General features: G+C 40.4%; 5 protein-coding genes and 1 pseudogene across 5 annotated transcripts; 1 reads left to right on the top strand and 5 right to left on the bottom strand.

The window, feature by feature from the left end:
• Positions 1–6,396: 6,396 nt before the first annotated feature.
• Positions 6,397–7,326, bottom strand: Or4x1 (olfactory receptor family 4 subfamily X member 1). Its single transcript, XM_070032026.1, has one exon. It carries the CDS (start codon positions 7,324–7,326, stop codon positions 6,397–6,399), a length of 930 nt encoding a protein of 309 aa, XP_069888127.1.
• Positions 7,327–16,566: 9,240 nt separating this feature from the next.
• Positions 16,567–17,496, bottom strand: LOC138833732 (olfactory receptor 4X2-like). The gene has a single exon (XM_070032027.1). The coding sequence runs from the start codon at positions 17,494–17,496 to the stop codon at positions 16,567–16,569; it is 930 nt and encodes a 309-aa protein (XP_069888128.1).
• A 7,781-nt stretch (positions 17,497–25,277) lies between these two features.
• On the bottom strand, positions 25,278–26,207 carry LOC138833733 (olfactory receptor 4X2-like). The gene has a single exon (XM_070032028.1). It carries the CDS (start codon positions 26,205–26,207, stop codon positions 25,278–25,280), a length of 930 nt encoding a protein of 309 aa, XP_069888129.1.
• A 2,066-nt stretch (positions 26,208–28,273) lies between these two features.
• Positions 28,274–35,514, top strand: LOC138834219 (ATP-binding cassette sub-family D member 3-like; annotated as a pseudogene).
• Positions 35,515–37,839: 2,325 nt separating this feature from the next.
• LOC138833734 (olfactory receptor 4B1-like) lies at positions 37,840–38,769 on the bottom strand. The gene has a single exon (XM_070032029.1). It carries the CDS (start codon positions 38,767–38,769, stop codon positions 37,840–37,842), a length of 930 nt encoding a protein of 309 aa, XP_069888130.1.
• Positions 38,770–57,485: 18,716 nt separating this feature from the next.
• On the bottom strand, positions 57,486–58,419 carry LOC138834220 (olfactory receptor 4B1-like). The gene has a single exon (XM_070032967.1). The coding sequence runs from the start codon at positions 58,410–58,412 to the stop codon at positions 57,486–57,488; it is 927 nt and encodes a 308-aa protein (XP_069889068.1). The 5' UTR covers positions 58,413–58,419.
• Between the last annotated feature and the right edge of the window lie 2,529 nt (positions 58,420–60,948).

Genomic DNA, 60,948 nt, shown 5'->3' on the forward strand with positions numbered 1-60,948 from the left:
ATATGAATATAATAAGTGTCATTGCAGTGTGCATGTTTAAACATCCATCTTATATTATGTGAGTTTTACTTTATCTTAATAACTTGAAGTACCTGCCTGCTGGACACCGGTGACTCATGCTTCTGACTTTAGTTATTCAAGGAGGCTGACATCTGAGGATCACAGTTTAAAGCCAGCCCACACAGAAGAGTCTGTGAGACTCACATCTCCAATTAACCACCAAAAAGCCATAGGTGGAGCTGTGGCTCAAGAGGCACAGTGCTAGCTTGGGGAGGGGGGAGGGGCGGGAATAGCTAAGGGACAATATCTAGGACCTGAGTTCAAGCTCCAGTGCCAGCACAGAAAAAAAAATTAAATAAATAAATAAATTGATAATAGTGCCTGCAAAAAAGCAGGAAGCCTACCTTAGATATAGTAAATGCTCAATAATTAGCAGTTGCTACAGTGTGCCAGACACTATGACAGATGCTAATGATACTATGGTCGATAAGGCAATGAGGGTCACTGCTCTAAAGAGCTTAAATCTGGTTGGAGAGACAAAAGAAGCAAGGAACCTCAGTTACACACTATTGGTCCGTTAATGTAATGGAAATGGTGGGTAACCAAGCAATAACATTTCAACTTCTTTATGTACCTCTATGACTAAAATGTTTTCACTTACACACATTTATAAATTATCTATATGTGCTAGTTAACAGATATTTAATATATTTTAAATATATCAAAATTTTCAACAGTGAAAATATGAAATTAAACATGTTAAAGCACATTGTAAACTTACAGCTTTCAACTTTATGTGACAGGCAAAGTGGATATTCTGAATTCGATTTATCAATGTGTGCATTGTTTTGGATTTAGTCATTGCAGGGTGTGTGTGTGTGTGTGTGTGTGTGTGTGTGTGTGTGTGTGTGTGTGTGTGTGTGTGTGTGTGTGTGTGTGTGTGTGTGTGTGTGTGTGTGTGTGTGTTCAGGTCCTGGGTCTTGAAATCAGGACCTACACGCTGTCCCTGAGCTCAAGGATAGCACTCTAACACTTGAGCCACAGCTCCACTTCTGGCTTGTTGTTGTTGTTGTTAATGAGAAATAAGAGTCTCGGGGACTTCCCTGCTTGAGCTGGCTTCAAACAACGATCTCAGCCTCCTGCGTAGCTAGCTTTTTCCCCGCTTTTATAGGAAAAAATTAAGACCTATGTCCATTGTATGCCAGTTAGTTTAAACAAAATAGTACAATAAAGTTATTAAATGGCATTCATATATACTACAGCTCACTAAAATATACCAAAATTTAGCAAAGAATTGAGCTGGTCATTATGAACTTTTCCACAATGTAGTCCTTCCACACCTTTTTCTAAATATCTCAAATAACTGACAAGGTAACAAGCCTTCTGATTTCAGTCCAACTGGAGATTCCTGTGGCCCTACGCTAACCCTCAGGCATAGTGAAGAGAGTTCACTGAATGCCAGGGTGCAGCTGTATCCTTGTCAATACTCCTTTCTATTTCTTGTTGTTGTTAATAATCTTTTTATTGTAAAGATACTGTACAGAGGGGTTACAGTTACATGAGTAAGGTAATGAGTAGATTTCCTATCAAGCATTGTTACCCTCCTTTGTTTTTCCCCTACCATCCCTTCCCTCCCCACCTCCCCAACTATTCCCTCCCCAGCAAGTTGTAAAGTTTGTTTTCAACATAGTGTCTTATACATCTTATTGTTACAATAGGTCAATTGTATCCTTGTTTCAACATTTTGTTATTTCCCTTCCCCTCCCTAAATTAGAAAAATGTATACACAATATGCAAGGCACCAGAATCAAATACAGTAACAACAGGGGTTATACCATGGGAGAAGAACATACAAAAGAAACCCAAAAAAATCACATAGTACATTAAAAACAATAGCGACAAAGAAAAAACCCTCTTGTGCCTCTATCTTGGGGTTCATCTCACTTAGCATCATCTTATATGGTCGTATGTACATAGCTTTTGACCTCTTCTGCTTGTCCTAGACATATACTAGTTATTGAAAATAAAGGAAACCATGGGACCTATGTTTCTTTGGGTCTGGCTTTCTTCGCTTAACTGTTATATGTTTTCACTTCCAACAGTTAAATCTGCTGCTTTGGGGCTGCTAGAGTCAATTTTCCCTTCATTAAGGAATGTACAAAATTACTAGTGATTTTATGCCCCCAACTCATCCCCAGAGAAGCCTCTAGCTTCTATTTAACGGCCATCAAAGTATGAATGCTGCACTCCTTTGTGTTGTCAAAACAAGTCTTGCCATAATTTATACTCTATAGCTTCTCTGACTAGCAGGCTGAAGTGACCCCTGCTGGCATGTTCTTGAATGACATCCTAGATTTCTCCCAGTCACTGACTTGTTTGCCTTGTTTTCCTTTTAGGTTCCACAGGAAATAAATCACTTGCCTAGAAATCTATGCTTTTAGTTTTTTACAAAGTGATTTTTTTAATGTTGGTGGAGATGTAACTTGGTGCCAGAGAGATTTCCAATCATGTACCAAGCCCTGGATTCAATCCCCAGCTCCACAAAAAATACAACAACTTTATTTTCAGTAACTAACCATGTAAGAATTATCCCACACTCTTGGATAATTCCATCTCATAAAATGTAGTAAGTTGTTCCAAAATTGATTTGCAGATACACTACAATTCCAAGAAAAATCCAAATTGTTTATTGAGTTAAATTTGAAATTTTCAGTTTTGAAATTTTCTAAAAATAAAAGATAGGTGACTGCATCTAGGAAGGAAGGAAGGAAGGTAGGAAGGAAGGAAGGAGCAAGGAAGGGGTTAAAAGACTTTTAAAAGACTTTGTCCCACCAGATACAAAAAAATACTATAGATCTATAGTAATGAAGGAAAACAAAAACAGAAATCTAATATATGACAGAAGAGACTCAATGAACTAATGTAGAAAAGGACAACTTAATGATGGCAGACTATTTGGTTATCTATATGAAAGATTATCTATAAGAAAGATAATCTTACAAGGCACTAAAATCACTTACAATATGAACGATAACATAGAATGTAATACTGTTAACTGCATTGAAAATGGAAGTATTTTAACACAGCATAAAGTGAAAAGACAAGCCACATATACAGAACTCTTGGCAATACATTTATAGTTCAAGTATCTCAATCGAATTTCGATAGAATTATGGACAAAAGTTACAATAAGCAGTTTACACAAAAGGAAGAACATATTTGAAAACAAAAATAATGCTCACTGAAGGGGAGTGAATATAGACTGTTTGTGAATGTTTGTATTCCCTCAAAATTTAGTATGTGTACATCTTAAACCTCACTTTGATAGAATTTAAAGGTGAAGCCTTAGGGAAGTAAATAATTCACAACAGTGGTACCTGCATACATTGACTAGAAATTAATCCCCTTATTTAAAAAATATCCTAGTCTGGCTCTGGCAGCATATATCAAAAATCCTAGCAACTCAGGAGGCTGAGACCTAAGGATCACAGTTCAAAGTCAGCCTGGGCAGAAAAGTCCATGAGGGTCTATTTCCAATTATCCAGTAAAATGTTAAATTGGAGTCTTATCTTAAATAGCAGAGTGAACCTGATCAAGAAAGCTAAGCAAGAACATGAGGCCCTGAGATCAAGTCCCAGTGTGAGGACAAGAAGAAAGAAATAACAGTTCCTAGAGATCTGTTATCATGAGGACATAGCAAGATGTCTATGAACCAGGTAACTACATTTCACAGGTCATTTAATCTGCTGGTGACTTCATCTTAAATTTTGAGCCTTCAGAACTATGAGAAATATATATTTGTGATTTGAGCCACTCAATCTGTAGCATATATGGCAACAACCAAGTTACATAGACAGGAAAATGGTAAAAAAAAAAAAATAATAATAATAGTAATAATTGTGGCACATTCATGTCATCTTATGTGTGACATAAAAGAGAAACTGATTGAGGGAGGGAATCACTGGGAATGGAAAGAGTGGAAGGGAAGGGTGGTGGGGATAAATATGACCAAGTACATTATGTATGAAAATAGAATAAATAGGATGGGCATTGCAGATCCCTTTATCTATATTCCTAACTATTATAGAGGCAAAAAAAATCAAGAGGATCATAGAAGAGTCACAGTCTAGGCCAGCCCAGGCAAAAGTATAAAACATATCCTCAAAAATAACTGATAAGCAATCAGCATTAGGGACCATGGCTTGAGTGGTAGAGTGCCTGCCTAGCAAAAACACAAAGTTCTGCATTCAAAACCACCAAAAATTTAGGATGAACAAAATCATTAAAAATGATTTTTTTTAATCATGATGTAAAAGAGAGGGGAGGGTCTGGGAAGGTGGCTCAGTGGTAGAGCACTTGCCTTGCATGCCTGAGGCCCTGGGTTCGATTCCTCAGCACCACATAAGCAAAAAGAAAAAAGCTGGAAGTGGCGCTGTGGCTCAAGTGGTAGAGCGCTAGCCTTGAGCTGAAGAGCTGAGAGAAAGCGCCCAGGCCCAGAGTTCAGCTCTCATGACCGGACCCCCCCCAAAAAAAAAGAGAAAGGGGATAAGAAAGAAAGATAAAGGGGGCAAATATGATCAATGTACAATCTAGAGAGAGAGAAATTACAATTAAATCATTTATACAATTCATATATATTAATAAAAGGAAAAAACTAAAGTGACAATCAAAGCAAAGAGAATTGGTAGACCCGATAAATTGCAAGATAGAAGTCTGACAAGAAAATACATCTGGTAGAAAGGCCAAGATAGATATTTATTCATTTCTTTATTCTATAAATATGTACTGAACGCATCCCATGTGTTAGATATAGAACTAGTCATTTTTAGCTGGACACAGAAGCAAGGAGCCCTACTTTCAGTGTTCTAGCCGGTATTCAGGGTAAGAAACTAAGGTGTGTGATATTCGGGCCATATTCTCAATAGTCACAGTCTAGTGGAGATAAACAAGAAAGAAAAGTCCTTAAGGGAGTCTGATTTGTGTTAGTTTAAAAAAAAAAGATGGAGAATATCTCCAGATAAAATCATGGAAGCTGTCTAAGCATAGAATCATGATACACCTTGAGAGTTAACAGATAGGAGGTGAAAGAAAAAAATATTACAGTTGGAAGGCACAAGGGAACATCCAGAAACAAGAACCTCTGAGTTCCATTGGGGAAAAACAATCATTAATAGAGAAGCATGCATGCTGTGTGCATAGTGGTACATATTTGTAATCATAGCACTTAGGAGGAGGATTGCTAGTTGAAGGCCACACTGGGCTACAAGAAGAGATCCTATTTTCAGAGAGAGGAGGGGAGGGAGGGAGAGAGGGAGAGAGAGAATGTGGGAGAGAGAAGAAAAAAAGACCCTGAGAACATTTCTACTTGAGGAACTCCTACTTGAGTGTCAAACTAGACAATCCCGTATCAAGTAGGAGTCTGTAGCCTGTAGTTGCTTCAGAAAGCAATGAGAAGTCATTTCTGATTTCTGATGAGGGGAGTGGTGAAATCAAAGAACTGCTTTAAGATGATTAGTTTGGAAGCATGCAGAAGAAAACTGCAGAGAGTTCAAATTAGTGTCCATGGGGATATTCTAATGAAGGCTTGGAAAAGGCTTGGAAAAAAACAATCATAGGCAACAATGGGATACCAACAATAGTCAAATAATCCATACTTGAATCAAGAGGCAGCTGTGAATGAAGAGTGGAGGGAGTGGGCGGAGAACTCATGGGAGGAGCAGCAGAGCGCAGTAGCCTGACCAAGAGCGTGAGATACTGGGTGCTTTGTTGGAATATCTTTGAGAAATAAGAAACAAAGAGGCTGCCAGAATGAGAGAACACAAACAGACCAAAAACTGGATGGTTCAGAAGGAGCCAGTGGTGGGGAAAGAAATGTTAAAAATGTTAATGGTGCATGGGACATAGAACTTGCACCTACAGAGTTGTCTAGTGCCCTGCTGTTCCATTCATTGCTTTAAAATTTCCAGCATGAGCTGGTGTGACTTTCCAGATGGACTCAAGACCTAATCTGAGGATCACAGCTTTCTAAGTCAGTTTCCCCTGTACCTGAGCCCAGTAGGCCAACCCTCAGTAGAGTTTCTAGGGATGCAGGCATGACTGATAGAGTCCCTCGCTGCCCTTTGACTTCTCGTGCTCTGAGCTCCATAAAGGCTCTGTTCTCTGAGACAGTCCTGCATCTCTCCCCGCCCCCACCTCCACACACACACCCCCACTGACCCAGTTGCTGTAGAAGAGTTCAATCTCTCTGGACTAGACCATCTACTTCCAGAGCACCGTGGCACTAGAGAACTTGGACCTTGTCCTATCCCATAAAGATGTCCCGGGGAATGGAGAGGCAGAATGGGATGTGGGTACCCCCAATTTCCCATCCCTGCTCCCTAGGATGCTTCAAGGCGTCTATTTCTCTTCCCAAATCACAGTCCTGCTCACGAGTCGGCGCATGGCGTTCTTCATCTCAGCATTCCTGAAGGAGTAAATGACCGGGTTTAAGAGAGGCGTGACCACCGTGTAAGAGACAGCCACGATCTTGTCAGCAGGGAGGGTGACACAGGGCCTCATGTACACGAAGGAGCAGGGTATGAAGAACAGGCCGACCACGGCCAGGTGAGAGGCGCAGGTGGACAGGGCCTTGCGCCGCCCTTGGGCCGTGCGGCTCCGCAGGGAGCTCAGGATGACCGCGTAGGAAGCCAGCAGCCCTGCAAAGCTGACCACCGAGATGGAGCCGCCGTTGAGGATGATGAGCAGGCTGATGAGGAAGGTGTCTGCGCAAGCCAGCTTCAGCACCGGGTGGACATCGCAGAAGTAGTGATCAATCACATTGGGCCCACAGAAGGGCAGCTGGAAAATGAGAAAGGTCTGCCCAACGGAATGCAGCAAGCCCCCAGCCCAGGCTGCTCCCACCAGGAGGCCGCACACCCTGCGGTTCATGAGGGTGACATAGTGCAGAGGCTTGCAGATGGCCACATAGCGGTCATAGGCCATCACGGTCAGCAGAAAGATCTCCGTGCCACCAAAGAAATGGAGGAAGAAAATCTGTGTGATGCAGCCCTGGAGAGAAATGACTCTCTTCGTGAGGAAAGAATCGAAGATGAGCTTGGGGGCTGTGACAGAACAGTAACACATCTCTACCAAGGACAGGTAGCTCAGGAAGAAATACATGGGGCAGGTGAGTCCTTTGTTGGCTGTGACAGTGACTACAATGAGGCCATTGCCCAACACAATCGCTGTGTACAAGAGGAGAAATATCACAGAAATGACCTTCTGCACATTCTGGTTCTGCGAAAATCCCAGGAAAAGGATTTCAGTCACGTTGCTTGCCGCAGCCATGTTTTAAAGCGCAGAGGCTGACTGCCTAGAAATACAGAAATCAAAGCTCTCCTTAGTCGTCAGAAACATCAAGCCCTGAGGTCTATTCTCACTCTGCTTTGTCTTGGGTTCCCTCTCTGCCTTGATTTTTCCCCCAAAGCATGGCTTTCACAAACCACAGGGCTAAAACAACCAGCATCCACTGCTGGGGATTACAGTCAGGATGCAACTTGACTTTGAAGAGTTTTCTGTGATCTAGGAATAGTCATTAACTGTTTTCTTCCATAAAGATGACAAATTTTGCTGTGTGATTTTATTTCAACCTAATTAATTAACAGTTGAAATGATGCTCTGTCTTGTTGTTTCTCACTATACATTTCCCTTCTCCATATCCACCTCTAAGGACAGTGGCGGATGCCCAGGGCCTGTCTCTGTCCCTTCTTACTTTTAGCCTCTTTCTGATGTCTGGCTAGTTTCACAAGCTGCAGTACAATGGTGCTTGAGAAACTTCAGCATCTAATATAGAAAATTCATTCCACCCTGCGTTGCAAAACTAATATGATGCTGTTTCACACACTGCTTCAAGACACTGCAGAAATAAGAGATGGAAGAAGCATTTACACTCCTTCAGCTCAATAAGAGTTGTTTAAGTTCAACTAAGAGCTGTCTGAGCCTTAACAAGTAACAATCTCTCTGTGCCTCAGTTTTCTAACACACCAATCAAGCATGATTTTATCCCCCTGATTATTATGACCTTTCCCTACAAAACATACATAAACACATACACACACACACACACACACACACACACACACACACACCATGACCACCTACCCATGGTCCTCCTGTAACCAGCTTATGTGTCTGTGTTTCACACATAGGATGTTTAGCAGGAGGCAGTGAGAAAATTTCACTCTCTTGGAGAAAAAAATGTCTACTAACACCAGCTGAGTATTTTCTGTGAAATTTAGCTTGAAAGTAAATGTGATTTCTATAGTTGCTTCTAATTTGAGGTATCAAAGACTTGTACCCTGACCAGATTTTTAAGAAGAGTTTTAATCTTCAGATTTAGAAAAAAATAGTTTTATCTTTACCCAAGACTATTAAACTATTTAACTTTTAAAGTTAAAATTTGAATGATTTGAAATGAAAGAAACATATAAAGAAATCAACAATTATTGATCCTATATAAAGTGAAATGTGATTTGATATAATTTCTAAAGGGGTCATCAGAGTGTTTAGCTACTGACTTTTGCCTACAACATCTAAAGTAACTTTAGTTCTGTTTTAAATGGTGGGGCCAAACTAGAGATTCTGAAAGCTAAGTATTGTTATCAGACAGCAAGTTAACTGGACAAAGGGATGGGAAGGGGAAACAAAGGAGAAGGCAACAATGCTTGATGAGAAATGTACTCATTACCTTGCCCATGTAATTGAAACTCCTCTGTATGTTATTTTCACAATAAAAAAATTTTTAAAAACAGAAAAACCTAAGGTAGGGATGAACATACAAGCTTAAGATAGACTAACCCCAACATTTTTCAAATCTCTAAAGTAAATCTGATCCCTCACTTTTTGATTTCCTGTTTGACTTTGCCTATCATGGAAATCTGTGTACTGTGAAGTTTTGCAAAATGAGATTTGTCCAATGAGCCTTTCCCAGATTTCCTTTCTGCAAAGATACCCTGTCACAGACAAATCAAATACAGCTACTGCCCCTTCCAAGTTCCTCTTCTGAGCAGAAGAATTGCCAATTTTGAAAGAAAAGTTATGAGTTCCTCATCCTCCTGAAGAGGAATCTGGGACCCAAAATCTCATAGCTGGTTGGTTCAGAGCCAAGATGAAATTCAGGTTTCATAACCTCTGCTTAACACTTGCATCATAGCTCATTTCATCCATTGATTCCTCTCCCTGATTCTCATTCCATAGAGACCTCCAAAAAGGAAGAAGTCTACAGAAAGAGGAAAGGATGTCTAAAAAAAAGACAAAGCCAAGCAGAATAGTATTATTATTATTATTGCTATTATTATAGGAGAATGCATAAGAAAAGTAATAATGCAAATAATGTGGTCGAACTTCAATTGTCTACAATATCTACCCATAAAGTATGTGGAGCTTAGAGGCCCTGAAAAAGAGGGCATGCATATTAACTCAGATAAGCTAAGATGACAGATAGATAGATAGATAGATAGATAGATAGATAGATAGATAGATAGATAATTTGCCTTGGAAACTTGGGAGCACGCTGTCACCAAAAATTAATTCTTCTCCAAGTAGTTCACAAACATCAGTGAGATCTCTGCAGTGGAAAATCATAAGTCCTTAAAGATTGCTTAAGTGTCTCACATCCTCTGTGTCACCTTGCACAGATCTAGAATGCCATGGGTGTCTGTGAGTGGTTTAAGTATAGATCCTGAATCAGCCATCTGTTACTGTACCTACTTCCAAAGCAAGGTAATCCTCTAAACAACACAGGGCAGGCTGTGTGAGTGATGATTTAAAAAAAAAAAAAAAAAGATCAAGCTCTTCTTTGTGGAAATAATTGAGTAAACCCCAGGAGAGATGTAGTGAATGAACTTACCTCGAATGTGGTTGGATCCCTTGATTCTAACCTTATCTTCCAGATCATTTGTAGTCATAAAACGGATTCATTTGTACCAAGTCTCCCCAAGAACACATAAAATAATTCCATTTTTTAAAATCTAAAAACAAAGTGGTCAAAGAAATATAAAGAGTGTGTCAGTGTTGGCTGGTCTAAAACTTATAGATCTTGGTTCAATATTTCACCTCAGGAAAAAATGAGGTGTCTTTTATTTCTTTGCACAGCACTAGGAATCAAACCCAGGGTCTCACCCACACTAAGCAAGCTCCCTGCTACTGATCCACACCTCCAAGCCAAAATTTGGGTTTCTCCATAGGCTTTGATCCATTCCTGCTCATGTGGGCCTCATACATTTATTTCCTCCACAGAAGTTCAGCTATAAGAAGTTCTTAGCCAGATCCCTTGAATTTCTTAAAAGAATATTCCTGAACTAATATCATACTTATTCCACTCTAGCAGCTTAAGTGGGAGAGCAGTTGAGGGCTAGCCTTGAGCACAAAAGCTCAGGAACAGCATGCAGGCCCTGAATCAAGCCCCAGGACTGGCACACAAAAATAAATAGATAGATAGATAGAGATATATAGACAGACAGACAGACAGACAGACAGACAGACAGACAGACAGACAGACAGACGGACAGACGGACAGACGGACAGACAGACAGACAGACAGACAGATAGACAGATAGATAGATAGATAGATAGATAGATAGATAGATAGATAGATAGATAGATAGATAGATAGATAGATAGATAGATAGATAGATAGATAGATAGATAGATAGATAGATAGATAGATACAAATGTTTGTTCCACTCTGGCCATTTACCAGTGGGCTCTGGTGAAAATGATCATCACATCTGCTCTAAGCAAGCAGTAAGGCAACTTGCTTGTTTTACCAGATAGTCTTTTGTGTGTGTGTGTGAAAATACTGCACAGAAGGGTTACAATTACATGGGCAAGATAATGAGTACATTTCTTATCAAGCATTGTAGCCTCCTCCTTGTTTCCCCTTCCCATCCCTTCCCATCCTCCCCCCTCCCAAATTAATGAAGTAATATCTAAGGTCTGGCCATCAGCTGACTGTGAGATGTAAGAAAGGTTCTCAGTGTGGAAGAATGTATAGCAAGAGTTACACCAATAAAAGTTACCAGTGCATTTGAAAGGTCTTCCCATCCATGACAATGGAGTCAGAACCTGCTCCACCCATAAAAGACACTGCTGAGTGCCAGTGGCTCACACTTATAATCCTAAATTCAGCAGGCTGAAATCTGAGAATCACCTTTGATACCAGCAAAAAGCTGCTAGGGGAGATGGGGCTCAAGTGGTAGAATGCCAGATATGCACAGAAGCAGCCCTGAATTCAAGTTGAGTAACGTACAGAAAGAAAAAGAAAGAGAGAGGGGAGGGAGGGAGAGAGAGAGGAAGGAAAGAAAGAAGGAAGGAAGGAAGGAAGGAAGGAAGGAAGGAAGGAAGGAAGGAAGGAAGGAAGGAAGGAAGGAAGGAAGGAAAATAAAAATGTTGATAAATGCTAAGACTCACCAGGTGATCCGAGTGCTGCCACTTCTGTGTGACAATTCCAGCACTTTTGTGACTTCCTAACTAGGAAAGTTGCTGGGGGAAAACAGATCAATTTGGGTTACCCTAAACCTCAGGAAAAGGAAAAAACATGGGAAATGTTTGCTGGACTGAGCGGCTTACTGCATTTAAGTTGTACAAAATGGAAAACAGGAGAGAGTTCAATCCCCTGAACTAGCGTCCTCTGTCTGGAGAGGTTGTTTGGGGAGTTTCTAAGAAGAACAAAAATCAGTTTCCCTGTTGCTTTGTTCAGAAGTTAAGGAACTTCTCTCTCTCTCTCTCTCTCTCTCTCTCTCTCTCTCTCTCTCTCTCTCTCTCTCTCTCTCTCTCTCTCTCTCTCTCTCTCTCTCTCTCTCTCTCTCTCTCTCTCTCTCTCTCTCTCTCTCTCTCATTAATCCAATTATAAAGAGAAGACTTCTACTCACACCTCATGATTGGCCCCCTGCTGTTCTGGCCCCAGAGATTTTACTCTCTAATCTCAAATTAGTGATAGAGGAGGCTCCAACCTTGCATCCCCTCAGGTCACTGCTAGGTCCACAATTGCTGGCCATTTCTGCCTCATACTTCATTGTATCAATGGTGTATAAAATCAGTGAGCTCCATGAGGACTTTAATCAAGTGGGTTTGGACCACCTCACACACATACTTTGGACACCCCTAAATCACAGAATGCACGTTACAGAATGGCCTTCGAGCTTATTTTGTGCACCTCATTTACTCTAAAGATAGGAAAACAGCACAAGAAAAATAAGCCTGCCTTCATGTTGCTAGCATGACTAAACCAACTCCTAATTCCTCTTAAAAGGGTCTTACAAACTGCTCATTCTTTAAAATGGAGGAATTTTGCCACATATTCTTTGCACATGATTTTCATGCTCAGGGCATCGGAGAAACTAGCTCTACAGACTTACTCTGAATGGTTTCCTAAGCAACCGCCTATCACTCATGCGCATTCCTGTGTCTTATTTTAGCAGTTTTGATGGGCTTCATTATGCATGCCTTTTTCACACACACATGCATGTGACATGCTTCAGTCCAGCCCTCCATCACCCTATCCTTCTCCCCTTCCTCTGCCCCTCCCCGCTCTTGTTGCCTTTTTATTTATTTAACTAATTTTTTATTATTATTTTTAAAGGAGTTGCCATTGAGCAAAGCAGTTTATGAACACAATATATCTTGATCAATGTCTCCCCTGACAACAGTCTCACCCATCCTCCCCTATCCACCCCTTCTTTACTCTTCTTGCTTTGGTAAGAAATACATTGGGTTCTTGACTACCTTCTCCCTCTCTTCTCCTCTTCATTTGAGAGTCTATTTTTATATTCTTCCCTTTTTTATTTTTATAGACTTTTATTTTTATTTTGTATATTATATTTATATATTTATTTTTCATTTTTATAGCTTCCACCTATGAGAAAAAAACATGCAATATTGTCTTTCTGAGGTTTGCTTGTTTTCACTAACGTAGTGATCTCCAGTTCCGTTTTCCTGCAGATGATAATTGTATTCTTCTTTTTGAATGACTTTTACTTCATTGTGTATATACCACTTTTTCCTTTATCCATTCATTTGTTGATGCATAGCTAAGTTGATTCCATTGCTTGGCCATCATGAATAGTGCTGCCATGACCATAGGTATACAGATATCCCTACAGCCGACTGACACTCCTTCAAATATATGCCCAGGAGTGATATAGCAAGATCGTTATCATGTCTTTGATTTTTCCAATATCCCACATGTAGTCAGAACATTCTAACATAGTAACTAGTATTCCAGTTAGAAAGATAGGGGAATTAGGTCTTAGGAAGGTTAAGATAATTGTTCAAATCTATAAAATTAATAAATCCCTTTATTGGATCAAATTGAGATGTAATCACCTGCCCAATAAGAATATGTGACCAGTGTCTGGCATCACATTAAGAAGCAAAGAAGTCTAGGCCAGTACAACTCAGTAGTAAAGCATTTGCCTAATGCATGTAAAACCCTAGGTCCCATCCCCAGAGCCACAAAAATATGGGAGGATAGGAAACTGAACTAGAATGTGACCCTATTTGCATCTGCTTCTGCTCTGGGTAGCAATACTGCATCTCCTATAAATTATGAAACAATGTACTGACCTGATACCATCTTCTCAACTATAGTCTCCAAGAAACACTGTAAGGATTTGAACTCTATTTTCACACATTCTTATTCTAAAAGAAAACTATGCCATATTCATTGAAACACTTTTCACCATAACCAAGATGTGGAATCAGCCCAGATGCTCCTCAATGGGCAAAAAAAAATTAAGAAAATATGGTATATATATACACTTTACTCATTCATCAGAATTATATTGTGCTATGTATAAGGAAATGGAAATATTTGGGAAAAAAATTATATTAGGTACACTAACTCAGGTCCAGAGAAACAAAGATTGTATGGTTTCCCTCATTTGTGGTAGAGAGAATGTGCCTATAAATCTATAAGTAATTAAGTTGTAAGTGGTAACAAATGTATTAAAATGTATTACCTGGGGCTGGGAAAGTGGCTTAGTGGTAGAGAGCTTGCCTAACATGCATGAATCCCTGAGTTCAATTCCTTAGTACTGTTTAAACAAAAAGCCAGAAGTGGTGCTATGGCTCAAGTGGTAGAGCGCTAGCCTTGAATAAAAGAAGCTCAGGGACAGTGCCCGGACCCCGAGTTCAAGCCCAGGACTGGCAAAAAAAATGTATTAACTGAAGAGTGGTAGACTTCATAGAGATCTCATATAGTGAACTTCCTTACAAGAGTTAATGCTCAACAAAATAAGCACTAGGAAATGGGTACTAGCACTGGGGGAGTGGGATCAAGGGGAAAGGGGAGAAAAATGAAGGGGAAAAGTGGGGAGAACACGGTCAAGAATCCATTGTATGAACCACAAAATTAAGAAAGGTAAGGAAATGGGTGAGTCAAAAGGGGGTGAAAATCTTGAAGAGATGACACAGCTCAAGATGCATTGTATACAGATACTGTGATTAAATGGCAAATATTTGAAGACTGCTACCTGACGCTCTTTTCTCTCTAGAAAGCCAATGAGTAATTCTCTTGTTACATGATATTCTCTGAAACAAACACAGTGGAAGTTTTTAAATCAGCAAATTTACAGATTCAAAGTCAGTCATTTCATCTACAGAATTTTTCCCTGGCTCGTGTCAGTTACGTAATTCAATCCAGATGAGTGGCCCTCTCATATTGCATAAAGTTGTTGAGTCTTTCCATGTGAAGCAATTATGTAACCTTTCTTTTGAAGGATAATAATTCTGTAGAATGTCCTTCAATGTGAATTTCTATTGTGTTTTAGTACAGTGAGACTCTACATTCTACACTCTAGGTATGCATAGCAGAGCGAGGATGTTGTATGACTCTTCAGTGTGTCAAATAAAGAGGTATATGGCACCAATTTATTTTATTCATGGTGATGGTCACTTCAATAAATTATATAAAGTATAAACATAAAGCTATGTTATAGAGCTATAAAGTACCATCTTTAACTTTGTGATTAATAAGGATATACATTGAGACACCCTTAAACATTATTTCTCATCAATAAAACAATAGAGAACATGGGGAGAATACAGTCATAAAATCCAGTGCATACCCACAAACTTAAGAAGAGAGGAATAGGGGAGGGGCAGGACAGGAAAGAATGGTGAGAGGGGTGAAATGGACTGAGGTGCACTGTATTTGTAAACAGATTTCTTGAGTGGTAACTCTATTGTACTGAAGAGCCAAAGTAACTCTATTTTGAGATTAACCCCACCATCTTGTGCTAGGCTGCTCTCAGAGTAAACCCAAGAGAGAAAAAGCAATTCTCGGAAAAACTGCAGGTTGCCATCAACCCTGCCCACCTACCCTTAAGAAACAGAACAATTGCCCAAGTGTTCCAGAAACAGGACATCATGGTTTTGCAACCATGGAACCGTCAAACATGGACCAATAGTTCAGAAAAAGGGCAATGCAGTTAGGGTGGACTCAGACCTCAGTACATGGGCCAATAAAAAATGACTATGCAATCCTTATAAATGTTAACCAATCATGTAACTGCTTGTGTGGAAATCCCCTAAACCTGTTTGTTCAATGCTATAAAAGTGGTGCTGATTTTGTGCTTGGGGCTTCTTAGCGTCCCTTTACCAAGTGCGCGGAGGACCAAGCGCAGTTTATTTGCAAGTTTGCAAATAAACAACTCTTTTGCTGTTTGCATTGGTTGTGGTCTCTGGTAGTCTTTCGGGGTCCTGAGTCTGTGTACAATGGCACATATACTTAAAGATGATAAAACTATAATGAAAATAAATTCAAAACAATGACAAGTATTTAATTCAGTCAAAAACGCATTAGTAGCCTGGGACTGGTGGGTCACGCCTATAATCCTAGCTACTCAGGAGGCTAAGATCTGAGGATCACAGTTCAAAGCCAGCCTAGGGAAGGAAAGTCTGTGAGACTCTTATCTCCAGTAAACCACTAGAAAACCGGAAGTGGCGCTATGGCTCAAGCAGTAGTGCACTCCCCTTGAGCTGAAGAGCTAAGGGATAGTGCTCAAGTCCAGAGTTCAAGCCCCACGACCGACCAAAAAAAATTTAATAAAGTAAGTGATTAGGTATAATACTGTGCATGAAAACTTTATGCTGTAAAACACAGTAAACTTAAAAATGACCAGATCATATGTATAGTAAGATGTTTTACTGTGATAGTTAACACAGAATTATACATAGTGGCAGGAAGGAAGGAAGGAAGGAAGGAAGGAAGGAAGGAAGGAAGGAAGGAAGGAAGGAAGGAAGGAAGGAAGGAAGGAAGGAAGGAAGGAAGGAGGGAGGGAGGGAGGGAGGGAGGGAGGGAGGGAGGGAGGGAGGGAGGGAAGGGAGGGTCTCAAATGGCTTGTTATGGTCCATCGCCTCCATGAGAAAATAAAATGAATAAAATTAAAACAATGGGAAATCATATCATTTAGAATAAATCTAGAGCAAATATGTCCTGTGCATTTTCCTCCTAACCATGATACACTTCCACTTTAAAACACAACAGCATTCATTCTAAACCCAAGGGCTAAAGATCCCACTCAGCTTCTATTTCTCATCCACTTTTAGGGTTCTGATCCACAGCTTCTTCATTGCCTTCTTCACTTCCGCATTCCTCAGGGAGTAGATGATGGGGTTCAGAAAGGGAGTGATCACTGTGTAGAACACCGCTACCAATTTGTCCACGGGTAGTGTGGCAGAAGGCCTCATATAGATGAAGACACAAGGCACAAAGAACAGGATGACCACAGTGACATGGGAGCCGCAGGTGGAGAGGGCTTTGCGCCGCCCCTCAGCGCTCTGAGTCCTCAGGTGCCACAGAATGACCACATAGGATGCCAAGAGGACCGCAAAACTGACCACAGACAGGGTGCCCCCGTTGGCAACGATCAGCAGCCCAATGAGGTAGGTGTCTGCACAGGCAAGTTTAAGCAGGGGAAGGATGTCACAGAAATAGTGGTCAATGATGTTGGGGCCGCAGAAGGGCAAGTGGAAGATGAGAAGGATCTGAGCAAAGGAATGCACAAAACCTCCCAACCATGCTGTTCCCACCAGGACTGCACACACCTTCCGGTTCATGACGCTGGTGTAGTGCAGGGGCCTGCAGATGGCCACATAGCGGTCATAGGCCATCACCGTGAGCAGGAAAATTTCAGTACCACCAAAGAAGTGCATGAAGAAGAGCTGTGCCATGCAGCCCCACAGAGCGATGGCTTTCCTTTCAGCCAGCAGGTCTGAGATGAGTTTGGGGGCCGTGGAGGAGGAGTAGCAGATCTCCACAAAAGACAGATGGCAGAGGAAGAAGTACATGGGGGACCCCAGGCTCCTGCTGGTGGCCACGGTGAGCACAATGAGGAGATTCCCCAGGACCACCGCTGTGTACAAGAGCAGAAATATCACAAAGCAAACCTTCTCTACCTTCTGGTTAGAAGAAAGTCCCAGAAATATGAATTCAGTCACATTGTGGATGTCAGCCATGTGGCCACCGCTAAGAGGCAGTAATTTCAATGGGATGCCCTAAAATGATATAACCAAAAGACTCCTCTATGAAATGGGTAAGTTACATTGATCTCTCTTGCACTTGTCTCTGACTCTGAGAGGATGGTATTGAAATATTAGTAAGTGTTGGTAATGTTTAGGAGAAAGAACATCCCAATAATGCAGTCAGCAAGTGCAAATGTAATCATTTGTGGTTGGAATAAGAGGGAGATAACAAAGCATCAAGTGATAGGTAGATTCCTACCAGCGTAATTTGGTTGGAAGAACAAAGTTCTCAGGCTTTCCATGTGCACTTCAGCTTCTCAGGAAAGCTGTGCTGCTGTGTCTTTCTTGATACTCACCACCCATCACAAACCTGATCTCTGTCACAACTTATAGATCCTACTTCTGCCTCCCATCAGAGATTGGCCTTCCACACAGGGTTCCTGGTCACCTCAACCATTACCACATTCCAGCTCAGCCTTGCACAATTGTCTTCTTTACTGCTGCCCTCATCTCCTCCAGGAAAGGACTAATATTGGTCCACAGTTCTCCCTTTTGCTCCAGCATGTCTTCCTTAAGACTCTATCCTTCAAACACCTCTAGGCATCAACCAGTCTGCTCACTGTCAGATTTGCAGACTGCCCTGGTCCATGCTTCACTTTGACCAAAGTATCTCAGAATGGTGCTTATCTACACCTTACCTCCTACAGTAATACTCCAAGACATCTGAAGCCAGGAGCCAGATGATTTCCTTTCATACTAAAAGCTAACCAAATCGACTAAGGTGATTAAGGAACATGACCTCATGGGATTGTCATCATTGCAATTACAGACACAAAGAGGACAGACACCAGCCCCAAATGGTTAGGTCACAGGACAATTCTACCTCGGAGCCAATCACAGAAGAGACTGCTAGCAAGAGCCTAGACTCCCCATATTTACACTCGAGTTTCCCCAGGGAGGATTTACATGATATCCAGAAACAAAGGTACTTTCTCCAAAAAAAAATGAAAAGAAAGAAAGATATTTCAACTTCTAAGAAACTCAGAGGCCAAACTATAACAGGCAAATTAATATCTACCCCCAGAGATAAATTCCAGGTCTACATTTCCTTGGATTCCTTCCAAAGACAGGAAACTCATCTCCTCCAGCCATAGGCCCTCAAGTCCAGTGGCTCCTCTTCTCTAAAGATGTTTTGGAATCTCATTCTGAACTATAATGGCCTATGGGGCCACCTGTCCCACTGAGGGCAGAGATGTCATACCACTCCATCTCCAGGGCTCACAGAATGACTCCAAATGCATTTAGGGAACATCACTGGAATAGAGGATATGTATCTCTCTTTTTTATTTTTTATTTTATTCCATACACATATTTATTTGTCATACCTTCTTATCACTGAGTTTGATGCTCTGTAGCTATTTGATTCATATTGAAAAGAACAAAGGACCAAGGCCACACTTTAAATGCCCAGCCTCACACAGTACTTGTGTCTAAGATGCACGGCCATCACCTTGTGAAATGCCATATGCCCCGCAGCACCGAGTCCTCTGCTTTTAAAGTGGAACACTTCAACACATGCAGAAGCCATCCAGAATCACAAAACCAAACCTCCACTCAGGTTTCTTGGCTCTTCTTGCCATAGTAATCTTTTTTGTACTGAACATAGAGACACAGCACAAAAAAAAGTTCCTGAGCTCACACAGTTTTCCCAACTAATCATAGCAGAAGAATGTGGCCAGACAAATACACCATAAGCCTTCCTCATTTGTATAGTGGTGAGTATCCCTGCCTGTCACAAATGCACCAGATTGTTCTTCAGTACTGTGGCCCTTCTTCCCCTTCCAGATTTAGACTTGAGAACATGGCAACTGAGGCATCGGGATCACAAGTCCACTTGCCATATGAATGAAAGCAAAGGAGACTTGCTTCACACATATTCCATGGAGAACTAGCACTCCGGCAGCTCAGCCTCCAGTTCACTCTGCTTAACTAAGAGCAGGACAGGCAGCATGATCAAGGGAGGAGAAGTGGGCCCCCAGGGATCTGCAGGGATCACCCTTCCTAATCAAGCAGAAGATCTCATGGGAGGCGAGACTCGCACATGTGAACATTCACAGAGCATGGACCTGCTCAAAGGTGGATGGAGTTCTCCACCCCCTCATGAACTTATTTCTTTGGCATTGCAATAGTAATAACAGGAATATTAATAATAATAATTCTACTCAAAAGTGTGATTCAAGGATCAGGGACCATGGGTGTCAGGATTGGTGGTTCTCAACCAGGGTGATTTTTCCCCAAAGGACTTTAAGTGTTATCTGCAGATATTTTCCATCGTCCAACCTGGCTGGTGAGGTGGTGTGCCACTGACATGCAGGTCAGAGGGAAACTAAATGTTCAACAAACACGGGGCTGTCTCACATAGCAGTGAGTATTCCACCCCAAGGTGTCCATGCAGCCTCTGCTGAAGGGCACGTGGAGAGATGAAAGAAATGTTTCCCTGAATTGATCCCATCAATAAAATGGGCTGTTGAATGTATGTGTGAATACATATATACATATATATGTACATGTACATGTATTTTTCTCAGACTATACCTGTAAATATTTTTATTTTTATTTTTTAAATACGTTTTTATTGTAAAAAAAATAGTGAACAGAGGGGTTACAGTTACATTGTTACCGCCTCCTTTGTTTTTCCCCTACACTCCCTTCCCTCTCACCTCCACAACTACACTTCCCCCCACCCTTTCCCGCCCCTCCCCACCTAAATTGTAAATTTCGTTTTTCAACATAGTGTCTTCTACATCTCACTGCTACAATGGCTCAACTTGTATCCCTATTTAAGCATTTTGTTTTTTCCCTTCCCCTCCCCAAGCTAGAGAAGCATATATACAAGATGCAGGGCACCGACATCAAAAACAATGAAAACAGGGGTTGTACCGTGGGGGAGGAACATACAAAGAATAACAAAAAAAAATCACATGGTACATTATAAATACGTTAGGAACAATAGCACCTATCTTCGGGTTCATTTCACTTAACATCATCTTATCTGGTCATATGTACATAGCTTTTCTGCTTGTCCTAGGCATATACTAGTTATTGCAAATAAGGGAACCTATAGAACCTATATTTCTTTGAGCCTGGTTTACTTCACTTAATATAATATTTCCAAGTTGTCCTAGGCATATACTAGTTATTGCAAATAAGGGAACCTATAGAACCTATATTTCTTTGAGCCTGGTTTACTTCACTTAATATAATATTTCCAAGTCTTTCCATTTCCTAACAAATAGGGCAATGTCATTCTTTCTGATGGAGGTATAGAATTCCATCATATATATACATATATATACATAGATGTATGTATGTATACATATACATATATACATATATATGTGCATATATACATATATTTGCCACATTTTCTTGATCCATTCATCTACTGAGGGGTATCTGGGTTGGTTCTATATCTTAACTATGGTAAATAATGCTACAATAAGCATCATTGTACTGGTAGCTTTAATATGGTCTTGTTTGTGATCATTTGGGTAAATGATCAAAAGTGGGATTGTTGGGTCATAGGGGAGCTCTATGTGGAGTCTTTTGAGGAACCTCCATACTGCTTTCCAAAGTGATTGAGTAAAACATTTTAAACATCTAAAGCAGTTTTCAAAACAAAATAAGCTCTATGCCAACACTACTAACAAATGTTAACTAAACATAAGAAGCTGTAAGCTTCAACTAGCAATTCATAAGAAATCTACATGAGCCTTTCAACTTAAGGGAAAGTTTGAAATAATTGCTTTTGCATAAACAATGAACTGAATTAAGTGTCTTTTCTAGAGAAAGAAACATGAAAAAAGCAGTGAATAATAACATGAAAGTTCTGAATATTTATGTAAAACGTATATATATTCTGTCATATGTCCTCATAATATACACTTACCAAATCCTATCAGCACCAGTAGTCTCTATACTGATGAATGTGGCTTAATACATTTAAGGAAGATAAATTTTGAAATGTGTATAAATATTTGTTCTGAGAAACTGTATTTCTTAAAAATCTTTGTGATATAAGCAGAGCATTGTGACTCATGCCTATAATCCTAGCCACTCAGGATTGTGAGATCTAGAGCATTGAGGTCCAAGGCAACCTGGTGTAAAAAAAAAAAAAATAAAAAATAGGAGATGATTTTGGAAGAGTGGCTCAAGTGATAGAGTATTAGCCAAGCACATGCTAAACCCTTCATTCAAACCCTACTATCAGCAACAAAAATTAAACTGTACTTCTTCACTTAGAATTATACATTGTATTTCATTCAAGGTAGATTTTATTTCCTAGTCGAGTGTATTTTCATCATTGACTATCCACTTTTCTTTCCAAATTCAATGGAACCATACCAGTCCTTTCTCTTTTAGAATTAGAAACATGAGCATCGAAGTAAGCCAGACCCAAAGAAACATGGGCTGCCTGCTTTCCCTCATTTCTAAGAAGGAGAATGTGCCTCTATATCTACAAGTAGCTCTAATGGGCAGTAAAACACAAATAATTACTCTTGGGCATGATTAATTACACAGCAGTCTAAACCTTCACACAGTGAGACCAAAGGAAGATATTCTTAGGAGAGGATCACAATGGCTCAATAGCTATGTGTATGTGACCCTAGAAAATGATGCTTATGGAAATGAACTCCAAGAAATGGAAACAAGAGGGGTTTTATTGTATTGTTTGCAACCCTTTTCTTTCTTTTCTTTTCTTTTTTTTTTTTTTGGTTTTTAACTTTTGTCACTGTATTTGGTTTCTGTACCCTTTGTCTTGTAATTCAGATCATCAGATTTGGGGAGGGGTAGGGGAAACATAGAAATGGTGGGACAAAGTGTGACCAATTCAGGAGTGATATTTACTATACACTATGTTGGAAATTACCTATACAATCCAGGAGGGACGGGAGGTGGGGGGGAATCACTGGGAAAGACAAAGGAGAAGGTGACACTGTTCAAAAGGAAATATACTCATTGCCTGACTTATGTAAATGTAACCCCTCCGTACATCACCTTTACAATAAAATTCTTTTTAAAAGAACATGAGCCTCCATCAGGAAGAATGACATCACCCCATTTGTTAGGCAATGGAAAGACTTGGAAAAAATCATATTATCTGAAGTAAGCCATGCCCAAAGAAACATAGGTCCCATGGTTTTCCTTATTTGTAATAACTAGTATATGTCTGAGACAAATAGAAAAGGTCAAAAGCTATGTACCATGTTAATTGAAATGAACCCCAAGATTGCTATTGTTTCTAACATATTTATAAGGTACCATGTGATTTTTTTATGGCATTGTATGTCCCTCCCCCACAGTAAAACCCCTGTTTACACTGTATTTAATGTTGGTATAATTTTGGGGAGGGTAAGGGAAAAAACAAAAAGTTTAAATAGGGATACAATTACCCAGTGCAACAATGAGATGTAGAAGACACTATGTTGAAAACAAACTTTACGATTTATAAATGGGGGGCGGGCGCAGAGGGGGGAATGTAGTTGTGGAGGTGGGAAAGAAGAGATGGTAGGGGAAAACAAAGGAGGAGGCCACAATACTTGATAAGAAATGTACTCATTACCTTGCTCTGTACAGTATTTTCACAATAAAAAAGTTATCTAAAAATGATATTTTAAAAAACATATGTACATATGACCATATAAGATGATGCTAAGGGAAATGAGCCTCAAGATATGGACACAAAAGGTTTTCCTTTGTTGTTATTTTTAATGTACTAAGTGATTTTTTTTGTTTCTTCCTATGTTCTTCTTCTATAGTATATCCCTGTTGTCACTGTATTTGATTTTTGTTACCTTGCATCTTGTATATACATTTATCTAATTTGGGAGAGGAAGAGGAATAACAAAATGCTGAAAGAAGGACACAGGATGACCCATTGCAACAATGAGACTCACAAGATATCATGTTGGAAATGAACTTTACAACTTTGAGGGGAGGGAGTTGGGGGTGGTGAGGAAGCAAAGGGATAGTAGGAGAAAAACGAAGGAGGGCGTAACAATGCTCGATAAGAAATGTACTCAGGCTGGGAAGGGATGTGAAGGGTAAACCAAAGGAGGAGGCTGCAATGCTTGGTAAGAAATGTACGCATTATCCTGCCCATGTAATTGTAACCCCTCTGTACAGTATGTTCACAAATAAAATAAAATTAAATTAAAAAAAAGAAATGTACTCATTACCTTACTCATGTAACTGTAACCCCTCTGTACAGCATCATTGCAATAAAATAAAATTTAAAAAATGAAAAAAGTAAAAAAAGAACATGAGCATACATGTTCCTTCGTGTGTTACTTTGCAGATAAAATACATAAATGGCAACTGTTTATGCTTTTAAATGGGAGTGTAAAAAAGAAGTTTCTTGCATCTTCCCTTCACAACAGTCAAAAACTGAAGTCAACCGCATGTCTATGATAATATTTATTTTAACTATAGCACATTCATGCAATACAATACTATTCACTGAAGAATATGAGGAAACTATTGTAATCCACAGCACAGATGAATTCAAAGATGATTTAGATGAGTTAAAGAAGCTGGATACAGAGAGCATAACCTTATGGAAGCATGAAGAAGCTAAATGGATCCGTGTGGATCAGATTTAGATGGCAGGCCAGGCACCGGTGCCTCACACCTGTAATCCTACCTAGTCAGGAGGCTGAGATCTGAGAGTCATGGTTCATACAGCCCGTGCATAATGTCTGTGAGATTCTTGTCTCCAATAAACCACCAGAAACTGGAAGTGGCCCTGGGCCTCAAATGGTAGAGCACTACCCTTGAGCTGAAGAGCTGAGGGACAGCCCTTAGGCCCAGATTTCAAGCCCCATGACTGCACTGTGTGTGTGTGTGTGTGTGTGTGTGTGTGTGTGTGTGTGTGTGTGTGTGTGTGTAATAAAAAATAAATTTAAAACAATGTCAAGTGTTTAATTCAGTCAAAACACATTAATAAATTGATTCAATGTAATATTATGCATAAGGTCTTCATGATCTAAAACACAGTAAACTTAAAATTGACCAGAAATATAGTAAGATGTTTTACTGTGATATTAAACATGGTATTATATATATTTGCAGAAAGAAAGAAAGAAAGAAAGAAAGAAAGAAAGAAAGGAAGGAAGAAAGAAAGGAAGGAAGGAAGGAAGGAAGGAAGGAAGAAAGAAAGAAAGAAAGGAAGGAAGAAAGAAAGGAAGGAAGGAAAGAAGGAAGGAAGGAAGGAAAGAAAGAAAAAGAAGGAAAGAAAGAAAGAAAGAAAGAAAGAAAGAAAGAAAGAAAGAAAGAAAGAAAGAAAGAAAGAAAGAAAGAAAGAAAGGAAGAAAGAAAGAAAGAAAGGAAAGAAGGAAGGAAGGAAGAAGGGAGGGAGGGAGGGAGGGAGGGAGGAAGGAAGGAAGGAAGGAAGGAAGGAAGGAAGGAAAGAAGGAAAGAAAGAGAAATAAGGAAAGAAAGAAAGAAAGAAAGAAAGAAAGAAAGAAAGAAAGAAAGAAAGAAAGAAAGAAAGAAAGAAAGAAAGAAAGATTGATTGATTCTCCAATGGCTTGTTATGGTCAATTGCCCCCATTAGAAAACACAATGAATAAAATTGAAACTTCTGGAGATAATATCAACTAGGATAATCTAGAGCAAATAAGTCCTGTGCATTTTCCTCCTAACCATGATACCCCTCCACTTTAAAACACAACAGCATTCATTCTAAACCCAAGGGCTAAAGTCCCAGTCAGCTTCTATTTCTCATCCACTTTTAGAGTTCTGATCCACAGCTTCTTCACCGCCTTCTTCACTTCTGCATTCCTCAGGGAGTAGATGATGGGGTTCAGGAGGGGAGTTATCACCGTGTAGAACACGGCTACCAATTTGTCCATGGGTGTGGTGGAAGAAGGCCTCAGGTAGATGAAGAAACAAGGTGCGAAGAACAGGATGACCACGGTGAGGTGGGAGCCACAGGTGGAGAGGGCTTTGAGCCGCCCCTCAGCGCTCTGAGTCCTCAGGTGCCACAGAATGACCACATAGGATGCCAAGAGGACCGCAAAACTGACCACATTCAGGGTGCCCCCGTTGGAAACGATCAGTAGCCCAATGAGGTAGGTGTCTACGCAGGCGAGTTTAAGCAGGGGAAGGATGTCACAGAAATAGTGGTCAATGATGTTGGGGCCGCAGAAGGGCAAGTGGAAGATGAGAAGGATCTGAGCAAAGGAATGCACAAAGCCTACCAGCCATGCTATTCCCACCAGGACTGCACACACCTTCCGGTTCATGATGCTGGTGTAGTGCAGGGGCCTGCAGATGGCCACATAGCGGTCATAGGCCATCACAATGAGCAGCAAAATCTCAGCACCACCAAAGAGGTGGAGGAAGAAAACCTGTGCCATGCAGCCCCCCAGAGCTATGACTTTCCTTTGAACCAACAGGTCTGAGATGAGTTTGGGAGCTATATTGGAGGAGTAGCAGATCTCCACAAAAGACAGATGGCAGAGGAAGAAGTACATGGGGGACCCCAGGCTCCTGCTGGTGGCCACAGTGAGCATGATGAGGAGATTCCCCAGGACCACCGCTGTGTACAAGAGCAGAAATATCACAAAGCAAACCCTCTCTACCTTCTGGTTAGAAGAAAGTCCCAGAAATATGAATTCAGTCACATTGTGGATGTCAGCCATGTGGCCACCGCTAAAAGGCAGTCATTTCAATGGGATGCCCTAAAATGATATAACCAAAAGACTCCTCTATGAAATGGGTAAGTTACATTGATCTCTCTTGCACTTGTCTCTGAGAGGATGGTATTGAAATATTAGTAAGTGTTGGTAATGTTTAGGAGAAAGAACATCCCAATAATGCAGTCAGCAAGTGCAAATGTAATCATTTGTGGTTGGAATAAAGAGGGAGATAACAAAGCATCAAGTGATAGGTGGATTCCTACCAGCTGTGTCTCTCTTGATACTCACCACCCATCACAAACCTGACCTCTGTCACAGCTTATAGATCCTACTTCTGCCTCCCATCAGAGATTGGCCTTCCACACGGGGTTCCTGGTCGCCTCAACGAATATCAGAATTCCAGCTCAGCCTTGCACAATTCTCCTCTTTACTGCTGCCCTCATCTCCTCCAGGAAAGGACTAATATTGGTCCACAGTTCTCCCTTTTGCTCCAGCATGTCTTCCTTAAGACTCTATCCTTCAAACACCTCTAGGCATCAACCAGTCTGCTCACTGTCAGATTTGCAGACTGCCCTGGTCCATGCTTCACTTTGACCAAAGTATCTCAGAATGGTGCTTATCTACACCTTACCTCCTACAGTAATATTCCAAGACATCTGAAGCCAGGAGCCAGATGATTTCCTCTCATACAAACAGCTAACCAAACAGGCTAAAAAGACCATGACCTCAAGGGAACACAATGTCATCATTCCAATTACAGAAACAAAGAGGACAGACACCTGCCCCAAATGCTTAGGTCACCAAGCAGTTCTACCAAGCAGCCATTCGTAGAAGAGATCACTAACAGGAGGCTAGACTCCCCAGATTTACACTCAAGTTTTGCAGGGAGGACTTACGTGATATCTAGAAAGGAAGATGTTTCAACTTCTAAGAGACTCAGAGGCCAGACTATCACAGGCAGATACCTATCTCCAGAGATAAATTCCAGGCCTACATATCCTTGGATTCCTCCCAAAGACAGGAAACTCATCTCCTCCAGCCATAGGCCCTCAAGTCCAGTGGCTCCTCTTCTCTAAAGATGTTTTGGAATCTCATTCTGAACTATAATGGCCTATGGGGCCACCTGTCCCACTGAGGGCAGAGATGTCATACCACTCCATCTCCAGGGCTCACAGAATGACTCCAAATGCATTTAGGGAACATCACTGGAATAGAGGATATGTATCTCTCTTTTTTATTTTTTATTTTATTCCATACACATATTTATTTGTCATACCTTCTTATCACTGAGTTTGATGCTCTGTAGCTATTTGATTCATATTGAAAAGAACAAAGGACCAAGGCCACACTTTAAATGCCCAGCCTCACACAGTACTTTGCTCTAAGACCCACGGCCATCACCTTGTGAAATGCCATATGCCCCGCAGCACCGAGTCCTCTGCTTTTAAAGTGGAACACTTCACCACATGCAGAAGCCATCCAGAATCACAAAACCAAACCCCCACTCAGGTTTCTTGGCTCTTCTTGCCTTAGTAATCTTTTCTGTACTGAACATAGACACACACACACACACACACACACACACACACACACACACACACACACACACACACACACACACACACAAGTTCCTGAGCTCACACAGTTTTCCCAGCTAATCATAGCAGAAGCATGTGGCCAGACAAAAGCCCCAGACCCTTCCTCAGTGCTGTGGCCCCTGTTCCCCTTTCAGATTTAGACTTGAGAACATGGCAACTGAGGCACCACGATCGCAAGTCCACTTGCCATATGGACAAAAGCAAAGGAAACTTGCCTCACAGATATTCCATGGAGAACTGAGCACTCCGGCAGCTCAGCCTCCAGTTCACTCTGCTTAACTAAGAGGAGGGCAGGCAGCATGATCAAGGGAGGAGAAGTGGGCCTCCAGGGATCTGGAGGGATCACCCTTCCTAATCAAGCAGAAGATCTCATGGGAGGCGGGACTCCCACAACCTCTGAAATCAAGGAGAAATAGAACGTTCACAGAGCATGGACCTGCTCAAAGTTGGATGGGAGTTCTCCACCCTCTCATGAACTTGTTTCTTCTTTGGCATTGCAATAATAATAATAACAATGATGATGATGATGATGATGATGATGATGATGATGATGATGATGATGATGATGATGATGATGATGATGATGATGATGATGATGATTGCATTCAAAAGTGTGATTCAAGGATCAGGGACCATGGGTGTCAGGATTGGTGGTTCTCAACCAGGGTGATTTTCCCCCAAAGGACTTCAAGTGATGTCTGCAGATATTTTCCATTCCAACTTGGCTGGTGAGGTGGTGTGCCACTGACATGCAGGTCAGAGGGAAACTAAATGTTCAACAAACACGGGGCTGTCTCACATAGCAGTGAATATTCCACCCCAAGGTGTCCATGCAGCCTCTGCTGAAGGGCACGTGGAGAGATGAAAGAAATGTTTCCCTGAATTGATCCAATCATTGAAATGAACTGTTGAATGTATGTGTGTACATATGTGTGTGTATATATATATATATATTTCTCGGACTATAACTGTATATGTTTTAAATTTCCTGTGGTAAAACATTTTTACATTTAAAGCAGTTTTCAAAACAAAATAAGCTCTATGTCAACACTACCAACTAATGTTAACTCAACACTGATTAAAGAAAATAAGATGCTGTAAATTTCCACTAGCAATTCATAAGAAATCTACATGAGCATTTCAACTTAAGGGAAAGTTTGTAATAATTGCTTTTGCATAAACAATGAACTGAATTAAGTGTCTTTTATAGAGAAAGAAACATGGAAAGAGCAGTGAATAATAACATGAATGTTCTAAATATTTATGTAAAACATAAATATATATTCTGTAGTATGTCCTCATATTATAGACTTATCAAAGTCTGTCAACACCAGTAGTTTCTATATTGACATATTTGGCTTAATACCTCTAAGGAAGATAAATTTTTTAATGTGTGTGTAAAAATGTTTGCTCTGAGAAACTGTATTGCTTAAAATCTTTGTGATCTAAGCAGAGCATTGTGATTTATGCCTATAATCCTAGCCACTCAGGAGTCTGAGATCCAGAGCATTGAGATTCGGGCCTACCAGGTGGAAAAGTCTGGGAGACTCCATCTCCAAAATCATCAGCAAAAAGTAGAGCTGCAAGAGTGGCTCAAGTGATAGAGTATTAGCCAAGCACGTGCTAGACCCTACATTCAAACCCTACTATCAAAAACAACAAAAATTAAACTGTACTTCTTCACTTAGAATTATACATTGTATATCATACAAGGTAGATTTTATTTTCTAAGTGAGTGAATTTTCATCACTGACTATCCACTTTTCTCTCCAAATTCAATGGAACAACACAAGTCCTTTCTCTTTCAGAATTAGGAGCATGAACATAGAAGTAAGCCAGACCCAAACGAACTTTACAACTTTGGGGGGGGGGGGGGGGGCGGCGCCCTGCCGGGAGGAATGGGAAGGGATGGGAAGGGGAAAAAAAGGAGGAGGCAACAATGCTTGATAAGATATGTACTTATTATCTTGCCCATGTAATTGTAACCCCTCTATACGGTATTCTCACAATAATATATATATATGTATATATATATATATATATATATATATTTTTTTTTTTTAATGAAGGTAGCCAGACCCAAAGAAACATGGGCTGCCTGCTTTCCCTCATTTCTAAGAATGAGAATGTGTCTCTATATCTACAAGTAGCTCTAATGGGCAGTAAAACACAAATAATTACTCTTGGGCATGATTAATTAAACAGCAGTCTAAACCTTCACACAGTGAGACCAAAGGAAGATATTCTTAGAAGAGGATCACAATGGCTCAATAGCTATGTGTATATGATCCTATAAAGTGATTCTTATGGAAATGAACTCCAAGAAATGGAAACAAGAGGTCTTTTATTGTATTGTTTGCAGTCCTTTTATTTTTTTCCTTTTTCCTTTGGTTTATTCCCTTTTGTCACTGTATTTGATTTCTGTACCCTTTGTCTTGTATATCAGTTTATCTGATTTGGGGAGGGGAAGGGGAAACATAGAAATGGTGGGACAAAGGGTGAACCAATTCAGCAGTGATATTTACTAGACACTATGTTGGAATTACCTATACAACTTGGGAGGGAAGGGAGATAGGAGGGGAAACACTGAGAAAATAAAGGAGGAGGTGACACTGTTCAAAAGGAAGTGTACTCATTGCCTGATTTATGTAAACATAACCCCTCCATACATCACCTTTACAATAAAATTATTTTAAAAAGAAAAATGAGCATATATATTCCTTCTTGTGTTACTTTGCAGATAAAATACATAAATGCCACTGTTTATGCTTTTAAAAATGGGAGTGTAAAAAGAAGTTTCTTGCATCTTCCCTTCACAAGAGTCAAAAAAAAGTCAACCTCTTGTCTACCAAGATAATATTTATTTTAACTATAGCACATTCATGCAATAAAATACTATTCACTGAAGAATATGAAGAAATTATTGTAACCCACTGCACAGATGAAATTCAAAGAGGATTTAGATGAGTGAAAGAAGTTGGATTCAGAGAGCACAACCTTTATGGAAGCATGAAGAAGCTAAAAGGATCCATGTGGATAAGAATTAGATGTGGGGCCAGGCACCAGTGGCTCATACCTGTAATCATACCTACTCAGGAGGCTGAGATCTGAGGATCACGGTAGAAAGCCATCAGGGGCAGGAAAGTCAGTGAGTTTCTTATTTCCAATAAACCACCAGAAAACTGGAAGTGGTGCTGTGCCTCAAGTGGTAGAGCACTAGCCTTGAGCTGAAGAGCTGAGGGACAGCGCCCAGGCCCATAGTTCAAGACCCATGACCAACCCCTTCCCCCCCCAAAAAAAAAGAATTGGATGGGTAGGTACCAGCTGGGGTTGGTGTTACCTGGAACGAATCAAAAGAAGTTGCTGGAGTACCACAATGATTCCCTATCTTGTTTGGGATATTGGTAACCTACTGTGTACATTCATCAAAAATCTTTCAGTTATACATTTAGGTCTTTATATTTTGCTAGGTTGTATATTTTACCTTGGTTGTAAAACAAAATGTACTTAGGATAGGGGAATATCTGTTCTGGGCATCAGAATACCCGAATTTGAGCCCAGATTTGCACCTGATTTATCTTAGAGTAGATTGCTAGTACTTCTCTTTTAGCTACAGTATTAGGATCTCTAAATTTTCATTTGAATACCTGGAAAAAATTATACTACCTAATTGTTGTTGAAATTTCAAGGGAACAGTAACATTCTCTTACTTTTTCCCTTTCATTTCCCTGGCAATAGGAATGCTGAAATTATGACTGAAACTCCTCAAGCCATCTTGAGTGGTGGGGTGAGCATGGGGACAGACGCTATTATGGATACAGAAATGCAGTAGCAAGCTCCCACTCTAAACTGTTCATGTGAAGACTTCTACTTTGTTTCAGATTCTTTTCCTTGTAGCTAAAACTTCATCTAAAACTATGTATTTTACATTGAGGATGATTAGCTAACCTCTTATTGAGTTTGTAGGGTTGCTATAAGATCTGAATTAAGTACCATTTGTGAAAGGACTCTGAAATGTGCATAAGGCATCATGCATATTTTAATATACCTAATATATTAAATTATAATATAAATAAATATAAGGTGTGCCAATTAAGTCTAATCACAAACCCAAATGTGCACTTCAGACATTTCCATGCAATTGGGGCGGGGGGGGGGCGGGGGGGGAGGAATGGGGGAGAAATGGTACTTTCTTTGTGTGTGTGACAATACCATACAGAGGGGTTACAATTACATGGGCAAGGTAATGATTCCTTATCAAGCATTGTTGCCTCCTCCTTTGTTTCCCCTTCCCATCCCTTCCCATCCCCCCCATTTCCCCTTCTTCCCCCCCCCCGCACCTCCCTTTCCCCCTCTCCCACTCCCCCACCAAAGTTGTAAAGTTCATTTTTCGACATATCATCTTGTACATCTCATTGTTACAATGGGTCCACCTGTATCCCTATTTAAATGATTTGTTTTTTTCCCTTCCCCTCCACAGATTATACCAACATCAAATACAGTGAAAGAAGGGGTTATACCATGGGGGAGGGACATACAAAGCAACAAAGAAATATTTTATAAATATGTTAGACACAATAGCAAGAAAGAAAAAACATCTGAGTCATTTTCTTGGGGTTCATTTTGCCTAACATCCACTTATCTGACCATTTTTGCTTGACTAAGACATATACTAGTTATTGCAAATAAGGGAAACCATGAGACCGATGTTTCTTTTGGCCTGGCTTACTTCACTTAATATAATTTTAGGGATGGTACTTTTTTATCACAAGTTAATACACTAACACCACCTCTGTATCTCAAGACAAATTCATGAAAAATTCTTTTTTGGCTCCTTGTATCTGACTCAGTCCCTTCCCAAGTGGCAATGTGGGTGGCACTTGGATGTCTGGTTTATTCAGCATCTACTGAGGTCCTGCTGCATGCCCTCACCATGCAAGGCCACGTAGAAAGGACACAGACACAGAACGGTGAGGCTGAAAATCGGATGTGACCCTGATCAGCCTGGAGAACACATGTGAAAGCAAGTCCTGGTGCAATTCCTCGTGTACTACCATCCCTCGATTGACAGAGTAAAGCCAGAAATGCAGAGGCCCAGGAAAGGTAGGTGATTTGATTGAAAACTCACCACCACCTGAAAAAAAAAAAAAAACCTTGATATACACTATTTACAAGACAGGAAAATTCCCACACATACAAAATGCTTCCTTCCCTAAATACATTTCAGACCTCAGCAAAACATAAAACTATACAACATACCACCCCAGGGAACCCTGTGCCTGGTCCATGTCCAGCAACATGTCATTCCATTCCTTTGCATCCACAGGCAGACGTAAGACCTCATTCAGGACCATAAGAATAAAAACAAAGATATTGTGAAGAGGAATTTTTGAAAATATCTCTCAAAGGAAAAATTGGGCCTCTCCCACACCCCTCGTGGGGAGATGTGGTGCCTAGACTTGTTGCCATACCACCATGAGGAGGACAGCAGGGGAGACAAGGAGGCAGCAACCCACTGGGCTACCAATCCAGAATCAGGTCCGAACCACCTACCTTCAAACTTCCCCGTAAGGAAGCAAAAAAAAAATGATATGGTGGCTTACACCAAAAATGTTTTGTGCCAATGATTAAAATTACTACATATTAAGTTATTAAGTTACTATTAAATTACTAAGTAGGGGCTGGGAAAGTGGCTCAGTGGTAGAGTGCTTGCCTTGCATGCCTGAGGCCCTGGGTTCGATTCCTCAGTACCATATAAGTGGAAAAAAAAAAGTTCATGCTAAGTACTTTGTGCCTGGCAGAATACACAGTTCTGACATGACTAGTTAACTCCACCACCATAACACAGAAGCCGACAGAGGTAACATATAAAATATGGACTTGGGGACATGGCACTATGGCTAGAGCGGTAGAGCACTCGCCTTGAGCTGAAGAGCGCAGGGACAGCATCCAAGCCCAGAGTTCAAGTCCTACGACCACCAAATATATATATATATATATATATATATATATATATATATATATATATATATATATATATATATATGGACTTGGCTGTCAGACAATAAAACTTCATGTGTCAGAGAATAGTTTTCTCTTTCTGAATTTTCTCCCCACTGCTTAAAAATGTATAAGCCAGCAGGGCACTGGTGACTCATGCCTGTAATTCTAGCTACTCAGGAGACTGAGATCTGAAGATCCCAGTTCAAAGCCAGCCCGGGCAGGAAAGTCCATGAGACTCTTATCTCCAGTTAACGACCAGAAAACCAGACGTGGTACTGTGGCTCAAACTGGTAGAGTGCTAGCCTTGAGCAAAAAGAACTCAAGGACAGTTAACCAAAGAAACAACTTCTCACAGTCATTGGGGTTCATTCTAGAAATTGTACATTTGCATCCCAGTGGATTTTATTTTATGATATCCTTGAGCTTTGTCTGTCTTTTTCTTTCAATATAGCAGGGCCCAGCAAGTATGAGGCCTACTTGCTTGTTTTTGTGCTATTCCTAACTCGACTTAGCAGACCCATTGGTAAGATGACAATAACTGAGCAAAAGTATGAAGGTGAATACAGATACATTAATTCCCAGCACATCACTAACAGTGAGGAAATTGCCTTTTACAATGGGAATAAAAGAGAAAAGCAGACAATCCATGCAGTCTTTTGAAAACTGGAGCATCTACATAATTTCACTTTCTTTCGATTTTCTGGGCTTCATTGATAGCATAATTGCCAAATACATTGCCACTGTGGTCAGATTCCTAGTTGTCAGTTATCCTTTCCTAGATTTATCTCATCCTCGACATCTTAAAAGTACACATTCAGAGCTTCTGGAGGATTACTACCAAAGTGGAAGAATGCGTTTGCAAATGTCTCAAGCTCTGCGTCGAACAGTATTGGCTGGACATGAAATGACTAGATTGGATGGTTTTACTGCTAGGATTACAGAATTAATTCAGGTACTGATGTATTTAAATCATGGCAAATATGAACACACAACAGTCTCACAGCAGGAGAAGCATTCTGAAGGAGCACAGCTCAGTCCCTTGATACCTGGTGCTAGAGAAATCATCAACCTCGATAACATTATAAAGTTTGATCATGTTCTTTTAGCAACACCAAAAGGTGACGTCTTGATCCGAGATCTTAACTTTGAAGTTCGGTCTGGGGTCAATGTTCTCATTTGTAGTCCCAATGGCTGTGGAAAGAGCTCACTCTTCCATGTTCTTGGTGAATTATGGACTCTCTTTGGAGGACGTCTTACTAAACCTGAGACAGGAAAGTTATTTTATGTCCCTCAGAGACCTTACATGACCCTTGGAACTCTGCGAGACCAAGTGATATATCCAGATGGAAGGGAAGATCAGAAGATGAAGGGGTACTTGGACAATGTGCAGTTGGGTCACATCCTGGAGTGGGAGGGCGGCTGGGACAGCGTCCAGGACTGGATGGACATACTCAGCGGGGGAGAAAACAGAGAATGGCCATGACAAGATTGTTTTATAATAAGCCGCCGTTTGCCATTTTGGACGAGTACACCAGTGCAGTGAGGGTGTATGTAGAAGACTACAACTACAGCCACTGTTGGAAGGTGGGCATTTCCCTGTTCATGGTGCTTCTCTCTGGAAGCACCGTGAGTTCTACTTGCATATGGATGGCAGGAGCAATTAGGAATTCAAAAAGATCACAGAAGATACAGTCAAGTTTGGTTCTTAGAGAAATCAGAGAACTGTACTTTTGTCAATGAAATGAAAATCATTACAGAATACACATAGAAATAGTACCTTGTAAAATAAAGTTAAGCTTGTTTTTTGAAAAAACAAACCAATCAATTAACTAGCTATAGAACAATTGAGAGCATGTTGTTAAAACATTTAATATTATATTAGGATATTGCTAATTGTGTATATGTTGGTTTAATTATTAATATGTACTAAGAACGTCCTTATTCTTTTTTTATTGTGAAAATACTGTACAGAGGAGTTACAATTACATGGGCAAGATAATGAGTACATTTCTTATCAAGCATTGTAAACTCCTCCTTTGTTTCCCCTTCCCATCCCTTCCCATCCTCCCCTTACTCCTCACCCAATCCTCCTCCCCTTCCCCCCACCAAAGTTGTAAAGTTCGTTTTTCCACATAACAACTTGTACATCTCATTGTTGCAATGTATCCACCTGTATCCCTATTTAAACGATTTGTTTTTTCCCTTCCCCTCCACAAATTATACCAACCTCAAATACAGTGAAAGCAGGGGTTATACCATGGGGGAGGGACATACAAAGCAACAAAGAAATAATCTTATAAATGTGTTAGAAACAATCATCTGAAAGAAAAAAACATTTGAATACATATCTTAGGGTTCATTTCCCTAACATCAACTTATTTGACCTTTTCTGCTTACTCAAACATATACTAGTTATTGCAAATAAGGGAAACCATGCGACCTAAGTTTCTTTGAGCCTGGCTTACTTCACTTAATATAATTTTTCCAAGTTTTCCAGTTTGAAGGATGGCCAATAGATACATGAAGAAATGCTCAGCCTCCCTAGCCATAAAAGAAATGAAAATCAAAACAACATTGAGATATCACCTCACCCCAGTTAGAATGGCTATAATCAAGAACTCTAATAACAACAGATGCTGGAGAGGATGTGGACAGAAGGGAACCTTACTGCATTGTTGGTGGGAGTGTAAACTTGTTCAACCACTTTGGAAAGCAGTATGGAGGTTCCTCAAAAGACTCCACATAGAGCTCCCCTATGACCCAACAATCCCACTTTTGGGCATTTACCCAAATGATCACAAACAAGGCCACACTAAAGCTACCAACATGACTATGTTTATTGCAGCATTATTTACCATAACTAAGATATGGAACCAACCCAGATGCCCCTCAGTAGATGAATGGATCAAGAAAATGTGGTATATATACAGAATGTCCTTATTCTTGTGGTTGAAAATCTGCCTGAATTAAATTGGGCTTCAATCAGTGGGGGAAAAAAAAGAACTCAAGGACAGGACCCAGGCCCTGAGTTCAAGCCTTATAACTGAACAAAAAATAAAAGGGAAAAGCCATTCTTAGCTCATAGGTTACACCAAAATAGGCAGTAAACTGGATTTGGTTGAAGTCATTGTTCAACAGGTTAAATCACACTTATAACCCAATGTCTTCTTAACCAAAACTGACCACCTTAACCCACAGCCCAGATACTCATTGTCTTAGAAAGCAAAGTGATATCAGTGTGGGGATTCAGATGGTAATGATTCATTAATGCAGTAGACTTCCTGTGATTCCCCTTCCAGAGGCATTTGTAATCTAACAGTGTTCTTCTTACTCATGAAATTGAACTCCTTCCATGGAGTTTCCAGCACCAAAATCAGCCTAAGGTAAGGAAGGCACGAGATAAAGTAAAGAAGACTTCCTGGTGCTTCCCCAAGAGGGAGCTGCTAAGGAGTGCAAGATAAAACAGGCGCTTCCATCTCCAGACCTTACCACATAGCACAGCTAGCCCCAGAGGTGAAAGAATAAAGCTGAGGCCACAGAGCTGATGGATGTCAGGGTAGAATTCCACTCCGGGTCATCCATCCCTACATTCTACACACTTGCACTTGGAGATTGTTAGAGAAGAAGTGGAAAGTAGCCCAATGTGAATATGTTCCAAAATACTGTTAATTTTGACAGTTTGAAATGATGCCATGGAATTTATTGGGCTCCAGCATGATGTCATATGCCCATACTCCAAGCATTTAGAGGTTTTGGTAGGATGACCTTGAGTTTAAGGCCAAGCTGTACTACATAAGGAGCTCAAGACAAGACTGGGTTGAATAATGAACAGATTCTTGCTCTTTCTCTCTCCCTCTTCCTCTCCCCCTTCCTCTCTCTTTGTCTTTCTCTTTCTCTTCCCCCTTCTCTATCTCTGTCCCTGTCCCTCATACAACAAAAGCATGCCTAGATTACATCTGCCATTTAGATAACTAAATAAAATTGCCATCTGTAGTCACCCTGTACATGCTACTTTCTGTCTTGCGTTTTCATTTCTATTCCATCCTTGAAGTTACTTTCTTCCCCCACAACTTCCTCATGGCATTTTTCACCTCGGCGTTTCTGAGTGTGTAGATGATGGGGTTCAGCATGGGGGTGATGACGGTGTAGAACACGGCCACCAGTTTGTCCTCAGTGTAGGTGGAGGCAGGCCTCAAGTAGAGGAAGATGGCGGGTCCAAAGAACAAGAGGACCACGGTGATGTGCGAGGCGCAGGTGGAGAGGGCCTTGCGCCTCCCCTCCGCAGACTGGTTCCTCAAATGGACCAGGATGACAACATAGGAGGCCACCAAAAAGAGGAAGGAGAATACAGAGAACAATCCACTGTTGACGAACATAATGATTCCTACCACAAAAGTGTCAGTGCAGGCAAGCTGGAATAACGGATGCAGGTCACAGAAGTAGTGGTCGATTACATTGGGACCGCAGAAGGGCAAGGGGAGGGTGATGAAAATCTGAATTATGGAGTGGAAAAAGCCCCCCAGCCAAGAACCTGCCACCAGACGGTGACACACGGGCCGGCTCATGATGGTTGTATAGTAAAGGGGCTTGCAGATGGCCACATAGCGGTCATAAGCCATCACGGTCAGCAGGAGGATTTCAGTGACTCCAAGGAAATGGAAAAAGAATATCTGTGTGAGACAGCCCTTCAGGGAGATGGTTTTAATCTTCACAAGTAGGTCGGTGATGAATTTGGGGACGACAGTAGAGGAGTAACAGATCTCTACCAGGGACAGGTAGCTGAGGAAGAAGTACATGGGGGAGCCCAGACTCTTACTGACACTGACCGTCACAAGGATGAGACCATTGCCCACCACTGTGGCCAGGTACACACAAAGAAAGAACATGAAACACACTTTCTGTACTTCTCGATCCTGGAAAAGGCCAGTGATGATCAACTGGGTCACGTTATTTGGAGTGGCCATGGGTTCAGTTCAGGGATGCTGGATGCCAGTATCTAAGAGGCCTGCAAGGAACCAAGGAGCATGATACCAATCCACATTATTCACACCATCTAGAGAGGATAAAACAATTTATCATATGCTTACTACTTATACACTTGGCCAAATACAATCCATAAATATTAAATATTCACAATCTAACACTTTATTTTAATAAACTCTTATTATTAGAAAGTGAAGACTTAACAGTAGAAATTGAGCCAGACACTGGTGGCTCACACCTGTAATCCCAGCTACTCAGGAGGTTGAGGATTGTGGTTCAAAGGGTAGAAAAGGCCAGAAGTGGTGATATGGCTCAAGTAGTAGAGCACTAGCATTGAGCAAAAGAAGCTCAAATACAGTGATCAGGCCCTGAGTTCAAGCCTAAGAACCAGCATACACACACACACACAACATATACACGCACAAATTAGTAGAAATTGAAGGCTTAGAGAAGTGGTTATTTGTCCAAATCATATCCCTGATATAAGACATACTACTATTTCCCTTTATATATATTTTTCCCAAATTTGCTTATAATTGACAAATAATGACGTATCTTGATCTGTGCACACTATAGGAAGATTTAATTAAGGTAACCTAGTATATCTATCACTTTCAAGAACCTATTGTATTTGGGGAGGAGGACACTAAAAATTGTACACTTTAAGCAACTCTAACATGTATTTCGTAGTTGGATGCTGATGGCTCATGCCTGTAATCCTAGCTTCTCAAGAGGCTAAGGTCTGAGGATCATGGTTCAAAGCCCACCCAGGCAGGAAAGTCCATAAGATTCTATCTCCAATAAACTTCCAGAAAACCAGAAGCGTGTTGTGGTTCAAGGGGTAGAGTACTAGCCTTGAGCTGAAGGGTGGAGGGACAGCACCCAGAGTTCAAGCCCCAGGAGCAACAACAAAAAAAAATGTATGTATATATATATATATATATATATATATATATATACATATATATACATATATATACATACATATATGTATATGTGTATATACACACACACACACACACACACACACACACATATATATATATATATATATATATATATATATATATATAAAGTGCCAAAGGCATAATTGCACTCCAATATTCACTTCAGCACTATTTAAAACAGCCAAGATGTGGAAGAAACTAGTGTCCATCAGTATACTCCATGAAATACTACACATCTTTAAAAAAAAAAACAAAAGAAATGCCCTTTTGATAATCTAAAAATGTCCCTTGAAGAGCAAAGAACAGAGTTAGCAGACAAAACAATGTCAGTGGTTGACCAGATGGAAACAGGTCAGGTTGTATCCCTTTGGGTAATAATATATGTGGAAGTCTATGATGAATTAATTTCATTGGAACTTTCTAAAAAGATAGAGAAATTAATATTCTGGAGTGGGAAAAATAGTACAAAGCTGGGTACAGTGTCTCACTCCTGTAATCCTAGCTACTCAGGAGGCTGAGATCTGAGGATCACAGTTTGAAGCCAGTAGGAGCAAGAAAGTCCATGAGACTCTTTTTTTCTTTTGGAGGTTGTGGGGCTTGAACCCTGGATCTGAGCGCTGTCCCTCAGCTCTTCAGCTCAAGGCTAGCGCTCTACCACTTGACCATTAGACTCTTACCTTCAATTTTCCACCAGAAAATGGCACAGTGGCTCAAAGTAGTAGAACATTAGCTTTGAGCAAAACAAAGGAGATTGCCCTGGGACATTGCCCAGGGACATTGCCCAGGCCCTGAGTTCAAGTCCCAGGAAGGATAAAAGAAAAAGAAGGAAGGAAGGAAGGAAGGAAGAAAGAAAGGAAGGAAGGAAGGAAGAAAGAAAGGAGGGAAGGAGGGAAGGAGGGAAGGAAGGATAAGGAAAGTAGTACAGATAGAGATCACAACATCTGAAAGATGAAGAGAGTATCTCACCCATGACATTTTGTGTGTGTATGTACACAGTCTGGAGGCTTGAATTTAGGAACTGGTGTACTCCTTGAGCTCTTTTGCTCAAGGCTAGCACTGTACCACTTGATCCACAACTCCACTTCAGGCTCTTTTTGGCTGATCAACTGGAGATAAGAGTATCACAGACTTTCCTACCCAACCTGGCTTTGAACCATGATACTCAGATCTCAGTCTCCTGAGTAGCTGGGATTTCAGGCATGAGCTTGTGATTCAGGCTAATCCTTGACTTTTTAAACTCTAATAATGTTCACTGTGAATTTATGGGCCAAAAACACCTGGGGGGGGGCGGAAATTCAGTGAAAGAAACCAAGAAAGACAAGAACCATATGTTTTCTGTCCTGTGTGGACACTAAAACTGTTTAACCCAAATGTAGGTGATTCACAAATGAGTAAGTAAAAAGATTAATATATGTAGCAAAGGATGTCAAACTCCACAAATGATCAACAACTACCATAACACATAAGAAATACTACTTTTCTATTTGTGTTTTTGTTTCATCAGTTAAGAGGCTTGAACTAGGGGCCTGGGTGCTGTCCCATTTGAGCCACAGCACCACTTCCTGTTTTCTGGTGATCAATAAGTCTCATGGATTTCCCTGCCCGGCTAGCTCTGAACCCTGATTCTCAGATCTCAGCCTCCTGAGTAGCTAGGATTATAGGCGTGACCCACCAGTACTCAGTTAAATACTACTTTTAACTCTAAATAATAGGTGCTGCCTTGTAGTTCTTGAGAGTAAGAGACCTGACAGGGGTTAAGGTTGTATGTTAGCTTCATACTCTATTGTAGAACTCAGTATCAATACAAGCATTCTGAGACATGAACTGATACTGTGTACCCAATGCACGCATCCATGCTTCCTCCCGTAATGCATTCTCAGGTCTCACTGGTGCGATACATAAGAGCTGAAGGTGGTAGTGTCTCAGAACCAGCACACGACAGCCTGGTGCATCTGTTCCCAGAGCTGTTCCCCCTGGTGTCACCTTGTTAACTTGAAACTAGCCCCGTGGGAACAGTTAGCTGCAAGAGCTTTTTCCCAAGAAGCATCTTTTGTTAAACATTTACTAGCACACCACGTGGTGAAACAGAGCCTTTCTTCCCCACTCCTAAGGTCTTCTTCAAAATGGAGGAGGCAACTGTAACAAAAAATGTCTGCCCTGCCTACCCTACCCACCCCTGCCCTGCCTACCCTTCCTGCATTTCCCTGCCCTGCCCTGCCACAGGAGATGGAATGAATCTGGAAGGAGATATTAGGCACATACAGGTGAACCATCCTCTCTTGGGACAAAATGTTGCTCAAAGCACACTCGTCACTCTAGCCCAGGGGCAAATTCTGTTTCTGAAGAGTAGACAAGGAACCAACACTATGAGGCAGGCCCAATGCTGCCATGACTAGATGTGCATGCAAATAATATTGCCTCTTTTATACATAACAGGAAAGAAAACCAGAGAGAAGTCAACTTGCCTAAGTTTGCACGGTGGCAGATTGGACTATGGAAACAGGCAGCTAGAGTTCCTCTTCTATACTCTAATCCTGAGAAATGTTACAAGAAGGGTGGTCACTTGTAAGTGATGTACACTGCCATCCTCATTGTTAGTAATGATCTCGGCCAGTGACCAAGACATCATCACTCCACACTCAAGTTTAGCTCAGCATTCCCACAAGGAAAAAGTAACATGGAATTCATCACCAACAACAAATTATTGGTTTAAATCCCACTACTTTAAATCTGGGGAGAAAAGAAAGTGTAAGCTGCCAGGTACTGGTAGCTCACGCCTGTAATCCTAGCTACTCAGGAGGCTGAGATCTGAGGATCACGGTTCAAAGTCAGCTCTCACAGAAAAGGGTCTGAGACTCTTACCTCCAATTAAGTACCACAAAAGGAAAGCACTCTAAAAGAAAAGCTGAAAGTGGAGCTGTTATTCAAGTGGTAGAACACTAGCCTTGAGCACCAGACTCAAGGTCACACACACAAATGTGTAAGACATCTAAAACTATATCAAAGCTGTGGTGTGTTTTCCTGCCTAGCAAATAGGGATCCCTACTGTTTCAGGCAAGAAGAAGTGCAACCATAAGCAGAAGGAAAGAGATCAGCTATTCATAGAAGCACAAAGAAGCTGAGCAAAGGTTAATTCAAAGAAGGTAGATTTGGAACAAGAATTACATTGAAACCCAGGACCACCACAAACAGGTGGGTTTATTACTGAATCCATTGCTCTGTGCCCTGCTCACTCAGGGCAGTGTGATACAGGCACCAGCCTCCCTCATCTTTAGGACTGCCCCAGTGCCTAGAAAGACAAGTAGCTGAATGAGCAGAAGATCTGACTGTGAGACTCCATAGCTGGCCTTTCCATCTCCTCACTCACAAGCTCCAAATGGATGTAAACAGAAAAGAGACCTGGAGCTGATGGGATTAAGCTGTGAAGTCACAGAAGACTGGCAGGCAAGTGATACCCAAGATGCTGCAATGACCCCATCGCCCTGCAAGCTGCCCAGCCTAGAGTGTCAATGTCCATTTTGTCTCATTCCTGTGGCTCATTTTGCCTATGCAGTCATCACAACCTCATACCTGCTGTCATTTCTCCTCTCACACACTGCCAGCGGATGCCCAAAGAAACCATCTCCTACTCTCCAGCTCCACTCACCAGGTCACCGCAATACTTAGGAAGAATGGATGCAGTTCGGAATTGCTCTCACTGGCTTTTCATGACTTCCATAATCTGAGACATCTCAGCAATGCACCTTCCAACTGACTAAACTCCAACTTCTGTGCAGGTCAGGGCCCACTCCACCTCCTGCCAGCCCCGCTTACTCCCTCCCACCACACACCCTTCCCCAGAAATGCAATGTGAAATGCACAGACATGCATGCAAATAATATTGCCTCTTTTATACATAACAGGAAAGAAAACCAGAGAGAAGTCAACTTGCCTAAGTTTGCACGGTGGCAGATTGGACTGTGGAAACAGGCAGCTAGAGTTCCTCTTCTGCACTCTTACCATTAGCCTGAAGCACTGCGAGGAACAGGACAGGTGCATAACCCCAAAATGAAGCACATTACAAATAGGCTTCGTGAGAAGTGGGCGATGCAGTTATTTGACTTTAAACAGGCAGGTTCTTCTTTTCTGATCTTGATCTCAATCTGGATTTTTTTGGTCTATGAAAGGGCTAGATCAATTTTACTCATTTGTTAGAAAGATTAATATTACATCACTTGCAGGAAAATGGATGGACCTAGCATTAATCATGTTAAGTGAGATAAGCCAAGCTCAAAGAGACAAACAATGCATGTTTTCTTTCATATGGGGAAGCTAGATCTCAAATATAACCAGACATGATAACCTATACAGGATTCCATGCATTCATACATACAGAGAGAGAGAGAGAGAGAGAGAGAGAGAGAGAGAGAGAGAGAGAGAGAGAGAGAGAGAGAGAGAGAGAGAGAGAGAGAGAGAGAGAGAGAGAGAGAGAGAGAGAGAGAGAGAGAGAGAGAGAGAGAGAGAGAGAGAGAGAGAGAGAGAGAGTCAAACCAAAGGTGGATGCCAGTAGAGGAAGAACCCAAAGGCAAACTCTCCTGAACATGTAAAATACTATTTAAAGAAACAAATTCCAGGAAATGGAAACATGGGTTATTTATATTGATGGTGCTGGTGCTGGTGGTATTTGTGAGTGCTTTTTTCTTTTTCTGCTTTTTTGGTGGGGGGCAAAGGGAGGGTACAGAAAGGGAAAGAGGAAGAGTAAACAGATGCAGTAGATGTGGAAAATGAACCATGCAACTCATGGACAGGAGTAGGAGGGGGACACTGGGGAAAAGGAAAGGAAAGTGTGACATTGTCCAAAAGAGAAATGTACTAATTACTTAAATTGGGAACTGGTAACCTCTCTGCCCAACACTTTAATAATAACAACAAAATTATACTTGAAAAAAAGAATAAAGGTACCAACTACTTAAAGATATTTTTAATTTTTAAAAAGGAGAATAAAGATAAATAGAACAAATTTTATGCTGTATGATGCTATGTAAAATTATTAGTTTAAGTCATTGTCACATCAGAAAGAAAAAAAAAATCACCAAAGCCAGTGACTCATTTTAAAAATAAGCTCCTGTTGGTGGACAAACAGGTCTCAATTCCGCACATCAGTCTGTGAGTATGATGTCTCTTAATCAGTGTCACCCTCTTCATCAACTGTGAAAGGATTATTTTTAAATAAATATAAATAAATATATGTTTAAAGTGAACGCATACCTATAAGAGAAAGAAAAGAAATATCAGGCTGTCCAGTTCCAGTGGCTGCGAGAAACTTGAACCTACATTTCCACTCGCATCACCAACCATGAGTTCAGAAGAGCTTCTGGGCTCTTGCTCTGCCTTGAATCAAGACCAGACTGGTTTCAAGTATACTCAAGATGTCTCCAGTTCAGCATGAAGTTAGCCACAATGCTATAATAATTCATGCCTGGAGGAGAGGTTATAGGGTGGGGTAGGAGGGAAGAGAAGAAAGAAAAACTGAGATGAGAAGGAAGGCTGAAAATCCTTGTCCTTGAGCAAATAAAGTCCTTTGGTTAGCCTTACCACACAATGCATTTCCCATTGAGGACCCCAATGAACCCAGTCCAGTTTCTATTTAGCCAAGGGCCCTGAGGGCACTTAGGAATTAACAGAGGTATTATTCTGTGTTTTCCTCTTTCATGAGAGGACAGAGGCTGAGAGAGGTTGAGGTTCGGAAATCACACTCTAGTTAATTGCTTGCCAGGTACTCACTTAGAAATCAGTGTTCTATTATAGCAGCAGGCTGCTTCCTGAGAGAACTAGGTGATGGATACAGCTATAATTCTAACATCTGATTCTTCCTCAAAGATAAACTGCTAGAAAACACAGGTAGATAATGCTTACAGAGAGAGAGAGAGAGAGAGAGAGAGAGAGAGAGAGAGAGAGAGAGAGAGAGAGAGAGAGAGAGAGAGAGAGAGAAAATTCAGTGGATCTGTTTCAGCAGGCAATATAGATTTGTATCAAGTTTTTAAAAGTAACCATAAACAAAAAAACTACAACAACAAACCCAGAGATTTTCAAATCCTGTGGTCATGTAGAAATTCACTGAGTGACTCAAATCCAAGCGAATTGTTCATCAATGCTGAGCTCCTTGGACTATTTAAAGTAAACTAAGTGCACGCTATAATCAAGAGACCAGATTCCCCACAGAATTTATTTTCTCTAATGTAAAGAGCAACTAAGTGTAAGGAAAAGGTGAAATTGCTTTGTGGACTTAATGACATTGGTAGAGCTTGAGTGATGCCACACATGGTTAAAGAAGAAAGGTCAAACAAACAGTGCTTATTTTCCCTATGCTTACCTATTCAATATAAATCCAACAGGCATGAGTAAAGAAAGAAGAGTCCAGGACACTAGCTCCTGTTCAGTAACTGATGAGTTTTCTGACTAGAGCTTTGCCATTTCACACTTCTTGTCACTCTTCCATCTCCACTTCTGTATCAAATGGCAACATTCATCTAGAGTTTCCCCCTTGTGTCATTCAGTTCTTGCATTCACATATTCATATGTAATATGCATGTATGAAAACATCTACTCCACCCATAACTGTCTCTCTGTGAATGACTGCAGTGTTCAAGATCAGGAATACTTTGATCATTTCCATTTAAAGAGATGATCTTCTTCCTTTTGTTCATTTAAGAGGAGGTACTGAGTCCTATGAAATACTAAGCACAATTCTAGAATTGACAAAGTACCTTAAGTCATAGAGGTTCAAATCTTCTTAACCCATGTACATAAAAAGGTATAAAATAGAGTATAGACAAATATATAAAATTATAATTCTATGTGCAACCCAGATAGTAATATGGCCAATTTAGAAAAATGAATCAGATAGAGTTATAGAAATGCTTGGGCACACAAAAAATAAAATACCTAGGAATTAACTTAACCAAATAAGTGAAGGACCTCTATGATGAAAACTTTAAAAACTTGAAAAAGGAAATCAAAATGGAACTTAGAAAGTGGCAAAAACTCCCATGCTCTGGATTGGAAAGATCAACATCGTGAAAATGGCAATACTTCCCAAGGCTATCTACAAATTCAATGCAACACATATAAATATTCCAACCTCATTCTTCAAGGAAATAGAAGAGGCAATCCAAAAATTCATATGGAACAATAAAAGACCCCAAATAGCAAAAACAATCCTCAACAGAAAGAACAGTGCTGGAGGAATATCAATACCAAATGTCAAACTCTACTACAAAGCCATAGTAATCCAAAAAACTTGGTACTAGCACAAGAACAGACCTCAGGACCAATGGAATAGAATTGAAAACCCAGAAAGGAACCTAAAGATGTATAGCCATCTAATCTTCGATAAGGGAGCTAAAAAATATAGAATGAAAGAAAGACAGCCTCTTCAGTAAACGGTGCTGGCAAAATTGGTTAATCACTTGTAGAAAACTAAAGCTAGATCCTTATATATCACCCTGAACCACAATCAACTCCAAATGGATCAAAGACCTCAGAGTCAAAGCAGACACTCTGAAAACATTACAGGATGGAATAGGAGAAACCCTAGGTCTCCTTGGCACAGCCCAAAATTTTCATAATAGAGAGCCAGAAACTCAACAAATCCAAGAAAGGTTGGGCAAATGGGATTGCATGAAATTGCAGAGCTTCTGCATGGCAAAGGACATAGCTAGCAAGATCAATAGAAAGCCCATGGATTGGAAGAAGATCTTCACTAGCCATACAACAGACAAGGGTCTCATATCTAAAATATGCCTGGAACTCAAAAAATTAAATCCTCCAACAACAAACACTAAAAGAAACAACTGCCCAATAAATAAGTGGGCTAAAGACTTGAAGAGAAACTTCTCTGAAGAGGGAAGATGGATGGCCAATAGACACATGAAGAAACGCTCAACCTCCCTAGCCATAAAAGAAATGCAAATCAAAACAACATTCAGATACCACCTCACCCCAGTTCAAATGGCTATAATCAAGAACTCTAATAACAACAATGATGAAGGGGATGTGGACAGAAGGGAACCTTACTGCATTGTTGGTAGGAGTGTAAACTTGTTCAACCACTTTGGAAAGCAGTATGGAGGTTCCTCAAAAGACTCCACATAGAACTCCCCTATGACCCAGCAATCCCACTTTTGGGCATTTACCCAAATGTTCGCAAACAAGACCACACTAAAGCTACCAACACGACTATGTTTATTGCAGCATTATTTACCATAGTTAAGATATGGAACCAACCCAGATGCCCCTCAGTAGATGAATGGATCAAGAAAATGTGGTATATATACTCAATGGAATTCTCTGCCTCCATCAGAAAGAATGACATTGCCCTATTTGTTAGGAAATGGAAAGGTTTGGAAAAAATTATATTAAGTGAAGTAAGCCAGGCCCAAAGAAACATAGGTCCCATGGTTTCCCTTATTTGCAATAACTAGTATATGTCTGAGTCAAGCAGAAAAGATCAGATAAGTTGTTGTTAGGGAAATGAACCCTAAGATATGTATTCAAATGTTTTTTTTTCTTTCATGTGATTGTTTCTAACACATTTATAAGATGATTTCTTTGTGGCTTTGTATGTCCCTCCCCCACGGTATAACCTCTGCTTTCACTGTATTTGATGTCATTATAATTTGTGGAGGGGAAGGGAAAAAACAAATCATTTAAATAAGGATACAGATGGACCCATTGCAACAATGAGATGTACAAGTCGTTATGTCGAAAATGAACTTTACAACTTTGGTGGGGGGGGAGGGGAGAACCGGATTGTGGGGGGAGGATGGGAAGGGATGGGAAGGGGAAACAAAGGAGGAGGCTACAATGTTTGATAAGAAATGAACTCATTATCTTGCCCATGTAATTGTAACCCCTCTGTACAGTATTTTCACAATAATAAAAAAGAAATGTACTCATTATCTTGCCCATGTAATTGTAACCCCTCTGTACAGTATTTTCACAATAACAAAATAATAATAAAGGATTATGACCTGATCTAATGTACTATCAATAAAAAGAAGGTGATAGTTAGATCCTCTGGGCCTACTTTGAAGGTATAACTAACAATTCTGAATTTTGAGAAAGATAAATCAAGGTTTTAGCATTGAGGAACCAACCAGAATTGCCATTTCTTGAGATGTGAATGAGTGGGGAAGATGAAGAGTTCCATTAGGAACATGCTAAATGATGTGGCATTTCAAAATGCTTAGCAGAATTACTGACTAAATAGTTGAAGATCCAGGCTAGAACCTACGTAGAAGAATCAGCAACATATGAATGTTAGTGAAAGCCACATTGCTCAGGATATGTATTCAGAAAGTGAGCCTCATTTTGAGGTAAAGCTTTGGGAAGGTGACAGGGCTGGATGTGTAGGAAGAGCTGGTTAATAAGAGCCTGATACATTCAGCCTTAGAGCAATTAGGGCACTGGGATAGGAGCATTCTCGTCCTTGGCCCTGAGTTACAGCCATAAGTTTGGCTCAGAGGTGGACTCTTATTTTTTTATATTATTGTATAGGTAATATACAGAGAGGTTACTGTTATGTAAGTCGGGTAATGAGTACATTTCTTTTGTAATAGTGTCACCCTCTCCCTCATGCTCTCCCAGTTTTCCCCCTCCCAACCCCCTTCCCCCAAGTTCTAAAGTTCATTTCCAACATAATGTCTAGTATCACTGCTGAATTGGTTCACCCTTTGTCCCACCATTTCTGTGCTTTCCCCTTCCTCTCCCCAAATCAGATAAACTGATATACAAGACAAAGGGTACAAAAATATAATAACAGTGACAGAAGGGAAGAAACCAAGGAAAAAAGGAAAGAAGAAACTAAATAAGTAAATAAATGAACCACAAGGTGCAATTTAAAAAAAAAAAAAAAAAACCTCTTGCTTCCATTTCTTGGAGTTCATTTTGATAAGCATCACTTTATATGATCATAGACACATAGTTATTGACACATGAAGAGATATTCAACATCTCTGGACATAAAAGAAATGCAAATCAAAATAACATTGAGATTTCACTTCACCCTAGTTAGAATGGCCATTATTTCAAGAAAACTAACAATAACAGATGCTGGTGGGGATGTGACTAAAGGGAATGCTACTACACTGTTGGTAGGAATTGGAGGTTCCTCAAAAGACTAAACATAGAACTTCCCTATGACCTAGCAATCCCACTCCTGGGGAATTTATCCAATTGACCTCAAACCAGGTTACACTAAAGCTACCAGCACAACCATGCTCATTGCAGTATTGTTCACCATAGCCAAGATATGCAATCAACCCAAATGCCTTTACATGGACAAATGGATCAAGAAAATGAAGAATGGACTCATCCATTTGGGTAGTCATATGTGGATACCTTTTTTTTTTTTTACTGTTTTTACCAAATTCAGGGTCTTGCACATGCCAGGCCCATGCTCTGTCACTGGGCAACATCCCTGGCCCTAAATATAAAGTTAAACAAGATAAAGCCAGGTGACAATGGCTCACACCTAAAATCCTAACTGCTCAAGAGGCTGAGATCTGAGGATCACAGTTCAAAGCCAGCCCAGGCAGGCAAGCCTATAAGATTCTTACCTCCAATTAACCACCAGAAAACCAGAAGTAGAACTGGGGTTCAAAGTGGTAGAGCACTAGCCTTGAGGAAAAGAGTTCAGGAATAGCTCCCAGGCCATGAGTTCAAGCCCCACAACCAACCAAAAGAAAAAAGAAAAAACTAAGCAAGGTAAAAACGTAAAGTTTTTAAGTAATGACTGACATATTTCAAGTACAGGTATGTGTCCATCTTTAGAACTACTTCTCTTGTCATCAATAGAAAGCCCACCGATTGGGAGAAGATCTTTACTAGCCATACAACGGACAAGGGTCTCATATCTAAAATATACTTGGAACTCAAAAAATTAAACCACCCAACAACAAATCCTCAAAGAAACAACTGCCCAATAAATAAGTGGGCAAAAGACTTAAAGAGAAGCTTCTCTGAAGAAGAAAGAAGGATGGCCAATAGACACATGAAGAAATGTTCAACATCCCTAGCCATAAAAGAAATGCAAATCAAAACAACATTGAGATATCACCTCACTCCAGTTAGAACAGCAAAAATCAAGAACTCTAACAACAACAGATGCTGGAGGGGATGTGGACAGAAAGGAACCTTACTTCATTGTTGGTGGGAATGTAAACTTGTTCAACCACTTTGGAAAGCAGTATGGAGGTTCCTCAAAAGTCTTCACATAGATCTCCCCTATGATCCAGCAATCCCACTTTTGGGCATTTACCCAAATGTTTACAAACAAGACCACACTAAAGCTACCAGCACAACTATGTTTAGTGCAGCATTATTTACCATAGCTAAGATATGGAACCAACCCAGATGCCCCTCAGTAGATGAATGGATCAAGAAAATGTGGTATATATACACAATGGAATTCTATGCCTCCATCAGAAAGAATGACATTTCCCCATTTGTTAGGAAATGGAAAGGTTTGGAAAAAATTATATTAAGTGAAGTAAGCCAGGCCCAAAGAAGCATAGGTCCCATGGTTTCCCTTATTTGCAATATCTAGTATAGGTATGAGTCAAGCGGAAAAGGTCAGATAATGTGATGTTAGGAACATGAACCCTTAAATATGTATTTTAATGTTTTCGTTTCTTTCATGCATGTGTTTCTAATGAATTTATAAGATTATTTCTTTGTTGCTTTGTATGTCCCTCCCCCACAGTGTAACCCCCGCTTTCACTATATTTGATGTCAGTATAACATGTGGAGGAGATGGGGACAAACAAGTCGTTTAAGGATTCAGGTGGACCTGTTGCAACAATGAGAAGTACAAAATGTCATGTCAAAACCAACTTTACAATGTCGGTGTGGGGGGGGGAGGGGGCTATAATTGGGTGGGGGGAGGGGGGAGGCTGGGAAGGGAGGTGAAGGGTAAACAAAGGAGGAGGCTGCAATGCTTGTTAAGAAATGTATGCATTATCCTGCCCATGTAATTGTAGCCCCTCTGTACAGTATGTTCTCAAATAAAATAAAATAAAATTTAAAAAAAAAAAAAGAACTACTTCTCTTGTCTAGTTTTCTAGACCACAGGGGCTGTGAAGGCAGACTATTTACCTGGAATATAAAAGTTCTATGAAGAGACCTTTTATGTCTGTGTGCCATTGTGTCACTAAGCCTGCTACGTACTTCATGTTACCCCATCACTAGCTCTTGAATTGAGAAGATTTTAGATTTTTCCTAATAGTATCTGTCCCTTAAAACATGGAAAAAAATTTCCTTTCATCTTGGTTTTATTCCAATGAGAGTAGAACAAAGTGAGGAATTAGCTCTCAGTAGACCCCCACCACATTTGAACCCTCAGAACATGAGGTCACCCCTGAGAATTTCGACAGTTCCTTTAGAGTAAATATTATCCGTCTGTGCAGTGTCTAAAAATGAAGAGGTCACTGGAGAGGTTCTGTCCCTCAGGAGGAAGCAACCCCACACGTGAGTGACAGGGCCTTATCCTAGTCTTTTGCATCCTAAAGTGCTAACTTGTTATTCTGAGGTCTGCCGGGGAGGGGAAGTGAGGACTCTTCTCTTTGTTCTCTCTCTGTGCAAGACTGCACGAGGCCCTTCCTACCTAAAAGTCCCTGCCCTGCACTGTAACCCAAGTAACTAGTTACTGGTGCACCTGGGGGCCGTGGGCGGTCCCCAGGCTCTGAGGTCACTTCCTCATCGGCTCTGGTCACACCCCCTTCTCATCCTTCTCTATATAATCTCTCTCTGCCACTAGTTCCAGCTGCTGCACCCTACACCCTACCCTAGAGTGTGGCCCAGCTGTCTGACCCTCCCAAAGAAATTCTTTTCTGTCTAAACCAGGTGTGGTCTCCTTTCAGCAACCCATGCAGTTACAGCATAACATCAGCAAGTTATCATGATGAAAGGAAGGGGTCCTCCACCAAGTTTACTTCTGGACCTAGTATTTTTAAATATACATTAAGAGAATTTTTTTTTTTAAAGCAGAGGAGGCTATGTGACACTAAACGTCTACTATAAAAATATTAAGTACGCCAGGTGCCAATAGCCCATGCCTGTTATTCTAGCTAATCAGGAGGCTGAGATCTGCGGATCACAGTTTGAAGTCAGACCTGGCAGGAAAATCCATGAGATTCTTTTTTTTTTTAATCTCACCTGATTTTTTCTTGTAAAGGTGATGTACAGAGGGGTTACAGTTACATGAGTAAGGTAATGAATACATTTCTTTTCAAATAGTGTTACCCTTGCTCTTGTTTTCTCCCATTGTCCCTCCCCTCCCCCCCCACACACATACTATAGTATCTAGTGAGTATCATTGTTACATTGGTTCACCCTTTGTCCTACCATTTCTGTGATTTCCCTTCCCTTCCTCAAATCAGATAAACATATACAAGACAAAGTGTATAAAAATCAGAAACAGTGACCACAGAGGGAAAAAATGAAAATGGTACACACACAAAGAAAACTCTTATTTCCATTTCTACTAGCATCATTTTATATGGTCATATGTACATAGCTATCAAGCTATTGTGATCCTCTACTAGGACTATTCTAGGCATATATTAACTATTGCAAATGAGGAAAACCATGAAGCCTGTGTTTCTTTGAGTTTGACTTACTTCACTTCATCTGATTTTTCCACGTCTTTCCATTTCCTTACGAATAGGTGATGTCATTTTTTCTGATGGAAGCATAGAATTCATATATATGTATATATATATATATATATATATATACAAATACATATATATATCCCATTTTCTTAATCCATTCATCTAAGATATGGAAGTATTTACCATAGCCGACTAGAGATTCTGATCTCCAATGAACCACTAAAAAAGCTAGAAGTAGAGCTCAACTGGTAGCCTTGAGCAGAAAAGCTCAGGCCAGGACCAGTACAAAAATTAAAATATAAAATAAATTAAAATAAGTCAGTATCCTACAATATTGAATACCTGTGGTAGGGTACTTGAAAGCAATTAAACAACATACAATGTTTACTCCAAAGAAAAGCCAAAAGGAATGAGTCATTGCCTTCAAATATCTGAAAGCTACATAGTGGAATCAACTCATACTCTGAGCAGCTAAAAAGAACAGAAAAGCCACTAATTTATGGAGAAAGATGTATTCCTCACACAAAATCAAATTAAAGATTAGTACTGATGATGGTGATGATGATGATGATGATGATGATGATGATGATGATGATGATGATGATGATGATGATAATGATGATGATGATGGTTAATATTTATTGAGTGCCCTGTCCATGTTCCTCCCTCAACATTTTCCATGCATATTATCTAATTCAGAAGACTATAGCACTAATCTTAAATTGTTTAAAAAATAACAAGTGGGTTTAATAAATGTTATAAAAGTACACTAAATGCATGAATAGAGATATTAAACTCAATCTCTTTGTACAATTAAAATATACTGGTACAAGTAAATAAATAAACCTGATGTCTGCCCACAAGTCTAACCTGCACATACAGGAGAAAGAGAAAAAAGTCTTTACCATTCAGTACGCACCTACCATGTTCTCTCCATTCACTGGGGAAGCTGTCTGCATTATTTCAATGGGCCTACACAAAAAGATGTATGAATGTAATGAAAATTCAATACCAGTCTGTATAATTCTAACACCACAAGGGCCAATTGCATATGCTCCAGATTATTCATAATGATGTGGGACAGTGCAATGTCCTGTCGAATCTGAGAGGTAAAACAACAACAAGGATATAACATTTGTCTCCCTTCACCAAAAGGCACCAATGGGCATTAAAAGAAATAAAGTCAGGAGGAGGGATGCATTCCTGTCATTCTGCATACACAGGAGGCTGAAGTTGGGAAAATGGCAATTCCCAGCCACTATAGGGAAGAAAAATCTGCAAAACTCCTTCTTAACAAAGGAAGTTGGGCATGATGGTGCATGCCAGTCATCCTAACTACCAAGGGAAGCCTAAAAGAGGCAGAGCATGGTTTAGCAATTGGCCCATGCAAACCCAAAGCCCTTCCTCAAAATACCCAGTGCACAAAAGGAGTGGAGTCCTGAGTCAGTGGAAGAGCAACTGGCAATCAAGACTGAGGCCCTAGAAGAGGAAGCCCAGAAATGGTGGGACAAAGGGTGAATCATTCAGCAGTAATACTCACTAAAAAGAAGATTCCCCCAGAGTTCAGCATGAGATCAAATGGACTTCTCATACATTTACAGAATATATTCATCATCCTCTCTTTTCCACCTTCCATCTCCCACTGGTGGTCCCCCCCAAAAAAATTCCCTTTTACAATGTGGCATATTTTTAGGGACAGGTTTTGCATATGAATGAACTTCATTTTTTGTGTCTTACTGAGATTAGCATAACTCACTTCATATGATCTCCAGTTTCATTCCAGTTTCCTGAAAACAACAGAATTTTATTCTTCTTTACAGATAAGATGCCATTTATTTCTACAATATAGAAAAATATAAAATTATAAATTTATTCAAAAAATATTCCTAGATATACCCCAGATTGGTTATCTTCTTTAATAAAATATAGATTATTATCTCAAGAGAATTTAAATTCGTTTTTTGACATAACGACTTGTACATCTCATTGTTGCAATGGATCCACCTGTATCCCTATTTAAACAATTTGTTTTTGCCCTTCCCCTCCACAAATTATACCAACATCAAATACAGTGAAAACAGGTGTTATACCGTGGGGGAGGGACATACAAAGCAACAAAGAAATCATCTTATAAATATGTTAGAAGCAATCACAAGAAAGAAAAAACATTTGAACCCTTATCTTGGGGTTCATTTCACCTAACATCAACTTATCTGACCTTTTCTGCTTCTCTCAGACATATACTAGTTATTGAAAATAAGGGAAACCATGGGACCTATGTTCCTTTGGGCCTAGCTTACTTCACTTTTTTAATATAATTTTTTCCAAGTCTTTCCATTTCCTAACAAATGGGGCAATGTCATTCTTTCTGGAGTCATAGAATTCCGTGTGTGTGTGTGTGTGTGTGTGTGTGTGTGTGTGTGTGTGTGTGTGTGTGTGTGTGTGTATATATATATATATATATATACCACATTTCCTTGATCCATTCATCTACTGAGGGGCATCTGGGTTGGTTCCATATCTTAGCTATGGTAAATAATGTTGCGATAAACGTAGTTGTGCTGGTAGCTTTAGTACAGTCTTTGGTGGCGGGGGGGGGGGGGGGGAATGGGAAGGGATGGGAAGAAGAAGAAACAAAGGAGGAGGCAAAAATTCTTGATAAGAAATGTACTCATTACCTTGCCCATGTAATTGTAACCCCTCTGTATGGTATTTTCACAATAAAAAAAAATTTTTAAAGAGAATTTAAATTAGCAAGACAGGAAAAAAAGGAAGAATGGAAGAAGCAATTCTGTTGTTTTTGTGCCAGAACTGGAGCTAAACCTCATGGCCTGGCACTCTCTGACATTTTTTGCTCATGACTGGTGCTCTACCCTTGAGCCAGGCCTCAAGTTCCACATTTTTGTTGGTTAATTTGAGATTAGAGTCTCTTGGATTTGTCTGCCCAGGCTGTGTCCAAACTGTGGTCTTGAGATCTCAGCTTCCTGAGTAGCTATTTATAGGCATGAGCCACCAGCAGAATTAATTTTAAGTTATAAAACATTTACCAAGAGCTGGAAAGGTAGCTCAGTGGTAGAGTGCTTGTCTTGAATGCATGAGGCCCTGGGTTCAATTCCTCAGCACCACATAAGCAGAAAAAGCCAGAAGTGGCCCTGTGGCTCAAGTGGTAAAGCGCTAGCCTTGAGCTGAAGAGCTGAGGGACAGCACTCAGGTCCAGAGTTCAGACCCCATGATCGACAAAAAAAATATATATATATATATATATATATATATATATATATATATATATATATAAATGTTCTCCTTTGTACCAGGGGAAGTTGAGGAATCGTTCCTAATTTCTAAAGTACAGCAGAATAACTATGTCTGACAATAATTATTTTTTACAAGAATTATTTTAAATGTCTAAAAGTTGTTACTAGGGAACATGTTGTCTTTCATCAACACCAAGAGTTACAAAATGTCTAAGGTGATAGATATACCATTACCACAACCACTTATTGTATACAGATCTTGAAATATCACTCTGTACCTGCAATTATGTGCAATGACTATGTAACAATAGAAATGCAAATGGTTTGATTTATGTTTATAACTGTCTTGTGACAAAGCCAGCTAAGTACTGGCGGCTGACACCTGTAATCCTGGCTACTCAGGAGGCTGAGCTCTGAAGACCACAGTTCAAAGTCAGCTTGGGCAGCAAAGTCCATGAGACTCTTATCTCCAATTAACCAGCAAAAAGCTAGAATGGAGCAGTAGCTCAAGTGGTGGAGCATTACCCTTGAGCACAAACGCTCAGGGACAACACCCAGGTCCTGAGTTCAAACCCCAGGATCAGCACACACAAACAAAAGAATTAGCCAATGCCATGATTATGGTGCACATCATTGAGTCAGTCAAATTCCATGAGATTCAGTGAGACTATCTGGCCACTTTCCTTGGGCATTACATCTGAATATCAGTGTCTTTCGTTGCTAAGGGGAATCAAAGTAAAGGTAAAATTGTATCCTTATGTTCATTGCTGCAATTCTTACATAAAAGCAAACGATCGGTTTCAACAACAATCAAATTGCTTTTCTTGAAATCTGTTCTCTCCGTTCACCCCACCATTAAGGATCTTTTGCCCCACAACTTCTTCATGGCATTTATTACCTCCACATTTCTGAGTGTATAGATGATGGGGTTCAGCATGGGGGTGATGACGGTGTAGAACACGGCCACCAATTTGTCCCCAGTGAAGGTAGAAGAGGGGCGCATATAGAGGAAGATGGCCGGTCCAAAGAACAAGACCACCACGGTGATGTGCGAGGCGCAGGTGGAGAGGGCCTTGCGCCTCCCCTCTGCAGAATGCTTCCTCAGGTGGACCAGGATGATAATGTAGGAGGCCACAAGGATAAGGAAAGAGCACAAGGCAATTAAGCCACTATTAGCCAATACAATCACTCCCTCCACAAAGGTGTCCGTGCAGGCCAGCTTGAATAACGGCTGGAGGTCACAGAAGTAGTGGTCAATCACATTGGGACCACAGAAGGGCAATTGCACAGCGATGAGAACTTGAATTATGGAGTGAAAAAATCCCCCCATCCAGGAACCAGTCACCAGCAGGTGGCACAGTGGACGGCTCATGATGTTCATGTAATGAAGAGGTCTGCAGATGGCCACATAGCGGTCGTAGGCCATCACCACCAGCAACAGGATCTCAGCCACCCCAAAGAAGTGGAAGAAGAATATCTGAGCCAGACAGCCCTTCAGGGACATGGTTTTCATCTTGGCAAGTAGGTCAGTGATAAACTTGGGGACAACAGTAGAGGAGTAACAGATCTCCACCAGGGACAGGGAGCTGAGGAAGAAGTACATGGGGGAACGCAGACTCTTACTGACACTGACCGTCATAACAATGAGGCCATTGCCCAGCACCGTGGCCAGGTACACAGGAAGAAACAGCACAAAGCACACTCTCTGCACCTCAGGATCCTGGAAGAGGCCAGCAATAATTAACTCAGTCACATTATTTGGAGTGGCCATACTGGATGTCAGATAGTGAGATTCCTGAAATAAGACATTGCAGAAGCAATTCATCTTATTTACTGAGCTTCAGGGAGTATATATTACTTATTAATTATAGCATATATTTCTTATTAATCATGCATTTAGCCAGTACATATCCATACACAATTAAACATTAGCATTCAATTTATGTCATTTTAACTTATTTAATTTTATACTCAAAAATAGGAGTTCAGAAAAGGCGTTATAGTCTCATACTCAGAGGACAGTAAATTCTGGCACTTACACCCACTCTTTGGGTAATTCAACCAAAAGACAACCAGGAAGAATGTCTTAACTGATGGGTATGGGGGATAAAAGGATAAGGGTAAATGATTGAAAAGAGGAATGCTGAGCATTTACAGTCATAAATACATAATGTACATATATAAAGACTAAACTAGGAAACTTGAAGGAGATAAGTGGGGAAGAGATTGTAGAAAATGTCCAGTTGGGAATTGTTAACTAAAATAAAACGGTATAGAAATATTTGAAATTTGACCAAAACTCTCATCCTATCATGGTCAAATGACTAACCAATATCAGATACTCTTGTTCTTTATGGATCATTAAGTAATATATGAAATATGGAAATCATGTATCTAGAGAAAAAGAGAAAGGGAGATAGAGAAAAATTCATATAATAGGTTTCATATACTTATGGACAAAACAAGATTGCTCTACAGCTTGCTAGTTTTTCTTTCGATGATCTATTTTGTTAAAATGGATGTTATTTGTTTTAATTATTTATATTTCATTGTGTAACCTTTACACAATTATTCTATTCCTCTCTAGTGAGATATATACTTTGTTCCCTAGAAATTTATTCTTTATGTATTCAACTTAGTAATACTGAGTTTTTATTTTCACATAACTGAAAATGTATATGTACTTATGTGAGAGAAAAGATCTATATATTTTTACTCAATATCTTTAATGATGCTATGCAAAATCCACTGTCTCTTTAACTGCTGATAATCACTATGAAATTCTATAGTTGTCCATTTCTATAATGACCGCTGTGTTAACAAGAATCACAAAATACATAAACTTATGGAATCTGCTTTTTTTGACTTAGCATGCTTTTCCAGATATTTCATCCAGATGGCATATGTCAGTAGCTCGTTCCTTTTCCCTTAATGTGAAATGGTGCAGGGAACATTTCATTCCTCTCTCTTTCTCTCTATCTGTATCTCTCTCTCTCTCTATCTCTCTCTCTCTCTCTCTCTCTCTCAGACACACACACACACAGTCTCTCTCTCCCTCTCTCCCTCCCTCTCTCCCTCTCTCCCTCTCTCTCTCTCCCTCTCTCCCTCCCTCTCTCCCTCTCTCCCTCTCTCTCTCCCTCCCTCTCTCTCTCTCTCTCTCTCTCTCTCTCTCTCTCTCTCTCTCTCTCTCTCTCTCTCTCTCTCTCTCTCTCTCTCTCTCTCTCTCTCTCTCTCTCTCTCTCTCTCTCTCTCTCCCATTACCCAAATTCACCCCCTTCCCACTATCTCCATTACTTAGATTCTGAATCACTTCTACTTACAGGAAAGAAAGGGTGACCAGCTTATAAAAGACTAACTCAGCATGTGCAGAATATATGTCAAGTGACCTGTTGTGCTTCATCCTAATATAGACCATGGCTACAGAAATAATGAGAGAGCTGGATATACCAAAGTAATAGAAACCATACCATAATCAAGGCTCCAACTTGTTCATTCCTAAATAAATCCCCACAAAACCTCCAAATTGCAAGACTTACAAAATCACATCTTATACTCAGCACATTTTTCCACTATATAAGTAATATAAGTATTTCCTCATCATAAAAAAGAACCACAAGACCAACACTATTTTTAATGTATTCTTTCAGCTCTTAAAAAAAAAGAATTGCCCAACATCTTAGACCACTGAGAAGCTTCATGCCTTATTTCTGAGTCCCATTGCCTACCTTCAGATCAGAAGAGCTATTGCTCTCGCTCTGCCTTGAAACAAAAGCAGGGTGATTTCAAGTACACCCTATGGGGTTCGGCAGGAATAAATCGCTACCAGGGACTTCTTCTGCTTTGTGTAAAGTGGGCTAAGAAGTTCCTGGATTCTTCTTGAAAATGCTGGGTTCCTTGAGCAAGAAACATCCTGAAAACATATTATCCCCCAGCCAATTTCTCACTGAAGACCCCCAGTGAACAATGTCCAGGCCCCACTCAGATAAGCCATTCTTAAGCCTAGAGTTTACTCCAAAGAAAGGAGAAAGACATCATTGATAACTCTCTTCACAATGAGGCCACAGAGGCTAAGACAGATTAATTGGATTTCCCATACCACATTCTAGCTATTTGCTAGGATCTCTACTCCAAAACTGACATTATTTAAAATACATTCAGCTATCTTTAATAATATGGATTGGTAATTGTTATTGTAATTCAGTGGTCATATTTTCTCCCAAGAACAAATCACTAATGGTTCTGGGAGCATTTAGAAAACAAGCTTGATATCTAGGGCAAATCACAAAAAGGAATAGGTAAGTGTTAGG

The sequence above is a fragment of the Dipodomys merriami genome, unplaced genomic scaffold, assembly GCF_024711535.1.
Source record: "Dipodomys merriami isolate MVZ:Mamm:240054 unplaced genomic scaffold, mDipMer1.0.p SCAF_21, whole genome shotgun sequence".
In the NCBI taxonomy this organism is placed as follows: Eukaryota; Metazoa; Chordata; class Mammalia; order Rodentia; family Heteromyidae; genus Dipodomys; species Dipodomys merriami.

Bases quoted from the DNA above. Each gene is read 5' to 3' on its own strand.
- Or4x1 (XM_070032026.1), bottom strand. From the start codon at position 7,326: ATGGCTGCGGCAAGCAACGTGACTGAAATCCTTTTCCTGGGATTTTCG.
- LOC138833732 (XM_070032027.1), bottom strand. From the start codon at position 17,496: ATGGCTGACATCCACAATGTGACTGAATTCATATTTCTGGGACTTTCT.
- LOC138833733 (XM_070032028.1), bottom strand. From the start codon at position 26,207: ATGGCTGACATCCACAATGTGACTGAATTCATATTTCTGGGACTTTCT.
- LOC138833734 (XM_070032029.1), bottom strand. From the start codon at position 38,769: ATGGCCACTCCAAATAACGTGACCCAGTTGATCATCACTGGCCTTTTC.
- LOC138834220 (XM_070032967.1), bottom strand. From the start codon at position 58,412: ATGGCCACTCCAAATAATGTGACTGAGTTAATTATTGCTGGCCTCTTC.